Raw genomic sequence first — 60948 nt, forward strand, 5'->3', positions numbered from 1 at the left:
AAGATCATTTGTAGGATTAACTGAATAACAATGAAAGATGATGATAACTATGAGAATAATAATTAAAAAGACTAGTAATGTATACAAAGCTTGTGATCGGCCTATATTAAGCTGTCAAGTACTCCTCAGGGGTTATGCCACTACGTGCTTCTTACATAGAAAGCACCACCACCAGGTGGGTGATGGAGACATATTATCTAAATAGTGCAAGAATTTTGTCAAAAAGTATCAAAAGAATTCTTCTTTTTTTTTTCTTTTTTCTTAGAGCAAGTTAATGATATTTTAGCGGGTTTTACGTATCACAAGTGTGATTAGTACTAAAGAATGAATACATTAATTAATCTAGTGCTTTTTCTTGACTAGCACGTTACAGAAAATGACAAGAATATTGTGATCTAATGGGTCTGTATAGCATATATGTTCCCTTAAGAAAAAAAAGGAGGATGCATATTCATTTCCACGTAGAGTTACTGTAGACCTACCTTTATCTGTGATGTGACAATAAGGAGCAATTAATAAAAACAAAAAAGGCTAAAATTTCAAGTTCCATTTTCTTTGCTACAATTTCAACCATTTGATAACCCGGATATTGCTAGTAATTACTAAAAGAAAGAAGGCCTCAGCCATAATTTTTTTTTCTCAAGCTAATTCATGATTTTTTATTATTATTATTATTATGCGTGTGTCTGTTAGGATTATATGTGAATTTATAAAGATTTTTTTTTTTATAATTAAGATGAATTATAAAGGATGTTGTGAACAGTTAGCAGAACATTTCAAGTAAAGCACCAGAATTAATTACTTTGCCAAAGTGGGATTCGAATTAATCGAGACTAATCCAATCAAATTGTATCCACAAACGAGCACAAAGTATTCATTTGATCAGCTATTAAGAAACCAATTCCTCAATGCGATTATATTATCCAGAATTTTTAGTGCAGCCATTTGATCTGTAAAGTTATGTTGATTTTGACATGTTTTTCTTATAATCTTTTTTGGTTACGTTTAGTAGTGCTTCTTGGAGCCCAAAATTACTTCTCTAATCATCATAAGTTGATAATAGTGTTTAGTAAAAACCATAAAAAATAATTTTTAAAGAATTTTTGAAGAATCTACTGTCAAAATCAGAAACAGCTTAAAAGCAACTTTGACTTTTAAATTATGCGGGAATCAATATAGTATAATTAATGATTATCAACAAAGTTATATTAAATAATTAATTATTAATTACTAATTATATTATATATTAATTAATATATAATTTTCTTAATAAAATAATAAATAATATAGTAATTATTTATTTAGTTAAAGATTAGTTACCAAAAATTAATTATATAACATATTGACAATAAAACAAGTAATAATAGGTTATTAAATAAATAATTAATAATTAATATATCAATCATATATTATGTTAATTGTAATCCATTAATTAGTAAATAGTTGATAAATAAAAAATAAATAGTAATTACTCAATTAATAATTAATATTAAATTATAATTATCAATATGTAATATATTAATCCATAATAATTAATAATTGATAATTAGTAATTAATATTATCAAAAGAATAATTAGCAAAATTTGATCATGTAATATATCAAATAATAGATTATTAAATAAACATTAGTAATTAATTAACTAATTATTTAATTATGTAACTAAAAGTTAATAAATATGAGTACATTACTAACATAGTAATTACTTATAATTAATTACTAATTACTATTTTAATTATTTAGCATATTCATTTATTATATATTTATTAATGATAATTTATCCATTATTGTTATATTATTAATATATTAATTTTTATTTGTTAAAGAATTATCAAATATTAATTACTTTATATATTAATTTAAGATTGTTAATTACGGTCATCTTACTTATCCACGACAATTTAACTTCACAATTTATCAAACGCTATTACACTACTTTTAAAATCAACAACACTTATATAATTACAGTTTACTAAAGACTTGACTACTTTTTATAACAATTATTTTTTCTTTCAGCACAATTAAAAATAATTTTTTTAAAAATTTACAGTACTACCAGGTCGTAAATATCTGAAAGTAAAGCTTCACTTGTCACCTCAAGCATAAAGACAGGGACATGTTTAATTTTCCGGTTACGTTTCAGTTTGGGCTTCAAAATTTATGCATTCCAGTTATTCTTTTCTTTCTTTTTTTTTTTTCTCTTTTAAATGCCACTTTGATTTTATACACTACTATAATTTTGTCCTATTATATTCTACTTGATGTCACTGTTTCTTCTTTTTTCTTCTTAAACTGGGTTTTGCCACTCCTTTCTCTGACGTTTGGTATTCTTTTTTTGTTTTTTTCATTTTGTTTTTTATTTTTCGGATGTAGACAGGCTCTTTAAGTCTCTTAATTTATATATATTCAATTACTGCCTAATAAAGTATGCAATATTTAATGTTGTGAATTTTTTGAATAGAAAATGTCTTAATGTGTGCCTCCACTGAATTCAATTTTTAGATCCGTCACTGCATAAAGATCCTACATTATATGCATCCAGTTAGTGGCTCTAATAGAAAGTTTGGTATTGTCCACTGAATGTAATTTCTGGATCTGACGGATCCTACATTATATGCATACAATTAGTGGCTCTAATAGAAAGTTTGGTATGACTTGCTTTCCCGGCCTCTTGTTTAACATTTTTTCTAGTACACACAAATATCAAATTGCCGTCCGTCTCATACTTCACCAATGCACTTCATCGTTGCACGTATTTTTCCTTCAGGAAAACGTCTTTTCTTGATGCACGTAACTATTTGCCTCTGCCTTGTTCCCTTAACTAATAATATTGGAAGTAAATTCAATTTTTGAATCAACAAGAGCCGTTGCTATATATGCCATTACACCTTAATACCTAATATACGAGAGATAGTATAAAGGAAAAAAAAAAAAAACAATAAATAGAGCATACACAAATTTATAATGGTTTATCTTCAATATGACAACAACGCCTATTTTATCAGACTTTCACTACTTCAGAAAAAAGAGTATAAGATGATTTGTTATATACCTTAAAGTTGTTTCACAAGATGCCCCACTTCTATTTTAGTCTCCGCTAAAAGTGGATTTATAGTACACATAATTAGGCTGAAGAGTGGTTATTGGTGGATAAAATTAGAATAGAGTATAATTATGGCATTTTTAGTTCGCTGATTCAAGTTGAGAAGTGACTTTATATGAGAGCTTTTTATTATAGCAAAAAAGTTAGATGTAACTGTTTTTGAGAGCTTTTTACTATAATAAAACTCGAATCGGTAAAATGAACGGGACATTAGACTCCAGACAACACAATCAAAAAGAGCATGTCGTTTTAGTTCTCCCATTCAACCAATTTATTCATCTCATGCAAGGCTTATCATGTTGCTTAGTCTATTGTCAGTTGAGTATCGATTAGTTATTATTTTATTGATAATTGATTTTGTTACAATTAATTTTCAATGATTATAATAGTTTATTTAAGACTGCAGGGTTTATCATTCTCCTATTTCTACTAAAACTGATTATTTTGATTAAAATAGCCTATTTAAAAAATGTTTCCAATTTTATTTGACAATTATTTTAATAAAATTTTAATTCAATGATTATGGTCTCCTTCAATTCTCCGATTCGAGTTTAGATGTGATTTTTTGTGAGAGTTTTTACTGTGGCAAAAAAAGTTTGATATATTTTTTTGTGAGAGTTTTTTACTGTAATAAACTGGAATTGAAATCTCGAATCGGAGAACTGAACGAGACCTATATTTGTATTATTAGTCCACTCCGACGATGAGCACAACACTAAATTGCTTTTCGAGGCATCTAATCTGACATCTTAATAAACAAAGGACGTCATTTGGGATCAAATCAGCACCAATTTTACGTTAAATAATTTTGTTTTTGCACATGAAAATAACTCTGGCTGCATTATCGACATAAGGGCGCCTGAAACCGTAGTTATTTTTTTATATAGAATATTCTACAACTCTTGAGGGTTCAAAACATGGCGATATTGCAGTCTAACTTCTTTTTATTTTTTGGGTGCGACAACCGTTGCAACAGTGCACAAAATTTTCAGATTTATCTAGTTCTGCAACACCAACTTTAAGATATTAAAAATCATTTCATTTTAAGTACGATTTGGATGATCAATATGTCGTTGGAAATCTACCGGGACAAGCTTTAAAACCGTAACAATATTTTGACTTATATTGATGAACAAAAATAAAAAATAATTGAAGTTAAAAGTTTCCCTATTAATATTCCCTGCATAAAAACTTTACGAGTCATAACTTATATTTTATCCATCCAATTTCTGTAAAATGGGTAATCCCAAAAAGAATTACGGAGTTTCTCAAACTCCAGTTCAAAATATGTAATCAAGAAAATTTAATCGTGGTTTTTTTTTTTTTTTTTTAAAGAAAGAAAAATTAGAGTGGGGTCGGATTTCAACTCTACACCTTATAGTGACTATATACCTTGCAATTTCTTGTGTTAAGAATTCATACTTTAAAAACAAAGTGGAAATTAATCTCCTAAGTCCTAGCATCTCTACTTCACAAAAAATAAAAAAATAAAAAAAAAATCTCCTTGCATCTCTTTTTCTGCTTCAAAATTGAGAGCAGTCATCGGTCTCTCTTATTATCTCTTTTAAAAATAAAAATAAAAATTATCAAATTGTTACTTTGACATCCAAATAGGACAAATTTTGTCATTTCTCTAATTTATTTTCCCTTTAGATACGAGGTATCACTTCAAGTCACTTTCATTAATTTCCCCCAAAATCTAATATCAACTTGCCTAATTTTTTCCATTATTTATTTCTGACCACTAAAAAAGAGGACTGATTTAAAAATACCCCACAATTTGAAGGTGTCATCGTATTAAATCTTCCTCCATTTAGAGGAAGCAGCTGGCCCTAGACAAGAAAGGAGAAAGAGAGAAAAGGATGTTGGCTCAACGTTTATTCAATGATATGGTTTTGATGATAACAAATGATTGTGAGATTACTAACAAGTTTATCTTGAGTGTATTTAAGCAAAAATGTTTTAATCATATTCAACTCAAGATTTAGAAAGAGAATTGTAAGGGAATTAAGCTTATAGAATCAAATTGTATCAGAATGGATTAAAGCTTGAAGACTTCAAGAATATGCAAGACTAGTATATTATTGGTTTAGATTCTTAACTTAATCTTGTATTAATTGTGTAAACATTCTATCATATAAGTTAAAGTTTGGCGATTGTAAGAGGTTGTGGTGAGCCTTGGGTAGAAGAAGTCATCGTCTTTATATTGGAGTGATCAAGACGAAAAGACGATTGAATATAATGAAAGAGGTCAAACGGTGGTTGCTTGGCGACAATGGACGTATAATATTGCCAAACTACTATTTGCACTCTCTTACTTTTAATCTCCTTAAATTTTCACAATTTTCTTTTCAATTGGTCTCTATCTTGATTGATTTGCATTTTGGTATTAGATTTATTAAGTTTCTTATATTCTATGAAAGAATTTGAGATTTCGCATACCAAGTGTTCAATAAAATTATTGTGTTGAAATTATCATTGCTATTTATTCTAATTTTCAATAATTGTGATTTTTTTCAAAAAATCTTTTAAAACTCAATTCACCAGCCTCTTGGGCAGCCAAATCTTGGGATAAAAAGGAGAACCTGAGTTGACCGGAGTTTCAGGGCTGTTTATGGGCGTATCGCTAGATCTCCGATCCTGAAAATTGGTTACAGGCTCATATCTTGTGAGCTTTTCAATGGTGGTCGTTGTATTTGGTAGTGTGGCTTCATTAGGACGGATTTGATTTCATTTAGAGTATGGAATCCGAATGGCTTAGAGGCATATTCCGGTGCTCCTCTCCTAGTGTTTCTATCTTTCGGAGTTTTATTCTAAACGGTGGTGGGCTTCTTTTGGAAGTGGTGGTGTCGGCTCCGGACATTGACGTTGATGGCGTATGTGTTTTACGTTCTGCTATTTAAAGGCATCTCATAGGCTTCGCTGCTCGTCTTTTGAAACATTCTTCCTACCTGATGGTCCTTTTGTTGGTTGGCTTTTATTGAAGGCTTGGGGCGGTCGTGCTTTAGGTTTTAGTTGTTTATGTTTTAGTCTAATAAAGGCATTGATATTTCCACCATGTTATTTTAGTATTTTTTGGGTAATAATGCAGTGGTTCTCCCACGGTTTGAGTTTGGTTTTTCTTTGCCAGATTTAAGTCTTAGTCAGTTAAAAGTTCCACTAGCTATGAGTCTAGGCGGAGAGGTTGGTGGCCTTAGAACTACACGTTACATGTTCTCGATGGATCAAAGGTTCCATCGATTGTAGTGGTTTTAGAAAGAGGATTATGCGTGTTTAAATTGATGTGTCGAGAAATTTTTTCAAGGTCTCATCTTGTATCGTTTTCCCTATAGTTCATCAAAATTTACCAATGAAACAGACTTTCATTGAGTGTTTTGTATTGTGTACCACAAGGTCATCTGCCTTATTATTAGTATTTATTATTATTATTATTATTATTATTATTATTATTATTATTATTATTATTATCTTTTGTATTGTGTACCACAGGTAATTTGCACTATTATTGGTATCTATAAGACTTTTTAAGTGAATGAAATTCTACCTTACAAAAATGAGGACTGATTCTGTTGTATTTTAGGCCAGTTTTTTAGTTTATCTAATCCTGCTTAGATTTTGATGGTTCTTGCCTGCTAGATCTAATAAATTCATGTATATTTATTATGAGAGAGAGAGAGAGAGAATCTGCAGTTTTACATATGGTTTTCATTTTCTTGTTTGTAATATTTTAGGTTTTTAACATAATTTTAGGTTTTTAGCATAATTATCCTTAAATTTATCATGATTTAACAAATTGCCTCTACACTTTTAATAAGAAACATTATTATTTAAAAAAAAAATGGAAACGTAATTCATGACTCGACAAGTTTCTTTCTAGTTTGTAATGTGACAGAGCTAGAAACTTTTATCAACAAAGACTAATAGTAATAATAATTAAATTTTAATGTTTAAGAGGGCCATGAGTATATTAATATAATAAATTACATACTTATATATGTGTGTGTGTTTTTTTTAGGGAAAAAATAGTTGATTAGGAGCTAGAGCCCCCAGTAGTTAAAAGATTGTTCATATAAGATAGAAATTTAAAAGATAGACAGATTCCAATGACTAAATTTAGTATACGATAAGATTTCAGAGCTCTCCAGGATCATACGAGCTTAAATAAGATTCTGGGTTAATAGAACAAGTTCCATATCTTCTCTTATCTTTTTTTATTTTTTTTTATTTTATGTTTTTTATGGAAGAACTAGTTCCATGCATTAATTAGAAAACCAAAATTACAATTAACTAAATCATGTTATGCTGTTAATTCTTCAGACAGATTCGTCTGTGTTTCTTCCTCTAGTACCATCAACTACCACAACCACTAGCTCTCTATTTGAGGTATTTATATTCTCATTCATCCCAGTCATAGACGGAGCTACTTTTAGCTCAGTGGGGGCTTAAGCCCCTCACTCAAATTTAACCCCCCCTACCACACTTTAAAAATATCAAATTACTCTTACAGTCCCCATTAAACTTTTGTTTTAGTCCACTGACAAAAATTTCTGACTTCGTCACTAATCTCAGTCGTATGTTCATTTTCAGATGCTAAAACTTTCTTGCCAATAGTTCAGATGCCGCCTCTTCCTTGCTCTTGCCCGATTATGTGAATTGAGATACAACGACATGACTCAAATAGCCTTTTTCTGGCTTGGCAAGCTTGATGGGGTTGTACATAGATGGATCAAAATACAGAGAGAAATAGAAAGGACAAAAGAACAAGCTGAGATAATTCACAGGTAAGAGCAGAAACATCATCATCATGAGCTAAACATATTTTAGCTCCCCAAAGCATATAAACTCACAAAAGGTTTTGGATTGAAAGAACTTGTTCAGTGTAACTATAGGACAAAAAGAAGAAGTAAAAAAATTCATAAGGCTATTATAATTAGTTCCTTCAAACAGATTCATTTCGGGTTCTTCCTCGAGTACCATCAATGGCCACAAACTCTTGACTTGAAATCTTTTTATCCTCACTCAGAACAGTCAAGTAGTGTTCATTCCTTGTTTCCAACACTTGGTTGCTTGATTCAGATAGAAGATGGTCCTTGCTCTTGCCGCACAGAACCATGTACAAGCCTACTACAATGAGAATTGCTCCAATAACCCTACAAAAAGTTCAGTTTCCTCATGTTAGTCTTTGATAAGTTACTTAATTCTAAACTTTTTTTGTTCTACTTCTTATGTACATATTTCTAACAAGAAATGTGCTAATTAAGTTAAAACTTGTCCTTGAATTCCCCTTAAAATTATCATAAATTACAACTTTGATACTTCCGTTATTGAGAGATTAATTTTTTAATGGTCTCAATCACATGTGCTCGTCGGGTGATCCATACGTGATTAACTATTCAAAAAAATTATACTTTACCAATCAGTCACGTGACCCATAGGCGACTAAAACAGTTTAAAAACTTTATGCCTCAATAAAATAGCACCAAAGTTGCAACTTATAATAATTTTAACGGGGAAGTTTTGTTTCATTTCAGCTGTAGAAGGCAAAGTGTTACAACCTCTATTTTGCAGGGGCAAATTTAAAATCAATACATGGGAAAATGAAGCCTTCTTTCAAAAGATTGCATGGAGTGGAAAGTGATTGATGCACACATTCCCAAATACATCATCTCTGACAAAATAAAGGAGATCAATATTGCTACAATAACCAGGGTTAGGGGAAGAAAAGCAGTAACAAAAACAGGCCCCTTTTCCTTTATGGCCATTCCCTGAACATAGTATGCAAACCCTGAACAAACAATTCCCTGCAGTGAAAACATGTCTTTAATTTTACTTGTCTTCGGTAGCCCTTTAAAGGCAACAAGAGAGAGAGAGAGAGAGAGAGAGAGAGAGAGAGAGAGAGAGAGAGAGAGAGAGAGAGAGAGAGGAGAGATTTCTCACACTAAGATTTCTGACACTGTAAAAAGCAACTAATAACATGGAATTGAAGTGCATGAACCAGGCTGCAGGGTTGCGCCACTCCAATGCTAAGGCAGCGATAAAGCCTTCGATTGCACCCATCAAGCATATCAAAGCTGTTAGAGAGATCTCAGCAGGGTATGCTTTTAGTGTAATTGCCTACAAGAGCAACCAATATGAACATATAAATGTTTCAGTGTTATTTTTTATGGCAAGAAAAAGCATCTTAGCTTCATGCAAGGATTAGTCTGACGTGAAGAAGGTTCGCCTCTCATATCAAATTTGAGAGCTACAGACAAGGAATAAGCACTCGCATATGCATGCGCATACGATATTTGATTACAAAAAGTGTTTGGAGGTGGTAAAACCTCTTACTTGAAGTATGGTGAAAGAAGAGGAGGAGATGCATCCTATTGTGATCACACCCATGAAAGAATTCCCACCATTTGCAGCTGCATGGTGACCGTTTATCGCATTGCTCCACGGAAAACCCAACCCTTAAGCAGAGTCATGACCATAGCTCCCCCAACAGTGACTATGGTTCCCAACACCTTTGCTTGGCTATGAACTCTTCCAACATTAACCTTCTCAAGTCTACAAACAACACCAACCAGATTGTTTAAAATGTGTTCACAATTCCAAGCCTGACTTATGTTTCTATGTATTGTGCTTCTGTGAGATTTATACAAAATATTATTACCTGAAAATCCAAGCCATTACAAATGTAAACGCAGGAACAATATTCCACAGGGCATTTGCAAAAGTTGCTGTTGTGAACTTCATCCCGTTGTAAAACAACTTCTGATTTATGACAGGCCTGTTTAGAAGAAGACAAGGCATCTAATAGCTTAGCAGACATATATTAAAATATTCCATAACAATGAAAGCGATTAGTATACATACTTTTAAGACTGATTTTAGAGGTATTAACTAATAAGGCGAGCAACATAATCTTTATGAAGATGGATGGGGTCATCTTGGGCATAGTTTTCCTGCCACGATATTGAGTAAGTTTGATTGAGTTGTTTAATTCCATACATGTAAAATTCATGAGGGTTTTTTTTTTTTTTTTTTTTTTTTTTTTACCACTTTCAAAGTCATGAAGAGATGTTAGAGATAGAGAGACCTTTCCAACACAATGGCAAAAGGAGAAATAACAGCAAAGGCTATAGCATGGCAATATACTCCCAAGACGTAGGGGCTAATTCCTTTGTTCAGAGCAAACTTAGAAAGTATGGCCATTCCTGCATAGCCAAATCGCAATGCAATGATGCCAACAAATGGTTTGAGCCTTTGAGACAAGGATTTTGTTGGCATTTTCTCTTTAATTATGGTCTTGCTTTCTATTCCTCTACTTTTAGAGGCCAATTAGCAAATACGGAGTTTCACACTTTTATAGTAATGCGGTCTACTTTTCAGAGGCCATTGTCTTTTTATTATTTTAGCTTGGTGCGTAACATAGAATTTTTTTTAAAAACAAAAAAAAAATGAAAGAAAGAAAGATAGAGAATGGAAAAATATGTATATTGATGTAGGAAGATTTAGTTACAAAAATCGTGTTTATATTTGCATTATCATTTATCTTAACTTGTCAATTTTTTTGTTATTTGATTAGTATATCGCATGACCTTGGTGGTTATTTTGTTTGGGGGTTATAAATGTAGGGTAAAAAAAAAAACTCGAGTCTCAACATCATTCGAACACAACAATAAATACTAACTTATAAGGATTGAATATGTCATTGAAGATCGAATTCATTATAAGGTCATTCAAGATTGAATTTATAGTTTTTATGTGTATTGGGTTTTTGGAGAAAATAATATCTTTGATGGGCACTATAGAATTAATTTTAGAAGGAGCTAATCATATATGAATGTAATAAAATACATACTTATATATATATATATATATAATATTATAAATGAATAATTTGAATGGGATTAAGGCCCCACTGGGCTTTAATGGCTTCGTCCATGATTATTTGGTTACAAGTACAACCTTGCATACATATATCACTTTCTCTTAATTATAAACAAATTACTAGAATATTATCTATGCTATTTTTCGTGCCTGAAATATTTAACATGACTAGTGCTGTTGATAATAAGAAAAGAAACACAACGGCACCCAATGTGTCCACCTAATAGTGGGTTGGTGTTATGGTGTAATTTGCTCAAACATATTGTATTGAATAAAAACAATAATAAGCAAGAGTTACAAAGAAAGCACCACCAGCAGGTGGGTGGTGGAGACATTCTCTAAATAGTGCAAGAACTTTGTCAATAAGAATCTGATCAAAAGAATTTTTCTTTTTCTTTTTTTTTCTTAGAGGAAGTTAATTATTCAGTATTTTAGTGGGTTTTAGTTTGTTCATTTTATGTAACATGTGTGATCAGTACCGAAGAAAGACTAAACATTAATTAATCTAGGGCTTTATCTTGATTAGCAGATCACAGAAAATGACAAGAATATGTGATCTAATAGGTCAGGATTAGCATATATGTTCTCTTAAAAATAAAAAAAGAAAAGGAGGATGCATATTCAATTCGTGAGTCATTGGATATATACCTACCTTTACGTGCGATGTGACAATAATGTAGCAATTAATACAAATAAAAAACGCTAAAATTTTATAATAAGAGCTAGTAGGATCTTCGGTATACTTCCATTATATTCAACAATGAATTACAATGATGTCGAGAACAAAAAGAGGAAGAGAGAATAGGGGAATTCAAGAAAAACTGATAAAATATGAGAAAATTGGGGACAACTAGCCCTAAACATCATAAAAAAAGTGCTCCCGGTTGTCTTGGAAAATGTGTAGAACTCCGACAAGTGACCGTGGAGGCTTGGGCGTGATTATGGGCGTGAATTCATGCCTCTGACGGGTGATTTGATCCCTTTTTATAGGTTTGACGATTGAAATCCTTGTTAGATAAGGATTCTAATTTGAATTTTGAATAAAGATATCTCTTGATATGCTTTCTCATTTCAGAAAAATGATTTGGATATGAGAATATCCTTACTTGGTGGCTGATCTTCTCGTTGGAGAAGAATTTGCTATTTGAAATTCAAACTGTTGGTCTATCCAGCGGATAGGCTCCCGAATTTGAATAGTTGGTTGGTATGAGATAAACCTCTTTTCGGGCTGATTCCCACATTTTAATTGAAATTCCTTACTGATTTGGTGGAGAAAATCGTGGAAGATATCTCCTAGAATCAATAACTTGTACTCCAAGTCGTTCTAGCTATCGAACAGCTCATCCAAGGAGCTGTCGGATTATTGAGTTGTGACCCGTGAACTGTCAGGAGCTCGCAGCTCATTCTTGATGTGTTGGAGTCGTTATGGCAGGCTGTTTCCATATTCGGAATGCTGGCGACTCGATGAATGGCTTGTCATCCGTTTGTGACTTGTTTATTAGTCTGCTGGACCGTGAGCCATTGGTGGTTCGTGTATGATTCTGGAGGCCAATTTTACGATTAATTTTCATTCTCTGAGACTATTAACACGTATATGATGAGAAATGAGGTATGAAATTTGACCTCACAGTACCATCAGTTATTTTATTGATCTTTGTTGTTGATCTTTTGCTGCACCTATTTTTCTTGTTAAGGCACTTTGTTTCTTTTGTTGTTTTGGTGCTCAGTTGATCGATCTTCCAGGAAAAAAGAAAAAGAAAAGAAAAGAAGGAAAAAGAAAGTCGATCTTGGTCTGATCGTATATTTTGAGTGATTACAAAAATTCATTTTTATGGACTGATCATAAATAATAGTGATGTTGTAATAAAAGAACAAACATATAATGTGTATATTTAGGTGTTGTAATATTAAAGATCAGTGGCCGAGTTGTAATAACAAGTAAAACAATAGCTATAATTAGACTTCATTTGTATGGGAATGTGGAATGACGTGGCAATGTGACAAGAGTAAAAGTAAGAAAATGACAAAGAGAGTAAAATAGACAGCAATTTTAACCTGAGAAATCATAATATATTATTCTTTCTGTTACTTTCTGCGTTTATCGTTTTACACGCGAACTCTATTAACATGATATATTTTTATTTAAATAGAAAATGAGATAGTGACTTCACTTGTCACCTCAAGCATAAAGATCCTACACATGGAATTAGTGGCTCAATGGAAAGTTTGGTATGATCTGCTTCCTTTCTCTTGTTTAAGGTCTCATTCATTTTACCGATTCGAGTTTAGAATTAAAATTTTATTACAGTAAAAAGCTCTCAGAAACAGTCACATCTAATTTTTTTGCTACAGTAAAAAACTCTCACATAAAGTGTAACGACCCCTCACAGATCGTCACAGTTATCTTAACTTTAAAACATTTACCTCTTAAAGAATGCGGAAAATCGTTAACCTTGAAACACTTTACTTTGAATGACTTAAAGAAAAGCCTAGGTTTTTTTTTTAAAAAAAATTATCTTTAAAATTTTTTGAACTTCCTCAAAGAAAAAATAAAATAACATTCGGTTCAACTTAATTATTCAAATCTGTAAAGTCTAAAATATTCTTCAAATCAAAACCACCATAAACCAAAGTTTCAAAATAATAAAACTAAAAACTAAAAACTTTGTTTAACATTAAACACTTCATCCCATGATCGTTTCTTTCATTTTCCTATCACGCGTAGCTCGCATCCGCTCCAATATTCTCCATGACTACATCTTACCCTTTAGATTGTCTGCAACATAAAATAACTTATATAAGCAAGGGCTTAGTAAGACACTTAATTCTCACAAATTTAAATGGACATTTTTATTCATCAACAATAAACATCATCATGAGAATAATTATTTTTGAACATGTTTAAACTTTAAAAAATCCATCATATATTGGACCCGACGTTGTACCATCATAGCGCACTAGCCACGGAAAGCATGGGGTAACAAATCCCATACTAACCATGGCAATAAGACCGCTCACCGGTCACCATTAAGGGTGTACAACACCATTTAAAAACATAAAAATACATATATACATTTTTCTTCAAAACGTCATCATAAGAGGATTATTAAAAACGTCATAACATCATCATAAACATCAAAATCATATACTTCTCAATTCTTCAATTCATGTTGCAGGTGAGAGTGTACTTACTTGAGCGCCTTACTTAACCTTTTTAAATTTCACAACGGTGACGCGACGAATGAGGTCCTCAGGTGCTCGCCTCTAGAACCGTGCATGCCATAAATCATAAATAAGATTATTAAAAAGCCTTAACATCTCATCAAATACATTAATTACGTTAAAACAGCATTTAATATACCATTTTCACCATTCATTAACATCAAGACATAAAAACCCACTGATTACACAAAACCACAAAACTTAATAAAAACTGGCAGCCTGACCTTTACTCTTTTAAAAACTCATAACAATTCATATAGAACTCCAAATGGCCTGAAACTAATTTTAAATTAAAGTAGACATCTAGAGTTTTCCAACAGTATCTAATTTGTTAGAAACGGAGTTCGTTTGCTTCCTGAAACCCTGTTTTAAAATCAGACATGAAACCTAGAGAAATTCCAGCACTCAAACTAGGACGAAAATTCACTAAAAATTCTATAAAATACAAAACCATCATCCTCAACATGTATAAACAACACTCCATCTATTATTCAACCTTATGACATATTTCTAATACACAGAAACATAGAAGTATGCATGTAATCACTCCTAGACACGTCCAAAATTTTGACTTCTTAAACTAGGGTGCAATAAGGCCAATGAAATAAGATATCCTAGCATCTGACACAATATATATACAAGTCTATATATGATTCCTCTAAATAAAATCGAAAACTTGAAAATGATTAATAAAATTATAAGAATACAGAGGTCTCAAAATTATTAAAAAGAAAACAAACACAGCCACCCATCCACCCATATACGTAATACCATAAGTAACATAGCAGTGGTATAGCCTCACTCAAACATCATCTCATGTCTCTCCTCCTTCTCAAACAAAAGCCATTATTGACTATCAAATTCCGTAACCTTAAAGAATTCGAAACCATAAGAATAAATAATAAGAGGAATCATACCTTAATAATTTCCTTTATCTTTATTGCTAGAAGAATTCAAAAGAAAGATTAAGAGATTAACTTGATGGCTGATTACGGAGGTTCTCTTGTGATTTTTAAGAACGTGAGAAAAGAGGAAGGGAGAGAGAAAAGAAAATATATCAAGGCAACTGAGAGGATATAGAATGAGGATTCTAAAAGTATATCGATTTTTTTTTGGGTCAACACGTAAGAAAATCATTAGCAATAATTCCAAAACTATTTTTAGAATCTTCTTGAATGTTACAGACGTGCATTGGGGACTACGGCTGTCACTGAAATAATGAATCCTAGAACATATTGCACGATGATTACTCTCCCCTTCCTTTGACTATGTGCATAGCTAAGGTATATAATAGGCAAGAGAATGTATAATCGTGAACCTGACCATCTTTTTTTTTTCCCCACTGTACGTTTATGAGGATAGACTTCCTATTGTAATTTGGCCAGAGCATAGGTAGTAATTGTGATTCGTTTCCTAGTAAAATATAGGACTAATGGAGATATTTGTGGGTATAATCAATGGCACATCAAACTGTATAAATTTATATTTATTTACTTTCTTAACTCCTATTAAAATACTATATCACATATCATATAAACCACAAAGTAACACACAAAATAAATCATGTATATATGTCATATAAAAAGAAACATATTATCAAATCATAACATTATACTAATTCATTAAATCATAAGAATAAATATGAAATCACATAAAATTTTCATATAATGACATGAACTTGTTCTTAACACCTCGAGTCCTCGTCGCATTCACCTATAAAATATAACTCAATGTAATGTTAGAATTAACTATATATAACACCATAACATTATTCAAGTTAACTCCTAACATCTACAATTCTAAGAATTTTATCGGTTTAGAAAAATTGGTGTTACATAAAGTCACATCTCAACTCAAATTAAAAGCTCAAATCAGCGAACTAAACGGCCCATAATATTATTCTAAATTTCTAATACTTACAAATATTAAATATGGCATCCATCTCATACTTCACTAATGCACTTCATCGTTGCACGTAACTATGTCATTTGTCTCTGCCTTGTTCCCTTCATTAACAGTACTAGGAGTTAATTCAATTTTTTAATCAACAAAAGCCATTGCTATGTATGCCATTACACCTTAATACCTAATCTACGTGAGATATTATATAGAAAACAAAGAAAAATGATAAATAAAACGCATAAAATTATAGTGGTTTATATCCAATGTGACGGCTACGTTTATTTTTGTCCTAGTAGATTTTCACTACATTAGCAAAAGAGTACAGAACTATTTTTTTCACACCTTCAAATTGTCTCACAAGATTGCTCCACTTCTATTTAAGTCTCTGCTTAACAACGGATGTTTTAAAAAACTCCTTTTTTAGGATAAACAAATTAGGTTGAACCGCGATCAGCAGATAGAAGAATTCAATATAATTTGTTAGAGAGATTATAATATCTTTTTACAAATATATGAAATCAAAAGGCTGTTTAAAACGTGAACACGAAGCTTCACAAGCGTTGCAGCCTACAAAAACTCACCTTTTGGGTTAGCGCCTAAGCCAAGCGCTGCAGCGCACATAAGTGCGTTGCAACCCGCAGACTGCACACTCTCGGGGTGCAGCTTGCACAGGGCCGATCGTTGCAGGGCATAAATGTTGTGCTGCAACGCCCTTTCTAGGAAACTGTGTAAATACGTGACATGTGATTTTAATCATTTTGAATTATCACATCCACTGGTGATATGTTTTCATACATATCTAAATATATTTTAGCAATAGACATATATGTTATAATCTATGCATAGATACATGAAAAGATAGCTTTATAATGAAGAGGTACTTTTATGTGAAAGGTTATAATAGTTGAAACAGATGTGTTTATTCATGAAATGACATCTTTGCCTTTATTAATTCTCCAAAAAATTTACAGACTTCAATCTTGTTCTGGAACACAATATTTTTGCTAGATATTGTGTTCAAGGATTTGTTGTATCTCGGGGGTAATTTGCCATTAAAACATTTATCAAACTTTGAGAAGTGAGGACAAAAAAAACCTTAATGATAGTAATTGGGCAATACACCTCAAATCCTCGTAAACTGTTTTCTTTGCCTCCATTCCTCAAATTCTCCAACGTATTTAGACTCCAATATATAACACGAGCATGTCATTTTAGTTCTCTCATTCAACCAATTCCATCTCATGCAAGGCTAATCATGTCACTTGGTCTATGTTTAGTTGAGTATCGATTCGTTATTACTTTGTTGATAATTATTCTAATAAAATCAATTTTCAATAATTATAATAGTTTATTTAAAATATTTTCCCATTTTATAATTTGATAATATATTAATAAAATTTAAATTCAATGATTATATTTGTATTTGTCCACTCCAACGATGAGCAAAGCACTAAATTGCTTTCCTAAGCGTCTAATCTCACATCTTACCAAACACGTGACATGATGAAGGATCAATTCATGAAGACCGATCAGATCAAAAAGAAAAATTCATGGAGACCGATTTTACGGAATTTGGATGAATAGTTATAACTCTTAAGTTTTTCTGCAAATAAGATTAATAGCAGAATTTTTGCGTTAGTTATTTTTGTTTTTGTTCATCAATATCGATCAAACTTGATATTGTTTTAAAGCTTGTTGTGAGAGCTCTTAAAATATATATAGATCCCCAAATCGGATTTAAGATTACCAGAGTTGTGATGTTTCAAAATTAGTGTTGCAGAATTATAAAATGAAGAAAAACAAGTTCTTCAGCATAGTTACAATGGATGTCTATCTAGGGCACATGAAAATGAATCTGAGCCTGAAAGTCCAGTATTTTTTTTTTTTTTTTTTGTTATGGAATATTTTACAACTCTTGAGGGTCCAAAACGTGGCAACAGTGCACAAGAACCTAATTTTTCAGATTTTAGTAGTTCTGCAACCCCAACTTTGAGATATTATAACTCATTTAACTTTAAGTATCGATTTGGTGGTCTATATAGTTGGAAATCTCTCCTGACAAGCTTTAAAACCCTACTAAATTTGACATATATTGATGAACAGAAATAAAATAACCACTGTCAAAGTTTCTCTATTGATCGTCTTTGCATAAAAATTTAAGAGTCGTAACTTATGTGTCTTAAAATCCTTAATCGACGTATTATGTTCTATAATCCCCAAAATTAAGAATTTTGGAGGTTCCCAAACTCCGACCTAAATATGCCATATTTTCCAAATTCAATTTTGTTGGGGATTTTTTTTTTTTTTTTTTTTTTACTTTAGAGATTCGAACTCTACTCCTTATGATAGAATTAGGTGCAAAAATACGGCGAGGTGCCCTACATCCACTTGGCTTAAGTATTCATGCCATAAAAACAAAGAGGAAATCAATAGCCTAGCATCTCTTAGTTTTCTTCAAAAATTGAGAGCAGTCATCTGCCTCTCTTATTGTCTTTTTTAAATTACCAAATTGGTCATACTCAAAAAAACAGGACTAATTTTGTCATTTCCCTATTCTTTTGATACGGGGTATCACATCAAGTCACTTTCAGTAATTTCTCCCAAAATTTAATCTTAAATTGCCTAATTTTTCTCTAGACTGCCTCTATTTATATGTGACAATTAAAATGATGGTTCTTGCGTGCTTTTTCTTCATATATTTTTGTTATTTCCAATTTAGAAATATGATATCATGACTTCACAAGTTTCTTTCTAGTTTGCAAAGGCATGCTGAAAAGATTGTTCATATAAGATGGAAATTAAAAAGATAGTCCAAGCACTAAAATTATTACACGATAAGATTTCAGAGCTCTCTAGGATCATACAAGCTAAAATAAGATTCCGGGTTAATAGAACTAGTTCCATGCCTTTTTTTTTTATTTATTGTTTTTATTTTAATTTTTTGATAAGAGGAACTAGTTCCATGCATTAATTAGAAAACCAAAATCACAATTAGCTTAATCATGTTATGCTGTTAATTCTTCAGACAGATTCTTCCGTGTTTCTTCCTCTAGCACCATCAACTGCCACAACCAAAAGATCTCTTTTTGAGGTACTTATATTCTCATTCATCTCAGTCATGTGTTCATTTTCAGATGCTAAAACTCTCTTGCCGATCGATTCGGATGTCGGCTCATCCTTGCTCTTACCCCACAAAACCATGTATAGGCCAGCTACAATGACAGCTGCTCCAATAACCCTGCAAAGAATTCGGATTCCTCAAGTTATTCCATTTTGTTGTTTGCATAATCAGAAGTTCTTTTCCTATATTTTCAATTTTCATCGAAGAAAATAAAGTTGGATTGTGTGCACGCAGTGGCGGAGCCATATGATAGTGACTGGGGCACGTGCCCCACTAAAATTCCAAGTTTTTGAGTTTTTTATGACTAAAATTTCTCCAAAATTTTAGTTCCACCCCTACTTTATAAGAAAAATTATAACTATATATGTCCCATTTTTACCCACGGGATCTGTGAAAACTGTTGCAAGATATTTCAAATGCATGTATGTACCTTCCCAAGTACATTGTCTCGGACAATATGAAGGAGCTCATTATTGCAACTATGACCATGTTTAGAGGATTGAAAGCAGTCACAAAAACTGGTCCTTTGTCCTGCATGACTATTCCTTGGATATAGTAAGTAAGCCCTGAACAGATTACACCCTGTATTGAAACGAACATCACATGAGCCTTAAGTAAATTTGTCTTCCATTTTGCCTCTCATCAACACTAGAAATAGTACAACTCCCAAAAGAGAGGGCCTTAGGCTTACACTGTAAAGAGCAGCTAATAACTTAGAATCAAAATGTATGGACCAAGCTGCAGGGTTGCCCCATTCTAACGCTAGCGCCACGGCAGAGCCTTGCACCATTCCCATCAAACATATCAAGGCTGTTAGTGAGAGTTCAGCAGGGTATGCTTTTAGTGTAATTGCCTACAAAAAGCAAGAGTTATGTCTCAATAACTTGAAAGGGTCATAATTTCTTGCAAAAGAAGAAACCTAGACGCTATTATATCGACTCCTAAAACTCGATTTCGGGTGAAGTTCTCTTACTTGGAGTATTATGAAACTAGACCAGCTTACACATCCCGCGCCGATCATTAGAGCACCCTTGATAGAGACTTGATTATGTGCACCCTTTGTAGAGTCGATATGATTATCTTGTTTTGCCCATGGCAAGTTCAACACTGGTCCATTAAAAAGTGTCATGAACATTGCTCCTCCAACAGTCACTATGGTTCCCAATATCTTTGCTTGGCTGTGAATTCTTCCAATATTAACCTTCTCAAGCCTACAACAATTTAGTCCCAAGTTTGCTTAGACTTAAAATCAAGATACTATTTACTATGTGCAAGTAAAATATATATATATATATAGTGTTACCTGACTATCCAAGCCATTATGAATACAAAAGCAGGAAGAACATTGCTCATAGCAGCTGCAAAAGTTGCTGTTGTGGACTTCATCCCAGTGTAGAACAAGTTCTGGTCAATTACAGGCCTGGTTGGAAAAGTAGGCATTTTTCAACTGATATTTTCTGAAAATTATAGTAAAATGTTTGTTCGAAATCTTGAGCGTAAGGATCTTAACTCTAGTAAGCCAAGGAACACAATCTTGGTGAAGACAGAGGAGGTCAGCTTGGGCCTTGTTTTCCTGTTACAACAATTGAGTCAGTGTGATTGGCTTATTCTTTTTTTTTTTTTTTTTTTTTCCAACGCGGAAAACAGTGAAGTTCTTACTTAATAAATGACACACACAAAGATGAGATAATTGAGATACCTCTCCAACACAAGGGCAAAAGGAGCAATAACAGCAGTAGCAACTGCGTGCCGATACACGACCAGCACGTGTTGGCTCATCCCTTGGTTTAGAGCAAACTTCAAAATTATGTTCAGCCCTGCAAAGCCAAATTGAAGTACAATAACAGCAAGAAATGGCCTTGCTAGTTTGAGCCTTTTAGCCAAGGATTTTCTAGACATTTTTTTTTTCTTTGTATTTAAAACTCTCTTGCTTTCACTCTATCTACTTTGAAGGCCAATGAAGAAAACAAGGTCTCACTCACTTATATAGAAAGTTTTCTTTTAATCGGGCCAGGTACATGCATAACTCATCTTTAGTTGGAGGAGAGAGATTGACAAAGAGGGAAAGTGGACAAAAAAAAGTTGGGCTGGAAAAAATTTTCTCCCTACGTCATTAGATTTTAGGCTTTTGGTAATTAGAGTAATATGTGAAGATTTGACTTAAATTGATGATTTTTCTTAATCTGAACTTATAAACTAAGTGAAAACTTGAGGAGATAAAATATGTCCCTTCTTTCTTCCTTGTGGATTCCCCAGAATCTCTTTGGTTGGATTCCAAGATTTCTGCCTTTTCCAAGTTCTAGAAGTTGTTTACAACCTTTCCTATCCCTTCTTTCTTCATGATCACAAGTAAATAACAATGTTACCTTTCTTTTTTCTTTGAAGCCTAGGAACTCCACTATCTGAAACTGAAAATACATTATGCAAGACAAGAATACATTTACATGTGTATATATATATTTATTTATATGTATACGTATACATAATATATACATGTACACACACACACACACACACAAACATATGACTCAGAAGTGTTTCCTACTCATGGAGAAAATAGATGGGACAAAGAGAATATGTAGTCCAAATTTTGTTATGGTAAGCTTTGCTTGAACGTATTTCTAAATACAGTACATTAGCATATTAAAAAAGTCCTAGATTTGAACTCTTTATAGTTGTAGGTTTTTTTTTTTTTTGGTTAATATATTGTGTTTAGACTAACTTGTTAATTAGCACATGATCATTAAAAGGGAAAGATAACGATAACCGAATAACATTTGTTGATTTTTATTTGTATCACATCACCGAAATGACAAATATATTCTCTTTGTGGTCTGAATTATTAGCATATCTTCCTTGACAAAATGAGGAAGCAGATTCAAATCCACTTTATCCCACTAATGGATCTCAGCCTATACATGGGATATGCCAACTGAAACAACGATGAGAGATTAAAGCCCAAAAATTCAACTACCTCATGTGTGTGTGTGTGGTGTCCATGCTCATACGTATAGAGTAATATCATGCATTCCTTTTTAACTGAATTGACAAGTTGCTTCCTAAACTATTAATTATGGAAAATTAGCCTCCATGAAATATTGCACAAAGGCCCCCCAAATCGATGGCGATTTAACATTTGGAATGAAACGCCGCTTTAACATGTATAAGGGTGTTTCTATTTAAATTTTAATAACAACTTCCAATGATTTAAGAGCACTTTACAACACAATTAAATTCAAAACGTAATTTACCACAAATAAAAGTTTACAAGAAAACTTGTCCTTTGGGAAAAGTTCAAGAGACGTGTGTACCAAATACCCTTAAATTTAACTAATCACATGTTATATACTTTAAGAATCACAGAATATAATAAAGGACCACATCTATAGTGTCACATAACAATGTCAAAAGCAGTACTAGTGAGAAAAACTACGTAAGATTTTATATATTGGGTTTTCTTTGTTTTTTTTTTTCTTCTTTTCGGCTAAATCCAAGTTTTCTTTAGTGATGAATGGACCTACTTTAGTGAACATGATACGGGTACAAATACTAGCACCTGGACCAGTACTATGGAATGATCTGTGTGCGAGTGAATAGAATTTTCTGTTTTTCACCCAGTTGAGCACAACGATCTGTCAATCAAACCGCCAAACACAAATATATGTGTATATATAAATGTGTGTATTGGGATAACACATTGAGAAATCCCATCAGGCTGACTAAGGTCTCATTCACTTCGCAGTTTTGAGTTTTCAATTTGAGTTAAGATATGACATTTTCTAAAAGTTTTTTACTGTAGCAAAAACAGTTAGATGTGATATTTTCTGAGAACTTTTTACTGAAAAAACCTAAAATTAAAAACCCAAATCGGTAAAATGAACGAGACCTAATATTTCATACATGAATCGCACCAATAACGTGTTCTCTCTTCTGTTGTTGGTGACAAATGTTCCGATTCTCATTCAGCGTCAAGTCCACAATAAAACTTGACATAATGTATTTGTTTACAGATAAGCGTCAACGTTTATTTTGGGGTCCTCTTGGTTTTCGGATCGGATTAAGCAAAAGTGATTTTGTGCATGAAATGAAACGCTCTGTAGATTAAAGAAGTGTGGCTCTTCCGTAAACTAATCAAATGTTATATACTTTAAGAATCACAGAATATAAAGGACCACATCTATAGTGTCACATAACAATGTCAAAAGCAGTACTAGTGAGAAAAACTACGTAAGATTTTATATATTGGGTTTTCTTTGTTTTTGTTTTTTTTTTCTTTTCGGCTAAATCCAAGTTTTCTTTAGTGATGAATGGACCTACTTTAGTGAACATGATACGGGTACAAATACTAGCACCTGGACCAGTACTATGGAATGATCTGTGTGCGAGTGAATAGAATTTTCTGTTTTTCACCCAGTTGAGCACAACGATCTGTCAATCAAACCGCCAAACACAAATATATGTGTATATATAAGTGTGTGTATTGGGATAACACATTGAGAAATCCCATCAGGCTGACTAAGGTCTCATTCACTTCGCAGATTTGAGTTTTCAATTTGAGCTAAGATATGATATTTTCTGAAAGTTTTTCACTGTAGCAAAAACAGTTAGATGTGATATTTTTTGAGAACTTTTTACTGTAAAAATCTAAAATTGAAAACTCGAATCGGTAAAATGAACGAGACCTAATATTTCATACATGAATCGCACCAATAACGTGTTCTCTCTTCTGTTGTTGGTGAAAAATGTTCCGATTCTCATTCAGCGTCAAGTCCACAATAAAACTTGACATAATGTATTTGTTTACAGATAAGCGTCAACGTTTATTTTGGGGTCCTCTTGGTTTTCGGATCGGATTAAGCAAAAGTGATTTTGTGCATGAAATGAAACGCTCTGTAGATTAAAGAAGTGTGGCTCTTCCGTAATATTTCCATGCATTTATTCCCACTTTGATAAAGCTAAAGCACTTGTCGGATTGGATAAATGAAGTCGCAATTTGTGTAAATGGGTCTTGTTCATATCAATCCATTTATGATTTACTACTCAGTGTCAGAAGATACGGGCCCGATTACACGCGTGGGGCCGTGGAGTTGCATTGAATAATTGAACGAGGGCACACGCCCCACCCAATTTTTGAATTTTATATTTAAGATAATTTTAATTTGATATTTTGTATTATAACGAAATAATTTTTTAATACCGTGTATTTTTAATAATTTTAAATTAGTACTTTAACATTTTAAAAAATTAATCTTTGATATCTTAAGGTTATTTTTTGGGATATGAAATGCCAACATTAATAAGGCTAAATTCGATATTTCATTACGTAAAAAATAGTCTCGTGATATCAAATACTGGTTTTTTAAAACTTTAAAGTTGCCCATTTAAAATTATCAAAAACACGAGGTATTAAAAGACGATTTCGCTATAACACATAGTATCAAATTGAAATTATACCATTTAGAATTGCACCCATAAAAATTTTAAAAGAATTTGTAATATGCCCCTACTTTGCAAGAAAAAGTTATATTCGTGCCCCAAATGAACAATTAGATATGTTGTTGTGCCCCATTTACAAGAAAAGTTATAGTTGTGCCTCCATTTTAATAATGAAAATATATAAATATGTATCCCAAAACAAAATACTGTCTAATTTTATCATAGTGGCCCACTGAAAAAAATTTTGACTTCGCTATTGATCACAATTATTGATACGACTTAACCATTACAATGTGTTTATAGTGTGGTTTGAGAGCAATGACAGCCATATTCATGTGAGTAGGGTGTGCAACAAACCATCGAAGCTATTCAACCCAATCAAACCAAATCAAATTAAAAGAAAATCAAAATAAACCAATTGATAATCAATTTAGTTTGGTTTAAATTTGTAAGAAACCAGTTTGTAAGTACCACTAAATGATCATAATTCTGGAAGTTTTTATCATAACTAATATATAATGGAATGTCTATTATATAAAATATAAGTACCACTTATGTTTGAGGTTTGAGAACAGGTTGTAAAATATTAATTCAAACCAACTAGAAAAAATCAAACCAAACCAATTATAATCGGTTTGATTTGGATTGGATTAGATCCCTTAATTGGTTTGGTTTGATTTGAAAATCTCTAAACCAATTTGTAATTAGTTTGGTTTGCATTTCACCTAAAATAAGCAGTTTGGTTGGTTTGCACACCCCTACATGTAAATAGGGTCTTGTGCCCTCACTCACATTTTCGATTTTTAATTTTCATTCCTAATGTTTGTGTAAGTCATACTCCCATTCAGTAGTTTAAATATACAATTATATTCCTATTTAATAAAAAGTTTTCAATTTTTTTAGAGCCTCCACTAAAAACATTTTCTATCTCCGCCACTGTTTGAGAACAGTCTTTTCAATTTATAATGTGTTCTACAAACGCCATGTCGCGTAACATTATCATTTGATCTTATTAATATCTAAGCAATTGATTGTACCTCTTTGTTAACTTAATGCTTTGTTCTTTTACGATGATTAGCAAGCTACATATAATACCCCTGATATAAGTTGGAATAAGCACTTGCTTTATTAAGCAAACTTTTAAGCAAAACTTTTGTGTGCCTGTTTTGCACACCAAAAAAAAAAAAAAAAATCACTTGGAATCCGATTAATTAGATCCTTTCGTATTTTTTGCGTCCCAGCGAGTCCTTCACCAAAATAAGAAGAAAAGTTTATAAAATATTTTAAGTCACTTGTTGTAGTCATTTACACAATATTCTTTAGTGGATACCAAAATGCTTTTTTCCACCCAACAAGAATAGCATTTTATTTTTTTTTTTTTGGCTAAGATCACTAGTAATTGCCGGTATGCAAGGGTGGCCATTTTGTCAATTTTGCAGAGTACATTTCAATTCCTTCTTTACAAAGATCTTGCTGTCAAATCCCAGATCAGTACACAACCCACATGATCAAAGTTTGCTATTTACATGATATTAATTTGCAATTTAAACCACGTCAAAAAATTCTGAAATTTTACAGACACGATTCTTATATTTTTTTTGAGTATGCCGGCAAAAAATAGACTCAAAAAATAAAAATTAAAAAAAACGCTGTCGAAAAACTCCCGACCCGTGCAGTGGGACGCCAGTTACTGAGATGGGTCAAAAACTAACATTTTTATTTATGTTTTACATTCTAAAATTAATACACAATTTTTAGGAATTAATGCAACAAGCGGCACCATTTTTTGATACATATTCTATTTTTTATGATTTTCTCTATTTTTCGTCTTCGAAAAATAAAATAAAATAAAAACGACATCAAAAAATTCTGAAATTTTACAGACACAATCCTTACATTATTCTAAGCATGCGTGCAAAATGAAAAAAGAAAAACGCTGTCAAAAAACCCCCGGGCTGCGCAGTGGGGCGCCCAGGGGCTGGGATAGGTCAAAACTTCACTTTTTATTTAAGTTTTTCATTCTAAAATTAATACACGATTTTTAGGAATTAATGCAATAAGCAATACAATTTTTGGATGAATCTATTTTTTATGATTTTCTATATTTTTCTTATTTGAAAAATAAAATAAAATAAAAATGATGTCAAACAATTCTTAAATTTTACAGATAGGATCCTTACATTTTTCTGAGCATGCCTGCAAAAAAATGGCCTCGAAAATGAAAAAGGAAAAACGTTGTAAAAAAGCCACTAGCACGCGCAGTGGGGCGCCTAAGGACCGGGATGGGTCAAAAATTCATATTTTAATTTATGTTTTGGATTCTAGAATTAATACACGATTTTTTGGAATTAATGCAACAAGTAAAACCATTTTATGATGAATATTCTATTTTCTATTGTTATATCTATTTTTTGTTTTTGAAAAATAAAATAAAAATGACGACAAAAAATTCTAAAATTTTGGAGACGCAATCCACACATTTTACTGAGCATGCCTGCAAAAAATGGCCTCAAAAAATAAAATAAAAAAAGAAAAACGTTGTCAAAAAGCTCCCAGCTCGCGCAGTGGGGCGCTCAGGGACTGAGATGGGTCTAAAATTTACATTTTTATTTACATTTTACATTCTAAAATCAGTACACGATTTTTAGGAATTAATGCAACAAGCGGCACAATTTTTTGATGCATATTCTATTTTTTATGATTTTTTCTATTTTTCATCTTTAAAAAATAAAATAAAATCAAAGCGACGTCAAAAAATTATAAGATATTGTAGACACAATCCTTACATCATTCTAAGCATGCCTACAAAAATAGCCTCAAAAATGAAAAAAGAAACACGTTGTCAAAAAGCCCCCGGCCCGCAGGCGCCCAGGGGCCAGGATAGGTCAAAAATTCACCTTTTTATTTAAGTTTTTCATTTTAAAATTAATACACGAATTTTAGGAATTAATACATCAAGCGGCACCATTTTTTGATGAATATTCTATATTTTATGATTTTCTCAATTTTTTGTTTTTGAAAAATAAAATAAAATAAAATAAAATAGACATCAACAAAATTTGAACTTTTTGAGACACAATCCTTACATTTTTTCTGAGCATGCATGCAAAAAATGCCCTAAGAAAATGAAAAAAGAAGAACGCTGTCAAAATGCCCCCGACCTGCGCAGTAGGGTGCCTAGGGGCGGAGATGGGTCAAAAATTCACATTTTTATTTATGTTTTACATACTAAAATTAATACATAATTTTTATGAATTAGTGTAACAAGTGGCACCATTTTTTGATGAATATTCTATTTTTTATGATTTTTTCTATTTTTCGTATTTGAAAAAAAAATAAAATAAAATTATCTCAAAAAGTCCTGACATTTTGCGAACACGATCCTTACATTTTTCTAAGCATACCTACAAAAAATGGCCTCAAAAAATGAAAAAAGAAAAACGGTGTCAAAAAAGACACAATCCTTACATTTTTCTGAGCATGCATGAAAAAAATGAAAACTAAAAAACGGTGTCAAAAAGCTCCCTACCTGCGCAGTGGGGCATCTATGGGCCGGGATGTGTCAAAAATTTACATTTTTTTATGTTTTGCATTCTAAAATTAATACACGATTTGTATGAATTAATGTAACCAACGGCAATATTTTTTTATGAATATTCTATTTTTATGATTTTCTCTATTTTTCATCTTTGAAAAATAATATAAAAATGAAGTCAAAAAATTTAGAATTTTGCAGATGCAATCCTTACATTTTTTTTTTTTTAGCATTCCCGCAAAAAAGGCCTCAAAAAATGATTAAAAAACGTTGTAAAAAGCCCCCGGCTCACGCAGTGGGGTGCCTAGGGGCCGGAATTGGTCAAAAATTTATCTTTTTATTTATATTTAGCATTCTAAAATGAATACATGATTTTTAGGAATTAATGCAACAAGCAACACCATTTTTTATGAATATTCCATTTTTTATGATTTTCTCTATTTTTCGTATTTGAAAAATAAAATAAAAATAACGTCAAGAAATTCTAAGCTTTTGGAGACAAGATCCTTACATTTTTCTAAGCATGCGTGCAAAAAACGCCCTGAGAAAGTGAAAAAAATAAAACGCTGTCAAAAACACCCCGGCCGGCGCAGTGGGGCACCTAGGGGCCGGGATGGGTCAAAAAACTACATTTTTCTATATGTTTTGAATTCTAAAATTAATAAATGATTTTTAAGAATTAATGCAACAAGCAGTGCCATTTTTTTATGAATATTCTATTTTTTATGATTTTCTCTATTTTTCGTATTTAAAAAATAAAATAAAATAAAATTATGTCAAAGAGTTCTGGCATTTTGCGGACACGATCCTTACATTTTTCTAAGCACGCCTACAAAAAATGGCCACAAAAAATGAAAAAAGAAAAACGCTGTAAAAAAAAACACGATCCCTACATTTTTCTGAGCTTGCATGCAAAAAATGAAAACTAATAAACGGTGTCCAAAAGCCCCCTACCTGTGCAGTGGGGCGTCTATGGGCCGGGATGGGTCAAAAGTTCATATTTTTATTTATGTTTTGCATTCTAAAATTAATACATGATTTTTATGAATTAATGCAACAAGCGGCACCATTTTTTAATGAATATTCTATTTTTTATTACTTTCTCTATTTTTCATCTTTGAAAGAGAAAATAAAATAAAAACGACGTCAAAAAATTCTAAAATTTTGTAGACACAATCCTTACATTATTCTGAGCATGTGTACAAAAAAATAACCTCAAAAAATGAAAAAAGAAAAATCATGTCAAAAAGTCCCCGGCCCGCGTAGGAGGGTGCCCAGGGGCCGGGATGGGTCAAAAATTTACCTTTTTATTTACGTGTTTCATTCCAAAATTAATATACTATTTTTAGGAATTAATGCAACAAGCGGCACCATTTTTTTATCAATATTCTATTTTTTATGTTTTTCACCATTTTTCATTTTTAAGAAATAAAATAAAAACAACGTCAAAAAATTCTGAACTTTTGCAAACACAATCCTTACATTTTTCTGAGCACGCTTGCAAATAATGGCGTCAAAAAATGAAAAAAAAAATACTGTCAAAAAGGCCCTAACTTGCGCAGTGGGGAGCCCAGGGGCTGGGATGGGTCAAATATTCTCCTTTTTATTTATGTTTTGCATTCTAAAATTAATACACAATTTTTATGAATTAATGTAACTAGTGGCACCATTTTTTTATGAATATTCTATTTTTTATGATTTTCTCTATTTTCATATTTGAAAACTAAAATAAGATAAAAACGATGTCAAAAAGTTTTCACAATTTGCACACAGGATCCTTGCATTTTTCTGAGCATGCTTACAAAAAATGGCCTCATAAAATGAAAAAATAAAAACACTGTCAAAAAGCGGTCAGCCCGCGCAGTACGGCGCCCAGGGGCCGGGATGCATCAAAAATTTTTATTTTTTTGTGTTTTGCATTCTAAAATTAATACACGATTTGTAGGAATTAATGTAACCAGCGGTAATATATTTTTGATGAATATTCTATTTTTAGGATTTTCTCTATTTTTCATCTTTGAAAAATAAAATAAATACGAAGTCAAAAAAATTTGAAATTTTCCAGACACGATCCTTACATTTTTTTTAGCATTCCTGCAAAAAAAAAAAAAAAAAAAAAAAAAGGCCCGGCCTCAAAAAATGATAAAAGAAAAACGCTGTTAAAAAACCCCCGGCTCGTGCAGTGGGGTGCCTAGGGGCCAAAATGGGTCAAAAATTCACCTTTTTATTTATATTTTGCATTCTAAAATGAATACTCAATTTTTAGCAATTAATGCAACAAGTAGCATCATTTTTTGATGAATATTCTATTTTTTATGATTTTCTCTATTTTTCGTATTTCAAAAATAAAATAAAAGCGACGTCAAGAAATTCTAAACTTTTGGAGAGAAGATCCTGACATTTTTTCTAAGCATGCATGCATAAAATACCTTGAGAAAATGAAAAAAGAAAAATGTTATCAAAAAGATCCCGCCCGGCGCAGTGGAGCGCCTAGGGGCCGGGACTGGTCAAAAATTTACATTTTTATTTATGTTTTGTCTTTTTAAATTAATACACGATTTTTAGAAATTAATGCAAAACGCGGCACCATTTTTTATGATTTCCTCTATTTTTCGTCTTTGAAAAATAAATAAAATAAAACAACATCAAAAAATTTTAATATTTTACAGACACTATCCGTACATTTTTCTAAGCATGGGGCAAGGAATTGCCTCAAAAAATGAAAAAAAGAAAGACACGGTCAAAAAGCCCCAGGCCGTGCGGTGGGGCGTCTAGGGGCCAAGATGAGTAAAAAATTCACCTTTTTATTTTTATTTTCCATTATAAAATTAATACACGATTTTTTAGAATTAATACCACAAGCAACACCATTTTTTGATGAATATTCTATTTTTTATATTTTTCTCTATTTTTGTGTTTTAAAAATAAAATAAAATAAAAATAACATCAAAAAATTCTGCAATTTTACAAACACGATCCTTAAATTTTTCTGAGCATGCCTCCAAAAAAGAGGCCTCAAAAAATAAAAAAACAAAAATGAAAAACACTGCTAAAAAGCCCCCGGCCCGTGCAATTGGGCGCCTAGTGGCCGCGATGGATCAAAAATTGACCTTTTTATTTATACATGATTTCTAAAATTAATACACGATTTCTAAGAATTAATGCAATAAGCTGGACCATTTTTTGATGATTTTCTCTATTCTTCGTCTTTGAAAAATAAAAACAACCTCTAAAAATTCTAAAATTTTTCGTACACGATCCTTATATTTTCTGAGCATCCCTACAAAAATGGCTTCAAAAAATGAAAAAAGAAAAACGGTGTCAAAATGCCCCCGGCCGGCACAGTGGGGCACCCAGGGGCTGAGATGGGTCAAAAATTCACATTTTTTTGTTATGTTTTGCAATCTAAACTTAATACGTGATTTTATAGGAATTAATGCAACAAGTGGCACAATTTTTTATGATTTTCTCTACTTTTTGTCTTTGAAAAATAAAATAAAATAACAACGACGTCAAAAAATTCTGAAATTTTGCACACACGATCCTTACATTTTTCTGAACAAGCCTCCAAGGAATTGCCTCAAAAAATGAAAAAAAGAAAAAAGCTGTCAAAAAACTCCGGGCCCACACGGCGGGGCGTCCAGGGGCCGGGATGGGTCAATAATTTACCTTTTTATTTTCATTTTGCATTCTAAAATTAATACCAAATTTTTTGGAATTAATGCAACAAGCGGCACAATTTTTTGATGAGTATTCTATTTTTTATATTTTTCTCTATTTTTGTGTTTTAAAAATAAAATAAAATAAAAATGATATCAAAAAATTATGAAATTTTACAGACACGATTCTTACATTTTTCTGAGCATGTCTGCAAAAAACAGGCCTTAAAAAAGTAAAAAAAGAAAAACGATGTCAAAAAGCCCTCGGCCCGCGTAATGGGCGCCTAATGGCCGGGATGGACCAAAAATTCTCTTTTTTATTCATGTCTTGCATTCTAAAATTAATACACGATTTCTAGGAATTAATGGCAAAAGCAGCACCATTTTTTGATGATTTTCTCTATTCTTCGTCTTTGAAAAATAAAATAAAATAAAATAACGTCTAAAAATTCTAAAATTTTACATATAGGATCCTTACATTTTTCTGAGTATGCCTACAAAAATGGATTCAAAAAATGAAAAATGAAAAACGCTGTTAAGATGCCCACGACCTGCGCAGTGGGGTGCCTAGGGGCTGATATGGGTCAAAAATTCACATTTTTCTTTATGTTTTGCATTCTAAAATTAATACACGATTTTTAGGAATTAATGAACAAGCGGCACCATCATTTATGATTTTCTCAATTTTTCGTCTTTGAAAAATAAAATAAAATAAAAACGTCAAAAAATTTTAAAATTTTGCACACACGATCCGTACATTTTCTAAGCATGCCTACAAGGAATTGCCTCAAAAATGAAAAAAAGAAAGACACAGTTAAAAAGCCCTAGGCCCGCGTGGTGGGGCGTCCAAGGGCCGGAGTGGGTAAAAAATTCTCCTTTTATTTTTGTTTTGCATTCTAAAATTAATGCACGATTTTTAAAAATTAATACAACAAGCAGCACCATTCTTTGATGAATACTCTATTTTTTATATTGTTCTCAATTTTCGTGTTTTAAAAATAAAATAAAATAAAAATAACATCAAAAAATTTTGATCTTTTACAGACACGTTCCTTACATTTTTCTGAGCATACCTCCAAAAAATAGGTATCAAAAAATAAAAAATAAAAACAAAAATGAAAAACGTTGTCAAAAAGTCCCTAGCCCGTGCAGTTGGGCACCTAGTTGCCGGGATCGATCAAATATTGACCTTTTTATTTATGTTTTTTATTCTTAAATTAATACATGATTTCTAGGAACTAATGCAACAAGCGGGACCATTTTTCGATGATTTTCTCTATTCTTCATCTTTCAAAAATAAAATAAAATAAAAACGTCTAAAAATTCTAAAATTTTACATACACGGTCCTTACATTTTTCTGAGCATGCCTGCAAAAATGGCAACAAAAAAAGAAAAAGGAAAAATGCTATAAAATGCCCCCGGCCCGCACAGTGGGGCGCCGAGCGGATAGGATGGGTCAAAAATTCTCACTTTTATTTATGTATTGCAATCTAAAATTAATACACGATTTATAGGAATTAATGAAACAAACGACACTATTTTTTACGATTTTCTCTATTTTTTTGTCTTTGAAAAATAAAATAAAATAAAAATGATGTCAAAAAATTCTGAAATTTTACACACGTGATCCTTATATTTTTCTGAGCATGCTTCCAGGGAATTACCTCAAAAAATAAAAAATAATAATAATAAAATAATAATAATAAAAAACGTTGTCAAAAAGCCACGGCCCCGCGCGGCAGGGCGTCCAGGGGCCGGGATGGGTCAAAAACTCACATTTTTATTTATGTTTTACATTCTAAAATTAATAAACAATTTTTTGGAATTAATGCAACAACCGGCACCATTTTTTTATTAGTATTCTATTTTTTATATTTTTCTCTATTTTTCTGTTTTAAAAATAAAATAAAATAAAAATGACATTAAAAAATTATGAAATTTTGCACACAAAATCCTTACATTTTTCTGAGCATCCCTCCAAAAAATAGGCCTAAAAAAAGCTAAAAAAGAATAACGATGTCAAAAATCCCCCGGCCCGCGTAGTAGGGTGCCTAGTGGCCGGGACGGATCAAAAATTCACTTTTTAATTCATGTCTTGCATTCCAAAATTAATACACGATTTCTGGGAATTAATGGAACAGCGGCACCATTTTTTGATGATTTTCTCTATTCTTCGTCTTTGAAAAATAAAATAAAATAAAATAAAAACAACGTCTAAAAATTCTGAAATTTTACAGACAAGATCCTTACATTTTTCTGAGCGTGCCTGTAAAAATGGATTCAAAAAATGAAAAAATAAAAATGTTGTCAAAATACCGCTGGCCCGCATAGTGGGTCACGCAGGGGCTGAGATGGGTAAAAAATTCACATTTTTATTTATGATTTGCAATCTAAAATTAATACACGTTTTTTAAGAATTAATGCAACAAGCGGCACCATTTTTTATGATTTTCTCAATTTTTTCTCTTTGAAAAATAAAATAAAATAAAAACGATCTCAAAAAATTCTGAAATTTTACGCACACGATCCCTACATTTTTCTTAGGATGTCTGTGAAAAATGAAAATAAAAACGTTGTCAAAATACCCCCGGCTCGCGCAGTGGTGCGTCCAGGGGCCGGGATGGGTCAAAAATTCTCCTTCTTATTTATGTTTGCATTCTAAAATTAATAAATGAGTTTTAGAAATTAATGCAACATGCAACACCATTTTTTGATGAATATTCTATTTTTTATGATTTTCTTTATTTTTTGTATTTGAAAAAGAAAAGAAAATAAAATAAAATTACGTCAAAAAGTTTTGATATTTCGCAGACACGATCCTTATATTTTTTAGCATGCCTGTAAAAATGGCCTTAAAAAATTAAAAAAAAACGCTGTAAAAAAGCCCTCGGTCTGCGCAGTGGGTCGCCCAGGGGCTGGGATACATCAAAAATTCACCTTTTTATTTATGTTTTACACTTTAAAATTAATACATGCTTTTTAGGAATTAATGCAACAAGTGGCACCATTTTTTTTATGAACATTCTATTTTTAATGATTTTCTCCATTTTTCATCTTTGAAAAATATAATAAAATAAATATGACGTCAAAAAATTCTAAAATTTTGCATACATGATCCTTATATTTTTCTGAGCAAGCCTACAAAAAATGGCCTCAAAAAAAGAAACAAAAAAACATTGTCAAAAAGACCCAGCTTGCGCAATAGGGCGCCCAGGGGTCAGGAGTGGTCAAACATTCTCATTTTTCTTTATGTTTTGTATTCTAAAATTAATATGTGATTTTTAAGAACTAATGCAATAAGTGGTAACATTTTTTATGAATATTCTATTTTTTATGATTTTCTCTATTTTTCATCTTTGAAAAAAAAAAAGGACATCAGAAAATTCTTGAATTTTACAGACACGATCATTACATCTTTCTGAGTATGCCTGCAAAAAATGAAAAAATAAAAACACTGCCAAAAAGCCCCCGCCTGTGCAGTGGGGTGCCAAGGTACTGGCACGGGTCAAAAATTCCCCTTTTTATTTATGTTTTGTATTCTAAAATTAACACACAATTTTTAGGAATTAATGAGGCGAGCGGCACCATTTTTTGATGAATATTCTATTTTTTAAGATTTTCTCTATCTATCGTCTTTGAAAAATAAAATAAAATAAAAATGACGTCCAAAAATTCTGAAATTTTGTAGACACAATCCTTACATTTTTTTTAATATGCCTGCAAAAAATGGCTTCAGAAAATGAAAAAAGAAAAACACTGTCAAAATGCCCACGGCACGCGCAGTAGGGCACCCAGGGGTTGGGATGGGTCAAAAATTAACACTTTTCTTTATGCTTTGCATTCTAAACTTAATACACGATTTTAAGGAATTAATGCAACAAGCGGCACCATATTTTATGATTTTCTCTATTTTTCATCTTTGAAAAATAACATAAAATAAAAATGATGTCAAAAAATTCTGAAATTTTGTACACACGATCCTTAACAATTTTCTTAGGATGTCTGCGAAAAATGAAAAAAAAATCATTGTCAAAATACCCCTGGCCCGCGTAGTGGAGCGCCCAGGGGCCGGATGGGTCAAAAATTCTCGTTTTTATTTATGTTTTGCATTCTAAAATTAATAAACGATTTTTAGGAATTAATTCAACATGCAACACCTTTTTTGATGAATATTCTATTTTTTATGATTTTCTTTATTTTTTGTATTTGAAAAAGAAAATAAAATAAAATTACGATAAAAAGTTTTGACATTTTGCAGACACGATCCTTATATTTTTCTGAGCATGCGTGTAAAAAATGGCCTCAAAAAAGGAAAAAAAAAAAAAAAAACGTTTTCAAAAAGCCATCGGCCAGCGCAGTGGGATGCCCAAGGGCTGGGATGGGTAAAAAATTCACGTTTGTATTTATGTTTTACATTTTAAAATTAATACATGATTTTAGGAATTAATGCAACAAGCGGCACCATTTTTTGATGAATATTCTAGTTTTTAAGATTTTCTCAATTTTTCGTCTTTAAAAAATAAAATAAAATAAATATGACGTCAAAAAATTCTAAAATTTTGCAGAAAATAGCCTAAAAAAAAGAGAAAAACACTGTCAAAAATACCCAGCTTACGCAGAGGACACCCAGTGGTCAGGATTGGTCAAACATTCTCATTTTTATTTATGTTTTGTATTCTAAAATTAATACGTGATTTTTAAGAATTAATGCAACAAGTGACACCATTTTTTTGATGAATATTCTAGTTTCTATGATTTTCTATATTTTTCATCTTTGAAATTAAAAATAAAATAAAAAGGACGTGAGAAAATTTTGAAATTTTACAGACACGATCGTTACAATTTTTTGAGCATGGCTGAAAAAATGAAAAAAAAAACTGTCAAAAAGCCCCCGCCCACGCAGTGGGCCGCCAAGGTGTTGGGAGGTCAAAAATTCCCTTTTTTATTTATGTTTGCATTCCAAAATTAACACACAATTTTTTGGAATTAATGAGACAAGCGGCACCATTTTTTGATTAATTTCTATTTTTTATGATTTTCTCTATCTTTCGTCTTTGAAAAATCAAATAAAATAAAAATGATGTCAAAAAATTTTAAGATTTTGCAGATACGATCCTTACATTTTTTTGAGCATGCCTGCAAAAAAATGGCCTCAAAAAAGAAAAAAAGAAAACTCTGTCAAAAAGCCCCCAGCCTGGAAAGTGGGGTGTAGAGCGGCCGGGTTGGGTCAAAAATTCAAATTTTTATTTATGTTTTACATTCTAAAATTAATACACCATTTTTAGGAATTAATGCAACAAGCGGCACCATTTTTTAATGAATATTTTATTTTTTATGTTTTTTTTATTTTTCTTCTTTGAAAAATAAAATAAAATAAAAATGACATCAAAAAATTCTGAATTTTTGCAGACACGATCCTTGCATTTTTGTAAGCATGCCTGCAGAAAATGACCTAATAAAAGAAACAAGAAAAACGCTGTTAAAAAGCCCCCGGCCTGCGTACTAAGGTGTCCAGGGGCCAGGATAGGTCAAAAATTCTCATTTTTATTTATTTTTTGCATTCTAAAATTAATACACAATTTTTAGGAATTAATGAAACAAGCTTTTGATGAAAATTCTATTTTTTATGATTTTCTATATTTTTTGTATTTGAAAAATAAAATAAAATAAAATAAAAATGATGTCAAAAAATTCTGAACTTTTACAGACACGATCTTTACATTTTTCTGAGCATGCATGCAAATAATGGAATCAAAAAAGGAAAAAAGAAAAACACTGTCAAGAGGGCCCCGGTGAGCGCAGTGGTGGGCCCAGGGGCCGGGATGGGTCAAAAAATCACATTTTTATTTATGTTTGGCAATCTAAAATTAATACACTATTTTTAAGAATTAATGCAACAAGCGGCACCATTTTTTGATGAATATTATATTTTTTTATTATTTTCTCTATTTTTGTTTTTGAAAAGTAAATTAAAATAAAAATAAAGTCAAAAAATTATGAAATTGTGCAGACAAGATCCTCACCCTTTGTTGAGCATGACTGCGAAAAGTGGCCTCAAAAAATGAAAAAAAAAAAAAAAAAAAAAAAAAACTGTCAAACAAGCCTTGGCCCGCGTAATGGGGCGCGCATGGGCTAGGATGGGTCAAGAATTCACATTTTTATTTATGTTTTGTATTCTAAAATTATTTCACGATTTTTAGGAATTAATGTAACAAGCGGCACCATTTTTTGATAAATATTCTATTTTTTATGATTTTCTCTCCTTTTCGTATTTGAAAAATAAAATAAAATAATAACGACGTCAAAAAAATACTGAAATTTTACAGACAGAATCCTTACATTTTTCTCAGCATGCTTGCAAAAAAATGGCCACAAAAAATGAAAAAAGAAAAGCGCTGTCAAAAAGTCCTCGGGCCGCGTAGTGGGGCGCGCAGGGGCTGGAATGGGTCAAGAATTCACATTTTTATTTATGTTTTATATTCTAAAATTAATAAACAATTTTTATGCATTAATGCAAAAGGTAACACCATTTTTTTATGAATATTCTATTTTTTATGATTTTCTCTATTTTTGGGGCTGGAATGGGTCAAGAATTCACATTTTTATTTATGTTTTATATTCTAAAATTAATAAACAATTTTTATGCATTAATGCAAAAGGTAACACCATTTTTTTATGAATATTCTATTTTTTATGATTTTCTCTATTTTTCATTTTTGAAAAATAAAATAAAGTAAAAACAACGTCAAAAAATTCTGAAATTTTGCATACACGATCCTTACATTTTTCTGAGCATGCCTCCAAAAAATAGCTACAAAAAAATGAAAAAAGAAAAACGCTGTCAAAAAGCCTCCGGCCCGCACAGTGAGGTGCCTAGGGGCCAGGATGGGTCAAAAATTCACCATTTTATTTATATTTTGCATTCTAAAATTAATACACAATTTTTATGAATAAATGCAACAAGTGACACCACATTTTGATGAATATTTTATTTTTTATAATTTTCTCTATTTTTCGTCTTTGAAAAATAAAATAAAATAAAAACAGTGTCAAAAAATTCTAAACATTTGGATAAACAATCATTATATTTTTCTGAACATGCTTGCAAAATGTGACCTCAAAAAATGAAAAAAGAAATACACTGTGGAACGCCTAAGGGCCGGGATGAGTCAAAAATTCACCTGGTGACAAATAACAACGCAGTTGCAATGAAATTATAACAAAGAGTTATCCTCAATCTTGTTTTTACAAGGATAAAGGCAGCATATATTTATTACATTCTGAAACTCTTGCGCAGCAAGAGAAAAAGGTGAAGTAAAACATATCCAAGTCTATATATTCCGAGATGCTATTCAACTTTGCACGTAACACCATATTGACTTAATTGTACGGGAATATGGAAAAGAAACAACCATCTAAATCGAGATTTAGAGGGGCTTTGAGAAGAAACTTAAAATTCTCAAAAAATGTTGACGTTCCCTATTGCAAATTTATCTCATCTTTAAAGGGGTTTCTCAGGGAAACTGAATTGGCTCAGGCTGTATCGTTTTCTCCACAAGCTCCGCTTGTTCCTTTTGATGAACAGTATAGAAACCAGTGGCCGTGGCAGCTGATGGAGGCCGGCCGACGTACTTTATGTCATCAAAGTTTCCTCTTTGCAGAGCCTTCATGGCAGTGTAGAGGCGTGGTGCAATATAACTGTACGCACCCATGTTCATTGGCTCTTCTTGACACCAGACGATCTCAGCATCTAAATGAATATTAGAAGAGAAAAATGTCAGAGCTCATAATATCTAGAGACTTATCTCCACGGATATAGATAACGACAAAACATGGATCATTTCAAATTTCCAGCAAGTAATGAAATTTCCAGCAAGTAATGCATAGATTGATTTTCACTCCAGAATATCCAAACTTCGATTAAAGGGAAAGAAAAGCTACAAGTTCAAATTACGTACTCGGATATCGCTTCAGTTCTCTCTGAATAAGGTCATATGGGAAGGGGCAAAGCTGCTCCACCCTACATATTGCAACATCCTTCGCTTTTTTGTTTTTGCGCTTTTCATCAAGCTCATAATAAACCTGCAAAATTGAAATCCTTGTCAGTGAAGATGGACCTTTTCATCTCAGTAGGCAATAATGGGATGTTGACCTTTTCATCTCAGTAGGCAAGAATGGGATGTTGTATAAGCAATGGAGACATACAGACAGACAGGCAAACGAGCAGATTAAATCCAGTATACTGCAAATATGGTCCGAGTAAAATCATACCTTCCCAGAGCAAAGAACTAGTCGTCTAATGCCCTCCTCAAGGTCAGAATGATCATTCTGATCCTTTATTAGGCGCTTAAATCTGGTTCCCTGTTTGTCAAAACCTGGGTGACCCTGGACATCATCAAATTCAGATAGATTTGATTTGCAGTCCTTGTGCCGAAGCAGGTTTTTAGGAGCCATCACAATAAGAGGCTTCCTAAATTCCCTGTGTATCTGAAAGAGTAACAGAATGTTAGAATGCAGAAACTTCAAGTTAATAGAAATTCATGACGCAACGAAATAGTTTCACCAACCTGACGCCGCATAACATGGAAGTAATTTGCAGGAGTAGTAACATTGACAACCTGCCAATTGCATTCCTGAATCTGCTTGCGAAGAGTCGGTTCCATCTCAGGAATAACAAAAGGGTGGTCATCACTCATCTGCCATCAAATTAGTGAACATGGATTAGCTGGACGTAATCTAGTCTGGACAAGACCGGAGGAAACCTGATAAAATAAAAGGTGGTTTTCAAGGAAATAAAAGAAACTAGACAAAAACAAAATGGGGCCGAATTTAATGCGAGGTTTATTCCACTCTCCAACCCTCACTCATAAACATAAAAATCCATGAAATTGCTTTGTGAATCTCTTTGATTCACAAAAATTTTCCTCCTGACCCCATAAAATGAACACAACAGCTGAAGAAATGAGGAGAGGGAGAAGGAGAAATAAATAAATAAATATATATATATATATATATAGAGAGAGAGAGAGAGAGAGAGAGAGAGAGAGAGAGAGAGAGAGATTATAATGGAAAAATAAGAAACAAACTCGCCCAAAGGAGAAATGATGGGAAGTACTTAACCGATACCGGATTCTTCTTTTAACTAATAATAGTAATAGCTATAATAGCTTAAAATTACCTGAAGAAAACGTTCCAATCTTGCACTAGAATGTTCAGGGCCCTGTCCATCATAACCATGTGGAAGCAGCACAACAAGCCCAGTCTGACGCAGCCACTTAGCCTCCCCACTGTTCAAGAACTGATCAAATATAACCTGAGCGCCATTGGCAAAATCACCAAACTGTGCTTCCCAGATTACCAATGAGTTTGGACTTTCCATTGAGTAACCCAATTCAAATCCAAGAACTCCAAACTCTGAAAGCGAACTGTGAAACAAGAGCATACTTAGGACTTTTGCAAGACAAATTAAATAAAATGCATACCATCTATATTTCAAAGAAGTTGTATAGCTCAGTTTAGTAGTCCTCTGATTTTGGGCCTAAAGTCTCGCTCACGGAAAACCAAATTATAACATTTAATGGGAAATTGCATTAATTGTCAGAGGTGGTAAAAAGGGCCAAAAAAATGTTACTGGATAATGCGTCAATCAACAGGTTCAACAAAACCCATATGACCATATAAAATCAACTGTAAGTTAAAAAATTTCCATGAGAATAAAATGAAATGATTGTCACCGTGAAGCAATTTTTTCAATTAGATGAAGCAAAACAAACTGCATCAGCAACTATGACCCCAAACCAGCAACATCTCACAAGGTTCAAGAAAAACTATACAATGTTCATATAAAATAAAGTGAAGATAAAAGAAAAATGTTGTCGTCTGAGAAAGTCCTTCATAGGGGCTATCATCTCCAAAATTAATGTGCGAAGTATCTCATAACTGAAACATGTCTAATTAACCTTCTTACAAAACTAGAGCCACTCAGTGTAACAGAAAAGAAGTTGAGGACGAAGACAACCTTATGAAAATCTGTGTGCGGACGTGTGTTTATTGATTAAATAGCCAAAAAAGAGTTAGTCATAGTGATTACCTGTTGCTAACAGTAAACATTTCCTCATCTTGATTCATGATAACATGGTCCAGAGGGCAATACTTCACCCCTGTTTCTTGATCGTGGAGTACAGAATGTCGGTGGCTGAATGTACCTCTTTCAACATCCTGACCACTTAGTCGAACATGGTTTCCTTCTACTAGCAATGTAGCAAAGGCAAGTGCTTCCGCAAGTGCCCAATCAATGCCTTCGCCCGTTTCAATCATTTGTGCACGCTGTTCATAAATCTTCTTTACTACTCTATGTGGCTTAAAATTTTCTTGAAGTGATGTGATTGCTTTGCCAACATTCTTCAAAATATCTGGTTTTACCCTGTATAACAGCAGACCAATTTAAATAAATGAGTTTTAACATCATATAAGCCAAAAACCGAGTTTACACACACACACACACACACACACATTTTATCTTTTGATATATCAAGTTTATACTTTTAGAAAACCAAATTCATACCCAGTATTACGGACACGTGAAATCTGCTCAGGTGACTTAAATCCAGCCCAATGGGAAGAGAGCCAGTCCCTTCTTTGAGGAACATAATCTTTGCTAGCTAAGAACTCTTCATTGAGGATTGTATTAACTTTCTCGTTTATCTTATCAATGTTTTCTTTGGTCACCTGCCCAGATTCCAAAAGCTTATTTTGGTAAATCTGAAGAGCTGAGGGGTGATTCCTAATAATCTGCCACCGTTAAGGAAGAAATGTCAGAAGTCTGAATGACTTGTCTCAAAAAAAGCAATACCAACACACATGTAAAATATATGCTGGAAGAAAGGCAAACGAACAAGGATTGAGAATAATTACTACAAGAAAAAAATATAAATTAAAAAATAGCTGCATATGTGTCACCAATTACAAAAGAATATCAAGCGTCAAGGAAACACAGCTAACCTGGTACATCTTGGGCTGAGTGAAAGATGGCTCATCAATCTCATTATGCCCAAATCTTCGGTAACAGACTAAATCAACAACAACATCAGAATGGAAAGTCTGGCGCCACTCGGCTGCAAGCTCACAGACATGAACAACAGCTTCCATGTCATCACCATTTACATGGAAAATAGGGGCATCTAGGGCTTTTGCAACATCAGTACAATATTGTGAAGATCTGCCAGCTCTCGGATCAGTTGTAAAGGCAACTTGGTTGTTCACCACAATGTGAATAGTCCCACCAGTGGTATAGTTTGGAAGAGCACTAAGATGAAGTGTTTCATAGACGACACCTTGTCCAGCAAAGCTACCATCACCATGAATCAAAACACCCATGTTCTTGGTTCTGTCAATATCACTTGAATAATATTGCTTTGCTCTAGTTTTTCCAACAACAACTGGGTCCACAGCTTCCAAGTGACTTGGATTTGCAACCAAAGACAAATGAATCCTCTTCCCACCTCTAGTCGGTCGATCATATGAAGTTCCCAAGTGATACTTCACATCACCTGTTCCTGTGTAGAGCCCAACTTCATCGACGGGCTTCGTACCGCCACTGAATTCACTGAATATCTGACGCAGAGGCTTTCTAACGACATTACCCAATACATTAAGTCTTCCTCTATGCGGCATTCCAATAACTATGCTCTCAACCCCAAGATCTGCTGACCTATCAAACATCTCCTTCATACCAGGAATCAAAGTCTCTCCACCTTCAAGCCCAAATCTTTTGGCTGTTGTCCACTTAGAGGCCAGGAAATTCTCAAATTGTGTACTCCATATAAGTCTATCAAGAATAACTTCACGGCGCTGCCGGTTGTATTGCATTGGAGTCGGAGTTTCAATCTTATCTCTCAACCAGTTGCACTTCTCACGATCACCAATGTGCATATACTCGTATCCAATGCTCCCACAGTATGCTTGCTCAAGGCGGGTCAAAATGGATCTAAGGGTCTGCACTGGACGATTCTCCGATAAAAATCCAGACATCCTCCACACTCCCAAAAAGAATTCCCTATCAAGGTCGGGTTCCGTGAACCCATAAAGAGCAGGGTCCAAATCATCTGGGATTTCCCTCTCTTCCAAGCCTAGTGGGTCCAACTTGGCTTTCATGTGGCCACTAACCTGGTAAGCCCTCACAAGCAACAGTAACCGCATACTCTCTTGAATTGTTTGGCCCGAAATCCCAGGGGACGTCGCCGCCTGCCCCACAAAATTTCTGAAGAAATTGTCCCACGACTCATCAACGCTGCTCGGGTCAGCTTCCCAAGCCCTTTGAAGCTCTTCCAAATACACACTGCTTGTTCCGTCTAAGAAGCTGTCTGTCAACCTGGAGAGGGGCACAGGGCGAGGGACAGGCGCCGCTTGTGCCTTCGACTTAAAGATTGTGGCATGAAAACAACGACTTTGAGAAGGAAGAACTCGTGTTCTTGGTACATATGAACCACCTTGTGATAGAGTTCTCCTAATGGCAAGCTTTGCCAAACTAGACCCAGCTCTAAACCACGCCATATGTTTTTCAATCAGCTATCTAAAAGTTCACAAGTTTCACCAAAGACTTTAACACCCAATCTCAAACCTCAATGAGAAACATCTATGATTTTCCTTTTGCTGAAAAGAAACAAACCAAAAACAAGTCCAGTACTGGATTTACCGTGGGAAACATACGAATTATTAAAGAAAGAACAAAAAATTAACACCTTCAGGTTCCGACAAAAACATAACCTCTATTCATTTCAGCACATTTCATGTTAAGATCAATAAAAAGGAACGGGAACAACATGATAAGAATTAATTTTCAAGGAAAATGATCAAATGAAATTCAATATTGAAATAAAAATCAAAATAACATCTAAACCATCAATTCGGTAAAAGATAAACCCAAAATCTAAGCAGATTTACAGAAAATCAAATTCCTTGCACTGATTCAGATTTCCTCAAAGAAAGCGAGATTCAAAAAAGCTGAAAATGAGAATTTGAATTTAAATTCTACGTACCTGAAATAGAGAGAGAGAGAGAGGGAGAGAGAGAGAGAGAGAGAAACCCTAATCGCCGTTAAGCGACTGAGGAAAATAAATGAAGAATTTCTCTTTTAGGACTTGGTGGCGTTTTATTCCTTCCTTTTTTCCCACTTCTTCTGGAACCCAACACCTCCTTCCCTATTTGTTTTTTATTTTTTGTGTTTTTTTGTTGGACCGAGATAAACAATACGCTAGAATGACTATCTAACAAAATAAAATTAGTAAAATGATCTTCTTTTATTTTTTATGAAGAAAGATACTTATTCATTCTTTGTAAAAAGAAGTCATTTTGGGCCCGTTCACTTCGCTGATTCGAGTTTGTAATTCGAATTAAGATGTAATTTTATGTGAGAGTTTTTTACTGTAGCAAAAAAGTTAGATGTGATTGTTTGTGAGAGCTTTTTACTATAGCAAAACTCAAATTCTAAACTCAAATTAGTGAAGTGAACAGGGCCTTTGTAAATTAAAATTTTTAAAAAATTATTTTACTAATAAAACTTTTCAAAAGAATTATTTTTACAAAGGCCTCGACGGAGATCTGATTTTTATTTTGAAGCCTTGTTAATTTTGAGTTTAAAATTTAAATTTTATTATAATAAAAAATTTAAAAAAATAATTATATTTAAATTTTTATTTTATAATAAAAAAACTAATATAAAATTATATTTCAATTTAAATTAAAAATTTAAATAAACAAATCCTTACTCTCCCTTTATTTCCTCAGACATTATTTAAATATCCTGTGCGTCTTTAGATTAGTCAACCAAAAAAAGCAGAAAACGGCCAAAAATAAAGTAAAATTACGCCACATGATAAATTTATGAGGGTACTGTTAAAATTTTAAAAAATGTATCAAGAACAGTAATTCGTTAAAATATAGCAATTTTTTTAGAAAGTATTAAGAACAGTAAGAATTACAGAATATTTATTATAATAATATTCGCGTTTCTATTATAAAAATATGTAGTAAATATTTTAAGGATATTAATGTTTGTTATTTGTAAAATATTTTAAAATCTGTGTTATATTTTAACATCACTAGTAAAGATTTCTTATGTCTAAGAAAAGTCCAACCTTTTTTTTCCTGCACGTTATAAAGATTTCTTAGATAACTTTAAATTTTTTTTAAAGGAATCATCAAAATATTAAGGTAACGTTTAATTCATGAATTCAAAATTATGATTTATGATTTTAATTTTTAAAATTTAAATTTTTTATAAAATAAAAATACTGTAAAAAATCATAAATTATGATTCAAAATTAGATACAGATACATAAAATAAACATCCTCTAAATACCATGTAAAATTTCTTTGCTCCATTCAGGGGAGAAAAAAAAAGGCCTAAGTTGCAAAAATTTGCTTAGAAAGCGACATAAAAATATAAAACACGAACCCATTCAAACAAAAGTTGCTACGGAAACGACTTGAAAGAAATGGACAATCTTTCATCTTTGTTTTAATTTTCAATTGCGAAGCTTCTTTCCTTTCTAATCGGCAATAATACATTTTTTCCCTTGTTTGAATTTGTCACCAATAACCAAATTAGAAATTTTATTTTCTCTTATTTGTCAATACATTTTATTTTCACCGATTTGAATTTAAAATTTAAATTTTATTACAATAAAAAAATTTTAAAAATAATTATATTTAATTTTTTTATTATAATAAAAAATTATACATCTCAATTCAAATTAAAAACTTAAATAACGAACTAAATGGGCCGTAATATCTTCAATAGTTGAGCAAAACTTTCGACCAAAAAACAAATAGTTAGAGCACAACGTGAGTGATGACCTCAACTTTTGGATGAGATAGTTGACTTCTGAATAGGGAAGTCTTTTTTTAATGGACCTTCATCGGTAGATTGGTGTACTAATAAGATCAATTTTTAATTATGAGATTAAATTAAAATTACATTAAATTAAAAAATTATATAAAATAAAAAAATTTTATACAAATATGATAATTAAAAATAAAAAAAATACATCATATAACATATTTGGGATGTCGTTTGACAATATGGTTTGATTAATATATATACATTGATATTTTGTAATTGTCTTAATGACAAAAACGGGAAAGAAGTCTTGATAAAGAAAAATATCAAATGAACAAAATATTGTCATACGAACAATATTCTTATTGGATTTTGGTACATACAGCTAGTATTTTGTTGTTCTTAGGAAACCACATTTGATGGTTAGGTAGATTTGAAAAGACGGAAAATTTGTCAAGAAAAAACGGTATGTTTATATCATCAATTCGATTTAAGAAAGAGGTCGGTACTTGAATTATTCATTTTTTTCTTTTTTTAATTCCCTTCTTTGATTAAAAAAATAATTTGAATTTAAAAAGGGATTGCTTTTATTTATACATGAACCATCTACCACGATTTATTTCTCTTACAAGTAAATACGTATATACCGATAAATACATTATTAAATGATCGTCGAAATCAATGACTGAATATTCAGATTAATATAATAGTTATTAATATATATAATATTTATTGATAAATACAATATTTATCGTTAAATACAGTGTTAAACGGTCATCGAAGTCGGTGTCTAAATTTTCAGATAAATGTGATATTTATTAATAAATACGGTATTTATCGATAAATACAGTGTTTACTAAATACAGTATTAAACGGTCGGATGTCAGTTTTTAGATAAATATGATATTTATTAGTAAATATGATATTTATTAATAAATACGATATTTATCAGTAAATTTTAAACGGTCGCTGGAGTAGGTGACCAAATTGTTGGATAAATATGATACTAATAAATACAGTCTTTACTGGTGAATACAATGTTCAACAGTCACCAGAGTCGATGGTTGGATTTTCGGATGAATGCGATATTTACTAGTAAATATAGTATTTACTAGTAAATACAGTGTTAAACCGTCGCAGGAGTCAGTGACTGGATTTTTAGATAAATATAATATTTACTAGTAAATACTGTATTTACTGGTAAATACAGTATTCAACCAAATTTTTGAGTAAATATGATAATTACTAATAAATACGGTATTTATTAGTAAATATAATATTTACTGATAAATACAGTGTTAAATGCTCGTCGAAAAAATAATAACTAAATTTTTGAGTAAATATGATATTTATTAATAAATAAAATATTTATTAATAAATACGATATTTACTTATAAATACAGAATTAAATGGTCGTCGTCAAAAAATGGTTGCAAGAGTCGGCTGTCGAAGCCGGCTTAAAATTTCAAATTATACTATAATTTATTAAAAAAAACACTATAATTTATTAATCACGTTATCAATTATGTTATATCTCCCTTTATCTCCATTAGATTGTCGGTTGTTTAAGGCCTGGTCTATTGTCGGCTGGTGGTTATGGGCCTTATGAGCTAGGTTACAATGGTTAATAAAATATTTATTAATAAATACGGTATTTACTTATAAATACAGAATTAAATGGTCGTCGTCAAAAAATGGTTGCAAGAGGCTGTCGAAGCCGGCTTAAAATTTCAAATTATACTATAATTTATTAAAAAAACACTATAATTTATTAATCACGTTATGTTATATCTCCCTTTATCTCCATTAGATTGTCGGTTGTTTAAGGCCTGGTCTATTGTCGGCTGGTGGTTATGGGCCTTATGAGCTAGGTTACAATGGTTAGATTAAGGATCAGCCCAACTTGAACCAACTTTGACAACACTGAGGAGTTGTTATATTTGCACCTGAAAGAAAAATAAAACTTCAAGATAAAAATAAAAAGAGATTTTATATGGTATTTTTTTTTTAGGAATATCAGTATTCTCTACTTATTAGATGTCTAGTCTATATTAAATCTAGTCAAAAGTTAAATCAGATTGAAAAAATAATACAAATGTCACAGCCAATAAATAGGGAACACCAGTATTCTCAAAAAAGAAGAAACACCAAAAAAATTCCCAAATAAAAAAAGAAATAAAATGAAGGATTAAATTAGGGGAAATTTTATTGACACCTCATATTTTTATTGAGAAAATTGAGTTGGATGATCTTTTTTAATCATCTATTTTCATCAATGGCCGAGCTTTTTTAAATTTATAAAAATGTCTCTTATGTTTACATGAGTCAAGTGTTATTTTTAATTAATGGAAATGAAATATTTTCATTTTACCCAGTACTATATACACAAATATTTTATTACGAAATTATAAATAAAAAAAGTTAAAAACAAAATGAAAAAACAAAATACATATTTGGTAATGTTTTCAAAATGATTTTGTTTTCAATACAAAAGTAAAAATGAGATTATTGTGAGAATCATTCTGAAACCGATTCTGATATTGCGTTTGGTTAGTTTTTTAAGAGATTTTTTTAATATAATAAAAAAGTAAAATCGTGTTTGGTTATAATTATTAATTTATATATTATAATATTATTGATAAGTACTAAAAATGAAAACAGAAAAGGTAAAATAATTTTTAATTATTTTCTAATTTCTTCATAAAAACTATTCTCACTGTTTTTTATTTTTATTTTTATTTTTAAAATATTTATTAAACAAACACGATTTATAAATTATTTTTATTTTTATGTAAAAGATGTGTAAAAACGTTTTTAAAAATAAATAAAAATCAATGCTAAACGCAAAGAACTAAAGAGAGCAATAACATATGAATAAGCTTTTTATCTCGATATATTTGCTTTTTGTACTGTGCTTTTTAACTGAAAAAAAAAAAAACAAAAACAAAAACAAATAGAACAATAACTTTTCATTGATAGTGGGCTAGTGGCAATTTAGTAAATAAGAGATAAAAGGTTGACTTATTATTGTATTGGTTTGTCTCATAAAAATAAGTTGACTAGTGGTAAAGAAAGAGAGCAGTGCGCGAAATAGAGTTTGAAATGGAGTTTATATTTAAGTCTCACACGTTTTATAGATTTAAATTTTTAATTTAAATTAAAATATAATATTTTTTAAAAAATTTTAAATTATAATAAAAAAATTAAATGTGATATTTTTTAAAAAATTTTAACTGTATTTAAAACCCATCCTAAAAACGTTTTTCACGATGTTCGATGAACAAAAAATGAAAATAATCTGAAGATTGTGTTTGGAGCGCTATCTAACCAAAAATAAAACTGAAAATGTTTTTGGCATTTCTCACAAAATCACACAATTTTTTAAAACGAATTTTACCCGTTTTCCTTTTCTCATTTTCATTTTTCCCTCATTGTTTCCTCGCACCTCACCAATCTCGGCCTCTTCATCTTCATCGTCGTCTTCGCCGACTCAGCTCCGTTTTCTGAAACCTTAATCGCGTCTTTCCGCTGGCGATGTTGCGAGCTCATTGTCGTGATCGCCGGCAAATAACTCGGGCTTTAAACAGATTTAGAAAAAAAAAAAAAAAGAATACATGAAAATTATCGCAATAAGAAAAACCTCAAATTAGCTTTCAACAGATGGGGGAAGAAAGTAGGAAATCAATCGGTGGGGAGGTGATTTGGCCGGGTTTGCGAAGGGAGAGGAGCAACATCTGTGATCGGCGGGGTTGCAGTTCGAAAACGGGGTAGCTAGTGGGGTGGGCGGTGGTGTGATAGGATCTAGGTTTTTTTTAGGTCTGCTAGCGAATCCATGAAAGAAGAAGGCTAGTTTTGGTTCCGCAAGTGATGGAAGAAGAAGAAGACTTGCTGAGGAAAAACAAAAAAGAAAAAGATCTGGGGTAGCTGGTGGGGTAGGCGATGGTGTGATTAGGATCTGGTTTTTTTTTTAGGTCTGCTAGCGAACCTATGAAAGAAGAAGGCTATTTTTGGTTCTGCAAGTGTTGGAAGAAGAAACTTACTGAGGAAAAACAAAAAAGAAAAAGAAAAAGATTATAAACTCAAAAAGGAGTCTTTACTGAATCTCAGTGATTAAGAAATAATTTTACGATTAAGACTCCTATTAATCTTGTGATTTATGTGTTTAGGTTGGTCTTTTTTTGAATTTTTTGGTCTTTTGGTGTGATGAAGTTGGTTAGGGATTATTGCCAGTTTGGTGTGTGATGAAGTTGGTTAGGGATTATTGCCGGTTTGGTGTGTGATGAAGTTGATATTTGTGTTCTGGGTTTTTTTGTTGTTGTTTGCTGATATTTGTGTGTTCTGGGTCTTTACTAAATCTGCACATTGTTGTTATGATTTATGAATAGTTGAGATCAGTATAAACAAATCACCAAACGGTATTTTTTTTATATTAAAAATAATATTAAAATAAAATTATTAAATACATTTTTAAAAATGATTTCTGTCTGAGATTGAAAATGTTTTCATTTCCATTTTCATATATAAAATAAAATTATTTTGGAACGGATTCTAAACGCATTTTTAAAAACTGAAAACTCGAATCGGCGAAATAAATGATGCTTTAATACTCTTCTTGGTCAAATACAAAACCTAAATTGGAAAAACAAATAAATATAAATAAATGTATACTGTTTAGATTTCTCTCGTGGTTTTCTCACTATTTATGCAACATAATTCGTTTAGCAATATGTTATTATTATTTTTATACAAGCATTATAAAAAGTGAATTACAGAAGGAAGTTGTGAAAGGGAGAGTAATTGAAAGGCAGAGAGGGGAGGGGCAAGAAAGAGGGAGAGCATAACGAGCATGGCCAAATTAAATGAGGCTTAGTTTGGTAGTATTGTGGATTTAAAAAAATGTTTTTAGTTGTGTTGAAGGAAGAAGCAGTTGTTACAAAAAGTAGCTGAGTGTTTGGTAAACTGTAATTATAGTAGCTGTGTTAGTTTCAAAATCAGTGTAATAGTATTTGGTAAATTTTGAGATTTAATTACTGTGGATATATAAAATAACAAAAATAGACATTGTATGAAACTTAAATATATATAATTTATTTTGTACTCTCTCTCTTGCAAAGCTTGGCAAGGACAGTTGCAGTCTTAATAACGCAACCAAATACCATAATTATCAATTTTAGTGGGGTTCTTCTAAAAAATCTGCATGAAAATATGATAAATTTGTTGAGAAATTTCATGCTAAGAAATGGGCTAAGCAAAATGATAATTAATTATATGACCACAAATAAAGAACATTTCAAACATATTGATATCTACACACACACGTAAATGAACAAATTCACACATTAAAATTCATACACAAGAAAAAAGAGCAAATAAAAGAAATAATTCTTACAAACATATTTATCCATACACACACCACATATATGCCTACAAACTAATTATTTTTGTGCCCATCTTATCACATAATTAATTTTTCTTTTGCTAAAAATATTTGTGCCCATCTTATCACATAAAACAGCCTCTAAAGTCTAAACACAAGAAATTATTCCAAAAAACAAAAACACTCCATTTTCCTAAATATTAGATTGAGAACATCAAAATCACGGGACAAAAAAAAGCCAGTAGTTTCACAAATATGCAAAAACTAAAAAGCACAATAATAAAACAGAAAAGAAAAAATAAATAAGAAAAACTCACAGAGAACATGAACAAGAGGCCTTGGAGGTCCCCAAAGTCGTGGTCGTCTTCCATGGCGGAACCAAACCCATCATCAAATCCAGGGCAGAGAACCGAAGAGAAGTGCAAGAAGAGAATGCCCATTTGGCGTTGATGGAAATAACTAATTCTCCTCCACTTGAACCAGTCCTCTTGTTTGTCGGAGATGAGATTGGTGTCGAGATTGTTGCCGAAGACGTGGGAGTCCAAAATCCGGTTTATCAGATGGGTGGCTATGGAGGGTCGTCTTCGGCCGATGAAACCCACCATCACCACGCCGCCATTAATGGCCGGACTTTGTTGGGAATTTGAAGAAGAAGAAGAAGAAGAAGAAGAAGAAGAAGAAGAAGAAGAAGAAGAAGAAGAAGAAGAAGATGATGATGATGATGATGATGAAGATGAGATGATGAAGGACGATGATAATGGTGGCGACGGGCGGGTTAGGACGCGCACTGAAGGGGAGTTGGAGTTGTTGGGGTTGGGATTGAGATTATTCCTGAATAAAGATAAACGGAGGGAGCTGAGAGAGCAAGGCTAAGGCTGAGAGAGCTTTGGCCGAGAGAGTTCGGTTTCAGAGACGGCGAAGGAGTAGAAATAAATGAGGGAAGAATTTTTTTAATTCAGCAGGGTATTTCGTATTTTGAGGATAACGAAAATTTCATTAATGGTAGATTCTCACGCAATTTACAATTAAAAGTAGTAAATGAGCTGTTTTTTATTTCAATCTAAAATTATTTTTAAATTCTCTAATAATCAATTTTTAAAGTGTTTATTAAATACATTAAATAATTTTAACGGAAAAAAAATTGATTTTGACATCCCAATATCTCAAACAACTCAGCCCGAGTCGGGGTAGGAAAAAAAAAAAAAAAAAAAAAAAAATTTTCGCTAAAAAAAACTATTAGATAAAATGATTTTTTTTTTATCACTTTACCCAATTATAAACTATTTCGTCAACTAATTTTATGTGCATACATAGATTTCTCTAGTAAAAAACTATAAATCATCATCATCTTCGTCAGCGATGATAAATATAACCTAAATTTAAATCCATGAACAAAAGTTTCTCAACGAAATATAAATAACAAAATTTCAAATCCTTAATCCTTAATCCTTAGTGGAAACAAAGAGTTGTACATCTTGAAGACATAGTACAGAATTTGGAAAAATCTTTTGTCGCTCTACTTGCTGATAGTAAGGAAATTTAACGTCTCTTAAAAAAAATCATTTAGGTAAATGAAAGAAGAAAGTTAAAAAGAAAGCCAACAACTAAAAAAATATAAAATTCTAGGTGAAAAAAACAAAAGAAAAAGAGAACATGAAAAAAAACCATCAAAAGGAAAAAAAATTGTGAACAGTGAAAACACTGTTCAATGGACAATGTTTTCGATCAAAACGGTGCGTTTTGGTCGAAATGTTGTTCATTGAACAATATTTACCGTTTTGGTCGAAATACTGCTTCAGTATTTTTTAACTCTTATATATATATGTATAGATATCACTAAAAAATTTAATCTCAATAACATTGTATTTGTGGGAAATATGAGAATGATAGTAAACAACTCAATTAACACTTACAAAATCAATATTATCTCCCCCTATCATAAAAATTTTGTGATATTTAGAGCAACCCTTCTTCACTAGAGGCGCAAAAAGATTTGAGTTTTTATTTTTATTTTTTATTAAATACTATGAGATTCATGCCATTACACTCATAAATGAAAAACTGTAAGAGAATGGTACAAAATTAAACGAGTTAAATGAGGGAAATTTTTTAGTTTACTTATCTTTTTTTCGCACTTTGAAAATGTTCCAAATTTATATGTTTTGAGAAAATTAGGTAGTATGCCACCAATTATACAATGTCTTTTTTAAAAAAAAAAAAAAAAAAAAAAGAATTATACAATGGTTTGTGTTACAACTTATTTGGTATTAAGATTTGTGCCACTCTTGAAGTAGAAAAATGACAAAAGAGTGAATTGTTGATATACACACACCGATGCTAGTGACAACAACCAACAAATACACCTTGAGATGACTCGCCTCTCCTCGCAAACCAAACCCTTTAAAGGATATGCTAAGGTGATGACCGACACGCTTGAAAATGTCTATGGACTGACCAAGACCTAATTCGATCATTATTGATTTAACAGCCTTCTTCTTTTGTAAGTGGCCAGAAACCCACTTATAAACTCAATATTAGATGACGACCACAGATGAATATTGGTGATTAGAGATCCATCTCTGCCTCCAATCTTCACCATAAATGTATTGCTTCTATTCTCTTGTTCACCTTTACTCTTCAATCATATTAAGCATACTTCTTTTTCTCTGTTCGAATCACAATTTTTACTGTAGTGTTTTTTTTAATAAAAATTTAAATTTAAGTTTTTTATCATACTATTTTCTCTCAACTAAATTAATTTTTCTATTCAACTTCTCAAATGGAACTCACGAAAGAAACAGGGCTATAAATAAAATAGATGTTAAAAACAGAAAATAAACAATAAAAAATTAAAAGTTGTCATGTAGAGCAGAGACATAATCCAGTGCACCCAAGACTACTAGAACCCGCGTCAACCGTTGTACACGTATCATACGCGGAGTGCCAAAAAAGTCCCAAACTCCTCGCATTTTCATTGGGTCGCTCTCTGATCTCCCTCTCTCTCCTCTCTCCCCTCTCTCTCTCATCCATGTCGCCGACCACTTGCTAAGCTTCGCTTCGCCAAAGGCAATTAAAACCGCGCTTCACAGTTCTCTTCTCGCCCTCTCGCCGATCTCCCAAGCCTCTGTAATTTCTCTCTTTCGATCCATTTTTGTTCCTTTTTCCAGCCATTATTCTGATTTTCCTTTTCCATTCTTGGCGCAGAGAGGGAATCGATTTTGAGCGAATTTGAATTTGATTTTTCACCTCTAATCGATGGCTGCACCACCGGCTAGGGCTCGCGCCGATTACGATTACCTAATCAAGCTCCTTCTTATCGGCGACAGCGGTTAGTTTTCATTCCGATTGTTTGTTTTATTTTCGGAGAAAATTTTTGAAGATGAAAATAGGAAGTTTGATATTTTCAGATCTCACGCGTTTGGTTTTCTTTAATCTTCGTGTTTTTGTGGGGACTGTTGAATTCGATTTGTGATTTAGTAGTTTTGTGATCTTACTTTGTCTAATTAATCTTTGTAAAATGAAATACGAGGATTTTCTAATTGAAAAAAAAAAATGAAGTAAAATCTTATTTTTCAATTGTTCTTTGTTCATTTGTTATGAATAACGGGTTTGAGTTAAACATGGTCTCTAGCGTAAAAATGCTGTTTTCTATTGGTGGATCATGTATTTGGATTCTTAGCTGCTTTTTTTTTTTTTTAAAGGGTTTTGTTTGAAGATTTAAATCTGTCATAGTGTCATTTCCTATTATGTTTTATCAGCTAGACGAAAATGGAAATGATTGGCTAGTTAGTCAGAATCTGGCTGTTCTAGGTTTTTTGTCTCTTAATACAGTTTGAGCTTCCTACCATCTTGGAAATACCCAAAGATATCATTCTTATGCTTGGCTCAAAATGGTTTTACTTGGCTATGCTCTTTTCAGTTTAAAATTTGGTATGGTTTTGTTTGGTCAAGTTTTCGGTGTCATAAATTTAACATATGAGGTAAATAACGCAGGTGTGGGAAAGAGTTTCTCAGATGGTTCATTCACGACCAGTTTTATCACCACCATTGGGTTGGTATCCCTTGAAACCATGGAAACTGTGTATCCATAATTTATTTAACAACAGTGTTAAAAGGAGGTTGTGCCTAATTACTGATTTCAGTTGATTTATGGAATAATATCAACCAAAAGATTACATGCCGTTTTTTAGACTTTATATTTTAGAATTCTATTGGAATTTGATCATTAGTTCCTGCTCATAACTGCAATTGATATATGTATTAAAGATTCATGTAATATATCGGTTAAGACTGTTGTTATCAGTGAGCATTTGGCCTAGTGGTGTCGGTTTCTTAATGCTTTCTTGCAAAATCAAGGAGGTCTCTCGGGTTAGGTTTGAGCAAGGCATGGGTAGCAACTGATTCAACACAAGAAGAGCTTGACCCATGTAAAGCCTAGGCAATAGACCCACCCCTTTAAAGGACCTACACTTATTTCAGTCAAACTTGTAAGTTATCATGGATCTTGGTTGAACTTATCTTTTGATTATGTTCACTCCCCTATGCACAGAATTGATTTCAAGATAAGAACCATTGAGCTTGATGGAAAAAGGATTAAACTCCAGATCTGGGATACAGCTGGTCAAGAGCGCTTCCGAACAATTACAACAGGCATGTATTTGGTTTCTCATTTTAAATCTGATTATTGCTTAGTTAACATTTGCAATTTGCATTTGTGCGTTTTTGGAAGACAAATAAATTGCCATGTCATGATCATCCACGTTCATGTACTTATAGACAAGTCACCCAGCTTTTCAAGCTTAGCGTTTCCCTATATGGGAATTTTTAGTAAATATTTTTAAACCCTGGAAAGGAAGGTGGATTTCCAGATGATTGGGTGATTTAGTCAGGTTGGCATGTGGTCTGAATAATGATTTTAAGTTGTATTATATACTGGAAGTCTGATCCCATTGTTCAGTTTGCTTACCTTTTTTTTTTTGGGTGCTTTCTTTAGCTTACTACCGCGGAGCCATGGGCATTTTGCTGGTGTATGATGTTACCGATGAGTCGTCTTTCAACAGTAATGTCTCGTTTCTCCTTATCCTCAAGCTCTTATTTTTGGACGGCTATCTTGCAGTTTTTGAACAAATAGATTACTTGGTTTCCTTACTTGTCTGTTGCACACCCTTGAGAGATATGTTTTGCTTGTTATCTCTTTCATTGGTATTGTGAGCTAGTGTTCTCGACGTCTTATGATCCCATTTTATGTTGGTTCCATTGGATGGTTGAAGAAGCGAATTTACTGTAGTCGAACTTCATCCATATCTTGTATCACTTTTATAATTATTTTTGTAGATGTAGAAACTGTTAGACTCAATTTCTCTTCATGTGCAGACATTAGGAACTGGATTCGCAACATCGAACAACATGCTTCTGATAATGTAAACAAGATCTTGGTGGGCAACAAGGCTGATATGGATGAAAGCAAAAGGGTGGGTATTCTTAACTATTCACTTGCATAAATTAAAGTTCATAACTTTTTGTTCTTACCGTCATGAAATGACAACAAATGTCTGTTCATGGGCATGCACTTGTTCTCTTGCATTGAGATGCTCTTCGTGATCACCTAGTCGCATGATATAAAGATGAATTTTTAATGAAGTTAAATACTTTTTTCTGTCCTTTCTCCACCATGAATCTCTGATGCTGGAGATGAGCTCCTTCTGTGAGTCCTTTTCTTCATGTATTGTTTTGTGTAACTGTGTGCAACTTGCAATTCAATTATGCTCCGACAATGAAATTATTTTCTTTTTCTAGGCGGTTCCTACTTCCAAGGGTCAAGCTCTTGCTGATGAATATGGTATCAAGTTCTTTGAAACTGTAAGCAGCCATATGCTTTTAAGCTTGAAGTTCCTATTCGGAAAATAAAAAGATGGTTTTGTTAATGCTTATTTCATATTTATATGTTCTGCAGAGTGCAAAGACAAATCTGAATGTGGAGGAAGTTTTCTTTTCAATAGCAAGGGATATTAAGCAAAGACTTGCAGAATCTGATTCAAAGGGTGCTGAGGTGTGCCTTCTTCTCCCAAATTACCTCTTTTGACTCTTATTTCCTCCATTCTTTGTTGCTTTTCAAAAAGCATCCGTTTTCTTCCATCCAAAGTGAATAATAATACTAATAGCCTTTTCACTTTTATTTTCCAGCCTCAGACAATTAAGATTACCCAACCCGACCAAGCCGCTGCCGGTGGACAAGCAGGAGCGAAGTCAGCTTGCTGTGGCTCATAATTAACGGAACTAAAAAAACTATATCAGAAAAGAGGGGAAAGATTCCGAAGCTTGCACCTGATCTCGGTTTTAAAACTAAATTTGACAAGCTAATGATTTTGTCCCTCTTTTTTATATTTTTCCGCTACCAGCCTTAGTATCAAAGGTAGTAGTTCTTTTTCCCGCTTCCATTTTTATCTGTGGAATTTATAAAAAGACTTTCTTCTGTCTTCTCTTATCTGTGTTTTGCCTTGGGGAGCTTGTCATCATTGACTGTTCCATGTGTCACTTCCCTTGATGTAGATAAGATAATCAGGTTTGAGCTTCTTATCAAGAAAAATGCTCAGCATTAAGTCTCTGCTCAGATCGTTGTTGATGTATTGACATCCCATAAAACTTTATGCAGTCAAACATGTCATCTATTTTTATGAATATCTTCTTCATATTATGATGAAATGGCTTGTATAAACGTGCTAACCTTCGAATATGCTAAGCTAATTTATGCCTTTTCTTTTCACATCCCTGTTAGAGATGTTTCGTTTCCAAAGGAGTAATTAATGCCTTCCCTTGACTATAGAAGTCTTGGGTATAATCATGAATAAGATTCTTCTCAAACCAGTTCTCTTTCTCTCCAAATTCTCTTTAATTTTGTTTGAGCGGAAAAATTGTGGAAATTTGATTTGTTGTTTAGAAAAGTTTATTGACTTACAGTCATAGAAAATGAAAACAGAAATGTCAAAATAATTTTTAACAATTTTCTATTTTCTTAACAGAGTTCATTCTCATTTTTTTCCTGTTCGTAATTTCAAAGCATTTGCTAACCAAAATGCTGTTTAGAAATCTATTTCGCTTTTGTCTTAAAAATGTGCAAAAACGTTTTAGAAAACAGCAGAAATCAATACCAAAGAGTACCTTTGTTTTTGTTATTATAAAAACCTTGTTAATTAATTCTCAATAACATCTGCAGCATTTTTTGTTTTGTTTTTTCTTTCTTTCAAAAAAAAAAAATTATATATATATATATATATATATATATTGTAAATGTTTGTCATCGCAACAAGTAATAAGAAAATCAAGCAAAAACGTACATAAAAATTGATGATACAAAGATAAATGGAAAGATAAATGTTTATTCTATTAAGAACTCTAAAAAAGTTCTTTTTTTTAGTGGGATGAAAAAAAATAAACTGCCGGTAATTTTTTATAGGAATAAAGACTCTAAGTTAAGATAAAGAGGGATATAAAGTAGAGTGATTAGTAAATTATAGAATATATTTAAAAATTAATAAATTATGGCGTAATTTAAAATTTTAAGTTTTAAACATTATTAAAACCCCAAAATAACAACATCCTAGTTAGTGCTGAAATTTTGGACGGGCCGCCCGCGACCACTGAAAAGTTTGAATTTTTGCCTGAGTACTGAACCCGAACTGCCCGAAAATTCGGGCTGCCCGACCCGACACAAATTTCACCATGGACGGGCTTCGGGTAGGATAATTACAATGTGTATATTACAATTTGAAATATGAAATGAACACTGAACACACGAACGAACTATATAAAAAAAATTACTTCTTCATTGATTTTTAAATTTGTAATTCATGATTGCCTCATTAAAAACCTTACCAAGAAAAACCCAATTGGGATAAAAACTTGGTAAGGAAAAAAGAGTGCAATCATTGTGGGACGAATTACAAATTTGACGAACTTACAAAGTCTATACAAGATTACAATAACACTATAAAAATTAGAAATTACAAAGTAAATAAATATTTACAAATTACAATAATAAAATTTAATTTGAAGCAGAAGGATCGTCTTGAAAATTAAAAGTTAATATATTAAACTTGTTGATCCATTCTTGGCTTGCCGGTGAGATTGTATCGTGTAAGCGTTGGTCGGAACGATCCCAATCCTTGATGCACACCAAAGCTTCAACAGTATCTGTTGCAATGCGTTTCTCTGTTCTTCACGTATTCGGCCGGTTGTACTGAATGCTTGTTTGGCTGCAACAATGGAGACCGTGATCGAACAAATATCCATTGCCAATCGTGTTAGGATTGGCCAAGTTAATGCTCGTGCCCTCCACCACTGAACCAAATCAAACATTTCACTATTGTCTACAACTAAGCCCTCACTCAGGAACGCCATTAACTCGTTGAATCCGCCGCTGTTGCCGCCACCTCTTGACGAATATCCACTCCTAGATTCTTCTTGACCTTGAGTCGTCTTCTTCTTCTTCTTCTTAGACAGCCCGAAAACATTCAAGAATGAATGCGGATTGTCGTCTTGTTGTTGCGGTTGTTCAACATGAGGTGTGTTTCTAAACCTACTTTCGTAAGAGATATAGAGAGAATTTTTTTTTCCTTTACAATAAGAAATTGGTCAGTAGTGTCGATAGCTAAAAATTCACCTAAGTTATCTAATCCACTTTCTAAACCTTCTAATTTTAATCTAGGGTCGAAAATAACATCGAAACCATATAACATGGGCAATTTAGACCAATATTTCTTAAACTTCTTTTCCATAGAGGCGATAGGAACTCCTAAAACCTCGTGTGTCCTAAATTTACTAAATAAAATAGGCATTCTTAAAAGTTCTCCTAACACTAATGGTGACGTTGGGTAATAAGT

The 60948-nt window shown here is 32.2% G+C and overlaps 4 protein-coding genes and 1 pseudogene across 7 annotated transcripts; 1 reads left to right on the top strand and 4 right to left on the bottom strand.

The window, feature by feature from the left end:
- Positions 1–8041: 8041 nt before the first annotated feature.
- On the bottom strand, positions 8042–10374 carry LOC21408087 (annotated as a pseudogene).
- An 8748-nt stretch (positions 10375–19122) lies between these two features.
- Positions 19123–21121, bottom strand: LOC21408088 (WAT1-related protein At2g39510). Its single transcript, XM_024165765.1, has 7 exons — positions 20922–21121; positions 20733–20795; positions 20526–20642; positions 20196–20433; positions 19914–20075; positions 19653–19804; positions 19123–19339 (listed from the first exon to the last, which is right to left on the bottom strand). The coding sequence occupies exons 1-7, from the start codon at positions 21119–21121 to the stop codon at positions 19123–19125; spliced, it is 1149 nt and encodes a 382-aa protein (XP_024021533.1).
- A 17917-nt stretch (positions 21122–39038) lies between these two features.
- LOC21408089 (2-oxoglutarate dehydrogenase, mitochondrial) lies at positions 39039–45036 on the bottom strand. The gene is made up of 9 exons (XM_010098337.2): positions 44891–45036; positions 42855–44504; positions 42418–42644; positions 41944–42276; positions 41032–41278; positions 40421–40549; positions 40125–40340; positions 39812–39935; positions 39039–39603 (listed from the first exon to the last, which is right to left on the bottom strand). Exons 2-9 carry the CDS (start codon positions 44403–44405, stop codon positions 39368–39370), a joined length of 3063 nt encoding a protein of 1020 aa, XP_010096639.1. The 5' UTR covers positions 44406–44504; positions 44891–45036; the 3' UTR covers positions 39039–39367.
- A 3455-nt stretch (positions 45037–48491) lies between these two features.
- LOC21408090 lies at positions 48492–52722 on the bottom strand. 4 transcript variants are annotated; one of them, XM_024165805.1, is made up of 3 exons: positions 52387–52722; positions 50138–50269; positions 48492–48638 (listed from the first exon to the last, which is right to left on the bottom strand). In XM_024165805.1, exons 1-3 carry the CDS (start codon positions 52458–52460, stop codon positions 48560–48562), a joined length of 285 nt encoding a protein of 94 aa, XP_024021573.1. In that variant the 5' UTR covers positions 52461–52722; the 3' UTR covers positions 48492–48559. The 4 variants fall into 4 exon arrangements, with proteins under 4 accessions (XP_024021573.1, XP_024021571.1, XP_024021570.1 ...); XM_024165803.1 differs by lacking the exon at positions 50138–50269; XM_024165802.1 differs by lacking the exon at positions 48492–48638 and having other exon boundaries at positions 50070–50269.
- Positions 52723–55027: 2305 nt separating this feature from the next.
- Positions 55028–58834, top strand: LOC21408092 (ras-related protein RABE1c). The gene is made up of 9 exons (XM_024165787.1): positions 55028–55195; positions 55274–55397; positions 56063–56120; positions 56619–56719; positions 57063–57128; positions 57443–57540; positions 57866–57928; positions 58023–58118; positions 58253–58834. The coding sequence occupies exons 2-9, from the start codon at positions 55325–55327 to the stop codon at positions 58334–58336; spliced, it is 639 nt and encodes a 212-aa protein (XP_024021555.1). The 5' UTR covers positions 55028–55195; positions 55274–55324; the 3' UTR covers positions 58337–58834.
- The last annotated feature ends 2114 nt before the right edge of the window (positions 58835–60948 follow it).

Source organism: Morus notabilis, unplaced genomic scaffold (genome assembly GCF_000414095.1).
Source record: "Morus notabilis unplaced genomic scaffold, ASM41409v2 Scaffold139, whole genome shotgun sequence".
Classification (NCBI taxonomy): domain Eukaryota; kingdom Viridiplantae; phylum Streptophyta; class Magnoliopsida; order Rosales; family Moraceae; genus Morus; species Morus notabilis.

What these genes read in the sequence shown, in the direction of transcription:
- LOC21408088 (XM_024165765.1), bottom strand. Translation starts at nt 21,121, where the DNA reads ATGTCTAGAAAATCCTTGGCTAAAAGGCTCAAACTAGCAAGGCCATTT. An exon ending in ATAATGGCTTGGATAGTCAG is followed by an intron (nt 20,434 to 20,525) that starts GTAACACTATAT and finishes AAATTGTTGTAG; the next exon opens with GCTTGAGAAGGTTAATATTG. An exon ending in TATTAGCTGCTCTTTACAGT is followed by an intron (nt 19,805 to 19,913) that starts GTAAGCCTAAGG and finishes GTTTCAATACAG; the next exon opens with GGTGTAATCTGTTCAGGGCT.
- LOC21408089 (XM_010098337.2), bottom strand. Translation starts at nt 44,405, where the DNA reads ATGGCGTGGTTTAGAGCTGGGTCTAGTTTGGCAAAGCTTGCCATTAGG. An exon ending in CTCAGCCCAAGATGTACCAG is followed by an intron (nt 42,645 to 42,854) that starts GTTAGCTGTGTT and finishes TAACGGTGGCAG; the next exon opens with ATTATTAGGAATCACCCCTC. An exon ending in GATTGGAACGTTTTCTTCAG is followed by an intron (nt 40,550 to 41,031) that starts GTAATTTTAAGC and finishes ATTTGATGGCAG; the next exon opens with ATGAGTGATGACCACCCTTT.
- LOC21408090 (XM_024165802.1), bottom strand. Translation starts at nt 52,674, where the DNA reads ATGGTGGGTTTCATCGGCCGAAGACGACCCTCCATAGCCACCCATCTG. An exon ending in GCCTCTTGTTCATGTTCTCT is followed by an intron (nt 50,270 to 52,386) that starts GTGAGTTTTTCT and finishes ATCTGTTTAAAG; the next exon opens with CCCGAGTTATTTGCCGGCGA.
- LOC21408092 (XM_024165787.1), top strand. Translation starts at nt 55,325, where the DNA reads ATGGCTGCACCACCGGCTAGGGCTCGCGCCGATTACGATTACCTAATC. An exon ending in CTTCCGAACAATTACAACAG is followed by an intron (nt 56,720 to 57,062) that starts GCATGTATTTGG and finishes TGCTTTCTTTAG; the next exon opens with CTTACTACCGCGGAGCCATG. An exon ending in CGATGAGTCGTCTTTCAACA is followed by an intron (nt 57,129 to 57,442) that starts GTAATGTCTCGT and finishes CTTCATGTGCAG; the next exon opens with ACATTAGGAACTGGATTCGC.